We start from the raw sequence: 71,647 nt of genomic DNA on the forward strand, positions 1-71,647 counted from the left end.
CAATCACATTTCCTAAACAAAGTTTACTTAAATGATCATTTTTATCTTTTTATCTAATTGTTATCATTGTACAGCACTGTTAAAATTTACAGTGCCCAAGACAACTCTGTCAACAATATTACTGTATAAACTAAATGGCTTTTGTACAGAAGAATATGGTGTTTCCCCTCCCCTGGCCCCACTTTCCCTTCTAACTCTCTTGCCATTTCCTTACAAGGCAATTGTCTTGTCTGGAAAGTTTATTTTTTACATTCTTTTCATAGGATTAAAGTAATTCCTTTCAGCTGTGGACCTGTATCAGTGACTCAGAAGTTTAAAAATAGTCTTAGAGGAATGTGATTCTGAAAGCAATAAGAAAATGTGAAATTTCATTCACATGGTAAAACAAATAACTGCAGACCAGACAAATCAAACTAACTTTAGGCCAGTGACACAACGTGGGCCCTTTTTAATACTGTATACAACACATAGTTTTACATTTTGTAACTGGGTTTAAATTGCATTAGGCTATATGTTAACTGCTTTAGAAGCCTCCATCCTATAATTACTCCCTGGCATATTTAAAGATGTCTCCATCTTTTAACAGTGGTGTAACATTGCAGCAGGGGTGTCTCCACAATGACCTTGCAGTTCCCAATCGCATCTGCCAGGCAATTAACACCTCCACATACTTTGCCAGCTTGTTAACTTATAGCTGTATCACATGGTAGCAGCTGATAAATCTGGCAGAAAATGTACAGTATTCTGCTTAAAAGACAACTAACTCAAGTTGAGAATTTAAAAGCAATAAATACATAATTAGAAACCCAAGCTTATGTTTATTATGTATTATTATTCCTCCCTTGCCTGTCACTTGTTATAAAAATCATGATTTCTGTACAAATCTGATTACAGTAATGGATTTCGGAATAACTTTTTGTGATTAGTCCGAGAACCACATGTTAAAAAGTAACACAAATGACTTCCACAAGAGGGCGCTGTCAGGCTAGCGGAAAAAATACTAGCTCAACTACTAATAAGTGAACTTTGTGAACTATCCTTTCATTCTGTGCTGGATGCCTATGGAGGAATCTGGACCAACAGACACGTGCTGCCCTGTGGGCCCACTGGTGAAAAAGTGCTTGCTGGTGGTCTTTGTGCAGAAAACCCCCTTTTGTTTTAGCATGCTCTTGTGGCTCTCTGGCCTGCATCAGCATTGTGGACTTTGGGTATATGCTGGACTCTGGCAAAGCTCCTGAGTCATCAACATGGCCTGAACTATTGTATGGGGAGATTTAGCAGGGGCTATTGACCAGCAACTGCTTACACCACTGGCAGCTCATGCTCTCTGCCTATGCAAACACATATGCACTCATTCTTTTTAAATTACAAATGGTTAAAAAACATGTGTGGTATGTATATTCATGTGAACAGGTACTGGTAGCAAAAACAAAATTCCTGACCTTGGTGTCAGTATAGCAAAAAGCCTGAAGAGGAGGTTTATTTTTTAAGCATTTACTTCAACCAAATTCTTCATCTGTCATGCAGATAAAAAACAAAACAAAAAAACATTTAAACTCATGTGTTACATGCAAATATATTTAACAACTATATTTAAATCAATTGTTTATTTATTTATTGTTAAATGTACAGTTTGTCATGACAATATTCAAATACTTGTTTTCTATAAAAAACTAAAAAACTCTGAAATAATTTTTTTTTATATTTTAAAATCTAAGTTTGTAAGAGCCCATTAACCAACAGAGGGGAGTATTGAGTTATAGTAACAGAAGATGTTGAAAACTATGAGATAACTGTTAATAAATAAATTCATACATTAAAAAATGGTTATTTGACATACTTAATATAATATAATTTAGTTCACCCAAAAATGAAAATTCTTGAGGGAGCAACTTGAGAGAGTAGTTTTTTTTTTAATTAATTAATTTTTTGATGTATTATTTATTTATTTATTTTGGTGCATTATGTATTATCACTTTACTTTTATTCAGCAAAAACATTACATTTATCAAAAGAGACAATAAAGACAGTTATAATGTTACAAAATAATTACATTTCAAATAAATGCTGTTCTTTTGACTTTTTTTTAGTTAATCAAAGAATGCAAATGAATAATACATAACAAATGCATAAACAAAATGCATCAGCATAAAACTAAATAAGTATATTCATACAGTAAGATTTCTGAAGGATCATGTGACACTGAAGACTGGAATAACTGCTGCTGAAAATTCAGCTTTGTCATTTTAGAAATAGATCTAAAAACAATTGTAATACTATTTCATGATATTGCCATTTATTTATGTTATTTTATTTTCTATCATTAATATATAAATAAATATATATGTAAGATTTATATAAATATCTTTTATTAAAATGCTTTGTTTGAAGACCAGCTGACTTTTAAATGGAACTAATTAAACCAGGAGACAGAAGATTAATGTGAGCTCAGTGTCATTTTTTTATTACTAGTATTATTAAATAGTTTAAGGAGCAATCAACTACATATTAAAATACCTTTAACTCTTGAACACGTCGGATGGAGCCGACAGTAGGATGCATGGCACTCCAGTCAGTGAAGTGGTGGTACTCGCCTCTCTCCAACAAATACTGATGTCCCCTGAAATTAGGATGCTCATAGAAAACCCAGGCCCCATCCAGAACGTTACAGGACTGTACCTCACGGTGACCGAAGCGGTCATAAACAGAGGGCCAGTCCTCACTGCACTCCATAATCTGACCCTTGAAGTCAGGCCGCTCATACAGACAAATACGGAAATTGCCAGTATGCTGCAAAAGAGAGAGTGGATAGCCAAATACCATTACAATGCACTGATTTCTGGTAGGCCCTTTACTGTAGAAAGAGCAGAATCATATCTAGAGTCACCTAAAATTATTCTAATGGTGCACTAAATTATTTAAAAAATACATTCAGATTATGCATACTGAAAATAAACTTTCAGCAGGGAACGATAAGGAGTTTAGGGCCAATAATGCATCTTGAATGGTTGTGTGGCACATATGTCTGGTAGGTGAATGTTTTTGTTGAAAAGGAGGAACATAGACCTGCATTGGGCAAAATAGCCCAGCTATGGTTCTCCTAACAGGGATGACTTACATTTTGCACCATGCGACAAGACCTTATAGAGTCACTGAAGCCCATCCAGTGCTGGTAATCAGGATACTCTCCCCTGGTTAGGATGTACTGGCAGCCCATGAAGTTTGGACGTTCATACAAGACCCAGGCCCCACTTTCAACTCGGATGGAGTTACAATGGCTCAAGTGGGACGACAGCTCTGGGCAGTCCATGCTGCACTCAAAACAATGTCCCTGAAAGTTTTTGTCCTCATAAAAGAAAATCTGTATGGGAGAAGATGTAGAAACATAGTTAAGTCAAGGAAAAGATCACAGAGCCAGTTTACGCAAGCAAAAGGTGTCTTACTTTTCCCATTCTGTCCATGTTTGGGGCTAATTTCATTCTTCCTTTTGATGTATGCTGTGTATTGTAAGGGCAATGAGCGAGATTTATATGTTTCACATTGAGTTGCTCTGCCAGGCAAATCATTGTTATATGAATGGCTGCAGCAACTGCATCATCAACAGCTGATACTGTGATTTTTTCTAGATTGTTCCTGCAGATTAATGCAGTGGCTGTTGTATGGAACACTGACCTTTTGATTCTGCAATGGCTGAGTCCAGAAAATATTTATTGGGCTAATTAAATTGTTATCAGATGCTGGTACTGGCAAAGTTGGAGCAGCACTGGCATCTAGCCACTTGCTCAAATTGGATAAACGCGTCCCGAATGAAACAATGAATTTTGTGTTTGTATGCTCCACCCAAACTCTTGCTCTACTGTTAGACAGTAGGTTTACTTTTTTTTTATATATAAGAAAATGTTTAACTGTAATAAAATGAGTGCATGCTATGCCATGTATTAATGAAAATGTCAAATTTAGCTTTGGTGAGACACTTTTATTCAGCTCAACACAACTAAAGAAACCAAACTGCCATGAATTCAAGTGTTACCATCAAAATGGCAACAGATTAAACAAAAGAAATGTATTGTTTTTAGCAGAAGAATAAAAATAATATAAGAAAAATGTGTTTTAATGACAGCCTACACAATCTGATGAACACAGCTTTCACATTTGTATTTTCATGAATATTTGGTTCCTTAAAGGGACCACCAAACCAGGGTTAATATAATTATAAACTAGTATAAATAGCATAAACTAAAACTGAAACTAAAACAATAAAAAAATTCAGCATTTGAAATATTTCAGCCAGTTGCTAAGTGCTAAAACTTGAACTGTACATATAAATACAAAAACTACTAAAAACGATAAAAACTCACAACAACATTATTAAAACTACCTTAAATATAAATAATATGGAAATATAGAAATAAAACAGATTAGACAAATATATTTATAAAAAAGTTTAACAAAATATATCGAAATGTTTATAAAACATTAATAAAAACTATAATACTAAGACTGGCAAGAGCGGAATCCAAATCTTCAACCTTGCCAAGACAAAACTGATTGTGGTTCCAGCAAACCCATCGTTTCATCACAATTTCACCATCAAGTTAGGCACATCAACCATAACTCCTTCAAAAACAGCCAGAAACCTTAGTTAAAACCTTAGTTTGTTTGGAGTTATGATTGATGATCAGTTAACTTTCTCAGACCATATTGTTAAAACTGTCCGGTCCTGCAGATTTGATTTATTTAACGTCAAGACATTTAACGTTCTATTCTTAAAAAAAAGAAAAAATCTAGAATTCTAATCTTTTTATATGCTATGTTTTCTTTTCATTTATTATACAGTACAATTAACAAAAGCAAAAAAAAAAAAAAAAAAACTACCTTTTTCTATTCTTTTTTTTATTCTATTCATTTTCTTTTTATTTATTATATTATTTAAAAGCCCTTGCTATTTGTACTGTTTGTAAGTCGCTTTGGATAAAAGCTTCTGCTAAATGACTTAATGTAATGTATAATATTATCCCAGTGATACTAAAATAACACTGCACCAGACATACATGTGTAAACAGAGTATTAAAACAAGACTTTGGCTATTTACTGTACACTAAGTTTAAAACAGGTTACATCGTAAATACTGGCAGATACTGTTGCATTGTTGTACTATTGCACAAGTAGCAAATGCTATATATTTCCTATATATTTCCATATATATAGAGAGACAGATGATATGTAAATAAAAGTGTTTATGCTATTTTAAGGTAATATGCAATTATAGATATTAATATGCTTTACAAAGTAAAATATCTGATCACAGTGTGTTATTACTGAAATTTTTGCTCTCAGTGTGAACACAAACTGTCTAATAAGAATGTTATATAGAATGTTGTATATAATTTATTTATGATAGCCTCACATAATCTTATATAAAGTGCCCTGTGAAAGTATTCATGCACCTTTATTTTTTTCATGTTTTGTTTTGTTGTAGTATTATGTTAAACTGATTTAAATAAATCCCCCCCCCCCCCCCCATCAATCTACACTCCATACACCATACAACATAATGACAGAAAAAAAATAAGAAAAAAATACAGATTTGGGACTTAGCAAATTTATTAATATAAAAAAACTGAAACAGTTACATTGCATAACTATTCATACCCTTAACGCAGTACTTAGTTGAAGCACCATTACAGCTTCAAGTATTTTTGGGTATGATGCAATAAGCTTTGCACATCAACATTTATTTGCCATTCTTCTCCTTATCTCTTTACCTCTCAATCTCTGTCAGCTGGGATGTGGGCAGACGCATATTTTCATGTTTCTCTAGAAATGTTTCATTGGGTTCAATATACTCAAGGACATTAACAGTGTTCCACTCTTGCTGTGTGCTTAGAGTCATTGTCCCGTTGGAAGATGGACCTTCTGCCCAGTCTGAGGTTCTGAATGCTCTGGACTGGGTTTACATTAGGGCTATCTTTATATTTTATTGCATTGAGCTTTTCTTCTACTCTGATAAGTCATTCAGTCACTGCCACTGCAAAACAACCCCACAGCATTAGGCTGCTACCAGCACACTTTACTTCTGGGATGGTACTCTGCAGATGATGCGCAGTGCCTGCTTTCCTCCAAACATGATGCTTGCATTTGAAGTTCATCAGACCAAAGAATTTTGTTTCAGAGTTCTTTAGGTGCTATGTTGCAAATTCCAAGTGTGTTTTCATTGTCTTTACTGAGGAAAGAATTGAGTTCGGCCACACATAAAGCAGAGATCGGTGGAGTGTTGAAGTGTTTGCTTGTCCTTCTGCAAGTTTCTACATACATGATCATGGAGCTCAACTATAGTGACCATCAGCTTCTTGGTCACTAGTCTAATCAAGGCACTTCTCCATCAGTTGCTGAGTTTGGTCAGGAGTCCAGGTCTAGGAAGAGTCCTAGTTGATCCAGATTTCTTCCATCATGGATAATGGAGGCTACAAGCTTCTGTGAACCTTTAATGCAGCAGAATGTCTTCTGAACTCTTCCCCAAATTGGTGCCTTGACATAATTCTGTGACTGAGCTCTAAAGGCAGTTATTTTGACCTCAGGGCTTGGTTTTTGGTTAGATCGCTTTTTGACCTTTTATTAAATGGTATGTGCCTTTCCAAATCATACCCATTCAAATAAATTTGCCACAGGTTACCGCCACTCAAAGTGTAGTAACATCTATGTACAAGCAATATAAATGCTCCTGAGCTAAATTTCAACTGTCCCAGAAAAAGGGAATGAATATCTATGCAAATGCATGGTATACTGTATGTAATATAATCAAAATAACTGATTTTGTTTTGCTTTGTAAGTTGTTCAGGAATTGGACTACTGTTGACGAATAGAGGCCACAGTGGCATGCATGGCCCCCCATTCAGTTTGTCACCTGTGCTCTCCCTTCTCAAGGAGGTACTGATGGCCATGGTAGTTACTAGCTTTCATGCTCGAAGAACATGCAGGGATCTTCCTGAACCTTTCGGGAATGGATCTTTCTGCAGAGGAAATGTTCCTGAATCGGTGGGTTGCTTTCTGTAACTTCCCAAATTTGGCTATCAAAATTGGGCCTCTCAAAGAGCTTCAGATTGAGATGTACTGTAACCTGGAGGAATACGACACCTATCATGGTATTCCTATATAAGCTCTATTCAGTAGTATTCAGCAGCTCCTCCTTTCGCCACAGTCAGGACTTGGCTTTCTCTCTGCTCATTCATGACAGGCTGCATGGATGGGCAGGGAGTTTTTGCCCAGAATATAACCATACCGCCAAATGGTTAACCATACCGCCAAAACAAAGTTCATGCTAAGTATCTATCATTTTGACGATAGTGGTCGTGACAGAACTATGTTTACACCTAATCACACTCTTATTTTATGAACACAGACTCACTGAGAGCAATTCAAAATGATTGTGTGGTGCCATTGGATTTACATGCCTAAGCAGACGACAAGATCGGATGCAATCATTGAAGCTAATCCAATTTGCTGCTAGAAAAAAACATTTATTATTATTAGGACATTTATATTTAGGTTGAAAACAGCTGAACAGAATTTTCTGGTTCCTTTGATGAAGAAAAATTTAGAAGACCAGCATTTATCTGATATAGAAATCTTTGTAACATTTTAAATGCCTTTAACATTACTTTTGATCAATTTGAAGCATCCTTGCTAAATAAAAGTATTCATTTCTATAATTTCCCCTCACCCTCCACTCCTCCAAAGAAATATTATACTGACTCCAAGCTTTTGAATGGTATAGTGTATAATGTTACACAAGCTTTTTATTTCAGATAAATGCTGATCTTTGGATCTTTCTATTCATCACAGAATCCTGAAATCATGTTTCAAATATTGATAATAATAATAATAATAGTAATACATGTTTCTTGAACAGCAAATCAACATATTAGAATGGTTTTTGAACGATCATGTGACACTGAAGACTGGTCTAATAATGCTAAAAATTTAGATTTGATCACAGGAATAAATTACATTTTAAATTCAAATAGAAAGCAGTTATTTTAAATAGTAAAAATATTTCACAATATTACTGATTTTGCTGTATTTTGGATCAAATAAATGCAGGCTTGGTGAGCATAAGATAATTCTTTAAAAACATAAAAAAATCTCACTGTTCAAAAACTTTTGAATGGTTGTTTACTGTATGATATATGATATACAGCTATTTGTTAATTAATTAGCATCATGATACGCCGGAACCCTGCAGAATTCAGATGCAACCCCTTATTAAACACACTTGATCTAGTTAACTAAGGCCCCGTTTACACGTACATGGTTATTTTGAAAAACGGAGACATTTTCCTTCATTTGCACCCTTCGTTTACATGCAAACGGAGAATTCGCCTCTGAAACCGGTTCTTTCTAAAAACTCTGACCAGAGTGGAGATTTTGAAAATCTTAGTTTGCACATTTGTATGTAAACTGAGACAAACAGGTGTTTAGGCAGCCAACGTCACAGTATGTGCCAGAGCTCGCACCTACGTCAAAAGTGCAACCTATGTTTACAAGAGATTTTTCCAATGTTGGACACACTGCACAGTGTGTTGCCATTTTGGATTTAGTCAATAATATACTTTTATTTACCTGTAATAAGTTAACACATTTACCATGCTTTGGCCTACATTAAATATTTTTCTTTAATTAGTGCCACAATGCCATGACAAATGCCTATCAGTTTGGTAATAGCACCACCTATTGGTCAAAAGTAATTGTACTATAAATACATTTAAATACATTTAAACCACTTTTCTTTTTTTTTTTGCAAATAGTTGCCATTTAAAGGGATAGTTCAGCCAAAAATGAAAATTGTATGTTTATCTTCTTACCCCCAGGACATCCAAGATGTAGGTGACTTTGTTTCTTCAGTAGAACACAAACCAAGATTTTTAACTCAAACCGTTGCAGTCTATCAGTGTTATAATGTAAGTGTTTGGGAATCATGGCTAAAACATACAATAATAATAAAAAAAAACATACACAAACAAAACCAAATTAAACTCTGCGGCTCGTGCTGATACACTGATGTCTAAAGACACAAAACGATCGCTCTGTGCAAGAAACTGAACAGTATTTATATAGTTTTTTTGTTGGTGTTTTTTTTTTTTTTTTACCTCTGATTCACGCAATGTCAGAACCGTTTGAACCCTCCTGGTTGAGCGTGATTTTACCAAGTACAACTTGTTCCTGGATCAACATCCTTGTTGTTCCTGGAACAACATTCCAATCCAGAATTCAGATATTACCTTTCAGGAAATATCTGTTTTAGGCTTAAAATCAGGGTTAGGTGCTTATATACTCTAATCAGCTATAATTTCCCACTGGTTTTAGGAATAAATAAATTATGGGTAGGGTTAGGTTTAGGGGTAGAGATTGGGTTAAATCTATATTTTTATTAATAATGTTGATCCAGGATCAACAAAAGATGTTGATCCGGGAACATGTAGTACTTGGCAAAATCACTGTGACCAACTCTCCTGAGCTGTTCTGATTCAGGCGTGTGAGGCGTCGTCTTCTTGCTTTATGGCGGATCGCTGACTTATAAGTGCATTACTGCCATCTATCTTTCAAATGGACCATTGATACTCTATCTACAATCTCAATTAGGAGTGTCAATAGGTGGCGGTAATACACTTATAAGTCTGCATCCATTGTAAAGCAAGAAGAAGACGACTCCTCATGTGCCTACTGCTTAGAAGGCGCTCAGGAGAGTTCTAACAGTTCGGACATTGCATGAATCAGAGGTAAAAAAACAATAAAAATACTGTTCAGTTTCTTGAACAGACCGATTGTTTTTTGTCTTTACACATCAATGTATCATCACGGGTCTCAAAGCTGTGCTTCAAACACCTCAAAGTTTTCTCCATATGTTAGAGACAGAGTTTGATCAAACATCCTTGCTAAATGACTAAGAAGGCCGTAAATAACCTATACATTTCAAATAATATTACTGCAATCAAATGCTTCTTCAAAGTGCAGAATGGGAAAAGGGGGACTTAAAAAGGACTAATATGGGATGCATTATGTCAAAGCCAATACATTAGAGATCTGGCAAATACTGAATATAAAAAATAAAAAAAAATTCCGTTCATACACATTTACATAAAGTTTTGCTTCACATCATTGTTAATTCTAGTGACCTCTCTTGGTAGAACTGTTGAAATTGCTACAGTTATGTGAAATCATTTAAAGTACACTGTACCTGCTGATCTATTTTGCAAAAATGAATTATAATTTTGTTCATTTGACATGAACATGACTTATTTAGATTAACTTAAAAATAAGACTCTTTATGAGGACTAACAAGTATTACTTTTTAAGTACTTGAAAAATTTTGTTACTTTTAGGAATTCTTCAGACATGTTAACTCTTGGCTGATGTGATTTCTTTTGCTTTTTAACTTTCATTTGTTTTCTCTCTCTCTCTCTCTCTCACTCTATCTTTCTGTTTTTCTTTCATTCTATTTGTTACATGTAGGCTGTGATTGCACAATTTAAATTAACAGAAATCACAGACCTGCTTGATCATCAGGTTCCAGGCTATTTGAATAACAAAAACTATTATCAGCCTATAAAGTATAAAAGGCAGCAGTCAGACAGACAGCAACTGGACAGAATCCCACGAAGACTAGCAAACATGGGCAAGGTATGTATTGGGTGGCTTTAATCCAGTGGAGTAGAGCTGCCAAAAACAGCAAAATCCTCTATAAATTTATTTAATGGAAAGATGGCTTTTTTATGTGTTTATGTACATTTGCTACATAAACAAGCTCTAATACAAATACCTGTTGTATAATGCAAGGCAAAAAAGCCAGTTAATTCAAATGTTAAAGGTTATGGTTTACAGAGAGAAAACTTGTATTTTAGTATTCACATTATTCACATTTTTTTCTTTGTAGATCATCTTCTACGAGGACAAGAACTTCCAGGGTCGCTCCTATGAGTGCAGCAGTGACTGCTCTGATATGTCTACCTACCTCAGCCGCTGCCATTCATGCAGAGTGGAGAGCGGCTGCTTTGTGGTCTATGACCGTCCTAACTACATGGGAAACCAGTTCTTTATGAGGAGGGGCGAATATGTGGATTACATGCGCATGGGAATGAGTGATGGCATCAGGTCCTGTCGCATGGTTCCTCAGGTAACAAAAAATAAAACAATAATAGTATTATCATTTTAATCATTAAAAATAATAGCTCAATTATTCAGAATGTATTGAATTAGAAATGCATTGAATCAGACTGAATCAATCAATTTCTTTTCATCATACAGTACAGGGGACCCTACAGAATGAGGATCTATGAGAGGGAGAACTTTGGAGGTCAGATGTATGATCTGACAGATGACTGCGATTCCTTCATGGAACGTTATCGCATGTCCGACTGCCAGTCTTGCCATGTGATGGACGGCCACTGGCTCATGTATGAGCAGCCCCACTACAGAGGCAGGATGATATACTTCAGGCCTGGAGAGTACAGGAGCTTCAGGGATATGGGATACAGCAATGTCAGATTCAGCTCTGTTAGAAGAATCATGGACTTGTGTTAAATTCACAGTCTGAAACTAGAAATGATAACATAAGCTTAAACAAACAATAAATTCCTCACCATGCATTTTTTCTGTGGTCTTGGCCTGTTTTCAACACTTTTGAGTTCTGCCATTGGTGTCATTTTACCAAAAGTATGCAAATCAATGGAAATGAAACATATCAAATAAATATTTAGCCCCTTTGACAAAGCAATACCAGTAAATTGCTGCAAAATCACAAGGAGCTACTTTCCAGTAAATATAAAAATGTGCTGTTCAGACAGGAAATGATGTTCCACCTTTGACTGGTAAAGCACCTTCACACATCAGTTTCAAAATACCTGTAAATTCTGTGACATCATCGACAGGAAATGTTGGGTTTTTAAGCATGGAGGGGTATACACAGTAAGTGTTTTTGATGTTTTCATTTTGTGTCAAACGTTTACAATCATTCAGCTGCTTTTGGCCCAGAGACATTGTATATGCCAACAAGTCAAACTAGTGCGGAGTAAATGATTAATATGGGTCAGAATGTTATGATTGGCCCAGAGTAGACGTTTTGATTTCACACAAACTACATTTCTGGTAATTTCCTGGTCATGTTGCAACATCTCAAACTGTTAAATTTCCTGAAAGAATTTACCAGTATTTTTGAAAAGGTCCTGTATACACATGATCTTTAATTGAGTTTACCAGTAAAGCCTGTATGTGTGAAAGGGTCCAATATTGATTGTGCTGTATTACCAAAATGCTCAGGGTGGGTCAGAGCAATGGCCTTGTGGGAAGTACTCTGACATGTGCCTCAGGTGTTGTAGAGGTCCTTTGCCAGTCTGGTTTCTTTCTCTTCTCTTTTCCTATACTGTCCAGTCCAATAATGGTAACCCCCCCCCCTTCAAAATATAACAAAAAAATTGACATGGGCAATGTTAAGATAGTGTATCATACTGTGAAATACACTTCTGTATAATCAATCTGTCCTAGACACAAATGAAAAGAAGCTATATTTCTGTTTTTAGTTTAATTTCCTAGTCTTAAATGAAAACATTAAACAAACACCAACATAACAGCTAATAGAAAAAGCTAAAATAATCGAGTATGGCATGAGGAGATCTTCAGTTACCAGGGTCCCCTTAAGAAAGGACTGGTGTGGTTGACAATGTCAGTTTTAGTTAAAAAAAAAAAAAAAACTTACAAAACATATTTTATTACTGAAATATATGTCTGTTCTATCCTCTCTATTCTGTTTCAAAAGTATAGTGAATGACACATCAGTGGACCAGTTGTCCTCCTCCACCTGCCCCACAACCAAGAAAAGCCACAGCTGGTACAGGGTATAGGCGAAAACATTTCTGGTAACTACTTGTAAACTAGTTTCGAAAAAATAGAATTGCTGAGTAAGAAGTTCAAACAATGGGCTATAGATTTTTAGCAATCAAGTTGAGTATAAAAGCAACACACTAAAACACTGGCACTATAGAAACAAATGCAAAATCATGGGAAAGGTAGGAGATAACTATGCTGAAGAAGACAAATGTGGTTTTGAATGGGATTACTACTTAAACCAAGTCACACCTGAAATAAGATCTACATTGATTTAACAATGTCATCTATTATTGGAGGCATACAGTGTACTTTCAAATGGATTAACAAGCAAAGTAAAGAACAAAGAGTAGCATATCCATTGTAAGCATGTCTTTTTGTCACTATACTTTCCAGATAATATTCTATGAGGACAGAAACTTCCATGGTCGTAACTATGAGACTAGCGGTGATTGTCCTGAAGTGACCTCATACCTGAGCCGCTGCTGCTCATGTAGGGTGGAAAGTGGCTGCTTTATGGTCTATGAGCGCACCAACTTTATGGGTCACCAAATGCTGGTAAGAAGAGGACACTATCCGGATAACCAACGGATCATGGGAGCAAGCATCAGTGACTGCATCAGATCTTGCAGAATGATCCCTATGGTAATTCTATTTTAACACACACACACACACACACACACACACACACACACACACACATATATATATATTAAACTGATGTAATTTAATTACTAAACAATTATATATTTTCAGCATAAAGGAGCGTTCAGAATGAGAATCTTCGAAGGAGAGAACTTTGTCGGACAAAAGTATGAGTTGATGGATGACTGTGAGTCAATCCAGGAACGTTTTCACATGGCTGATTGCCAGTCCTGCAATGTCACACATGGCCACTGGCTGCTGTATGAAAAACCCAATTTTGAAGGCAGAATGATATACATCAGGCCAGGGGAGTACAGCAGCTTTAATAATATTGGTCTAGGCCCAGTGAAAATTCATTCCATCAGACGCATCATGGAATCCTGTTAGAAGAAATTACACTTGCTAAGAAAGACAACACATGAGTTCCATATAGTTTCCCAAGAAGAAATGTTGTGACATTTAATTTGAAAATGTGCCAAGGATCTACAGTATAATGTCAGAGATCACTTACTCCACCAGTTTTTTATTTTTTTTATTTGTGGAAGCTGTACTACCAAATGTTGATTAACATGCATCTGATCATCATGTTACATTCATTACAGTAACATCTCATTTTGTTGATCATCAAATGTGTGATGATTTTGAGAAATATACAGATGTATACAGATCCCTCTGCCAGGAGACTGTAAAATAAAATATAAAAATAAATGAATCAAAATGGATTTTATTTGGCAACTGACATTTAAGAGTTTAAATTTGTTGAATGTAAACTCTAAAAGAGCATAAATTAAAAAAACATTTAAAGGTTTACCAATCAACTACTTTCAATAATGTAAATACAGTATGTGTGATCTCAGCCTTAAGACCACATTCAGGTCTTATTTTAGAAAATAAAAGTTTAGACATAAAAAAAAAATTATTAAGAAATAATATTTCAATGAAATACACTGCTCAAAAAACACTTAATAATCAGGGCCCGGTTCCCCGATAATGCTCACTCTTAGCACGCTAAGAAGACATCGAAAGATATATCTTACCAAAGTTGTTTATGTTCCTAAGTGTGTTGCCCGAAGTGTCCTTTAGGAAGCTTCTTAGAACGCTGCCTCTTACGTCCGACGTTACAAGAGCGCTGTCCAAAGTGAGGGTGCTGAATTAGTTGGCATCGATTGCTCAGGAATCGATTTTCCACTTCACGCGAAGGTGCACAGTGTTAAGAAAGACAACACGTTCTATGCAAATGAAACATTCCTCAAATTATTACAGTAACATTTATTTTAACATAGTTTAAGTTATCAGTAGAATATACAGAGGTGGAAAGTAACGAATTACATTTACTCGCGTTACTGTAATTGAGTAGCTTTTTTGTGTACTAATACTTTTTAAAGTAATTTTTTAAATCTGTAATTTTACTTTTACTTAAGTATATTTTGTTTAAAGTATTGTACTTCGCTACATTTTAAAACACATTAATTACTGAGTATAAAAAAAAAAAAAAAAAAAAAAAAAAAAACAAATCGCTCCCTGGAAACTACGTCAGTAAATAATGGGCAGGAGGGCAAACTGGCGCTTAAATCACAAGAAAGATGCAGACGATCAAAACAGGCGTTAGTGGTGCAGACACCGCTGAAAACAAAACCCCGTCATATTCTGAAGTTGTACTCGAAGGAAATGAAGTGAACCCCTGGCCATATGTATGCTCTATTATGCAGTGTAAGCTGTACTTGCCTAGGAAGACCAAACTAGCAGCTTATAAAATCTCGACAAGACATCAACCATTCGCAAGAATGTAGAGGTAAGGTAAATAATTGCATCGTTGCATTGGTGGTTAAAATGAAGCTTTGACATGTTAGCAAGAGGTTTTACACAAATTAGCCAAAAAGACAGTGGTGAGGAGTGTGCTATATATATCGTCTGTGATAATATCATAATTTTTGTTTTAATGATATGCGCGCACATTTATAGTGCGTTCTTTCACTGTGTGATTCAGTCTCCTAAAATGCATTTAGAATGATCACAAAATTGAAGATATAGGGGCAGAAAATTCACATATTTATATAATTTCATATATTAAATCAAATTCACACAAAGAAGGCCATCTTTTCCTCCAAAAATCATCATGAATATATACATACATACATATATATAACAGTTCAGTAAACAAGTTAATTAAGAGACTTACGTTTTAGACACATTATTGCCTTTTTAGCTCTATTTCTACAACAGAAAATACTTCCAAACACAGCCACCAAAGCACAGTTTTGCGTCCCTGAGCAACGTGACAGTGTTTCGTTCCTGAATGAATCAACCGTTTAAATGATTCGGTTCAATCGCAATGACTCACTTATTAACAGTGACTTGCTGACACATACTGGCCATTTTAATTTCACATTTAAAGTATCTTTTGTTTTTTTTTAAAATAATTTATTTCTCATCATTTCAAATGAGTATTCAACATTTTATATCTTGTATATCAAAACATTATTCATGCATTTGTAACTGCAGGTTAAATGCATTCTTGTCCTGCACTAAACAGTGTAATACATCTAAATGCCACTTCCAATGAATCTTCTGCATTTCCTCTGCATTAAAAGATGAGTTTGTTGATACTGATTTGCCTGGTAACAGCCCAAATGTTTTAATATTCTAAATAACTGATTCCTTTAAGTAAAAACAACTAGTTTGAGATTAATAGACCTATCCCAGGGGTGTCAAACTCAGTTCCTGGAGGGCCATAGCCCTGCAGAGTTTAGTTCTAACCCTGCTCCAGCACACATATCATGTAGTTTTCAAATAAACCTAAATGATTAGATTAGCTGGATCAGGTGTGTTTAATTAGGGTTAAATCTAAACTGTGCAGGACTGTGGCCCTCCAGGAAGGGAGGTGGAGCGGCGGAGGACCAGGGGGAGGGACGTAGGGCCAGGTAAAATGGGGAAAACAAAGACAAGAGGACCAGGTAAAAATGGGGAAACAGAGACAAGACGACCAGGTAAAATGGGGAAACAGAGACAAGACTACCAGGTAAAATGGGGAAACAAGGACAAGACGACCAGGTAAAAATTGGGAAACGGAGACAAGGTCCAAAGGTGGAAAACAGGCAGAGAAGAAAAACAAACACATTAACACAAGTCCAGGAAGGACATAGCGTGGCGCCCACCAGAGCGGAGCAGAAGACCACCACATCCGTGCGGTCAGAACAGCAGCCCCCCAGGGTGGAGCAGAAGACCACCATAACCATGTGGTCGGGACGGGAACCCCCCAGGACGGAGCAGAAGACCACCATGTCCATGTGGTCGAGGCCGGAGCCCCCAAGGGCGGAGCAGAAGACCACCATGTCCGTGTGGTTGGGACGGGACGGGACGTGAACACTCCTGGGAATCTCTAGGATTTTGGACAGCATGGAGAAATAATCCAAAAATGTCTCAGCGGCCATTCTGGGCGTTGGCGCTGGACTGGCGGCCGTCTTGCATGGTGGCACGGGGCTGGCGACCACTCCTTGCTGCAGCGCTGGGGTGGCGTCCATCTTGCCTCGTGATGCTGAGTTCGCAGCCATCTTGTGCTGTGGCGCTGGGCTGGCGGCCATCTAGCATCGTGGGGCTAGGCTTGTGACCACCTTGTGCTGAGGTGCTGGGCTGGCGGCCATCTTGTGCCGTGGCGATGGACTTGCGGCCATCCTGGGCAGTGGCGCTGGGCTGGCAACCATTCTGCGCAGCGGCGCTGGGCTGGCGACCATCTCGTGCCGTGGCGTTGGATCGGCAGACGTACGCTTCCCTTCTCCTTTCCGTCCGCCATGGTGAGACGGCGGCTCCGATCCGTTCCACACAAGCCCAGGGTTGAAGGGGGGCCATGGTGGAGAGCGATGCCGAACCTCCTCTCTACCACTAACTCCCTTGCGACCTCCCCTAGTCCCACGGAAAACCACCAGGTGGGTTCCCTCCGCCTGGGAGGAAACATGAACAGACATACCGCTGGATCTCAGTGATGGAGTCCTTCTGTGACGATCGCGACCAGTGAAACACAGGGAGAGAGAGAGATCCAATAGCAGGTATTTATTGATATAGGGTAATCCAAAACGTTGTCAAACACAGCCAGAGGTCAAAACCAAAAAGGCAGTCCAAAACAAATAAACAAAGGAAAGGGACAGGAAAGGGAACTCGGAAAACGAGGGGTCTCGGAGGGCGAGAAGACAATGAGGAATCTCGGAGGATGAGAAGATTGGAAACACGAAAGGTAAGGACTCCATACAGACAACATGGAAAGACAGGTATTTATAGGGAGGCTAATGACAATTAAGTGAATGCACCTGGTGCAATTAGCAGGAGTGCAATTACTATGATGACAGGACAAGACTAGTGGAATACCTTGCCACCAGGTCAGAGATCACACCCCCGTGGTCCACCATAACCTGCACGTTTATGGCCGCGTATCCCTTTCACGATAAGTAGCCTACGCCTGATCAATCACTGATGAATTAGCGATAGGGATGAGTGTGCCATCCACCAGGATGTAATCCCCGGCATGGCGCAGAAGGGCGTTGCTGACAGTGTGGACGCACCTCCACACCGAGGTCTTGATTAGGCCGTAGCCCTCTCCCACGACCTCGATGAATCTCTCTTTGGCAAAATAAAAACAAAACAAAAAAAAACGTAGTGCTGGGCTTCAGGGCTTAAAGCAAAATTCTGCCGTGTTAGCCTGGCAAGCGCAGGTCTTAAAAGGTCCAGCAGCTCCATAATGAGCTGTCTTGGGAGGCGATTTTTTTTAAATATAGCCATGTCAGGCAATATGTCAAAAGGGCTTAAGTTTTGCCGAATAAAAAAATTGACATGTGTAGTGTTTAGGATATACAGTATGAAGTTAACGACAGTGATGTTTTATGACATTGAGGCACAGTGGTACTCGGGCCGTCTTATGTTAGCACTAAGCCCACGAGGGATGGCTGTCTGTGTAAGAACTGTCTAATATGTTGTCACAGTAAAGCATACTGAGTACACACGTCTGATTCTTGCTTAATACCTGAATGAGAACATCACATTGGCGACGAGGATAAACAACTGCCAGCCTTCAATACAGAAACGGATCCGAGTTCAGTAGGACCACGCTGGACAAAATGGATACAAAGGTTTGAGAACTATATTACAGCAGTAAACATTACCGGAGATGCGAGGCAGAAAGCATTACTACTGCACTTGGCGGGAGAGCGCGTGCATGACATTTATGACACGTTAGCAGCAGAGCAAGATAAGTTTGCTGACATCAAGATGAAGTTAGGCACGTATTTTACGCCTAAAAAGAATGTCCAGTATCAAGTATATATATTCCGAAAAGCAGTGTAACAGCCGGGCGAGAACCTAGACCAGACTGTACCAGACTACGCATGCTAGCAAAGAACTGTGAATTTGCCGAAGTTAACCATGAAATTAAAGCACAGCTGATCCAAAGCTGCAGTTCAACCAGGCTGCGTAGAAGAGCGCTCAGAGAACCCGAAAACAGCCTGGATGACCTTCTCGAATATGGGAGAACTTTAGCACTGTCCGAGCAACAAGCAGCCGGCATGGAACAGAGTGTAGCTGCATCAGTGAATGCACTGCATCAGAATGGGCGAACAGCTACCAGCCGACGCGCCGGGAGAGCCAAGCTCAACGTCCAGTGCAGGAATTGTGGTGGAAATTATCCACATAACAGAAACTGCCCAGCAAAAGGAAAAGACTGTAAAGCATGTGGGAAACTAAACCACTTCGCCAAGCAGTGCAGGGCAAAACAAAGAACACCTGGAAAAGACTTTGAAATAAAACACAGAGACAACAGTAAGCAACACAAAATGCACAAGAAAGTGTATAACATCACCAGCACAACACATAGTACCACACATGACTCATCTAGTAGTGATAAAGCTTATGTATTTGCTGCCAGCAACAATAAAAATACCACTCAACCACGCACACATGTTTGGCTTTATGGTGTAAAGACTGCAGCAATGATTGATTCCGGGGCTGGAGTGAACATTATTAGTGAATCGGTCCTCCGTACACTGAGACCATGCCCACAGCTCAGCCCAGCTGATATAAAGATATTTCCATATGGCAACACTGAACCACTGCCTATAACCGGTGCATTCACATGTAGCACAGAGACAGATAATAGGAAAACCACAGCTGAGTTCTATGTAATGAAGGGTGATAGCTGCTCTCTACTAGGCTACAACACAGCTAAAGAGCTAGGCCTTATCAAGATTATTAACACTGTGTCTGCTACAACCAGCCAAACAGTAGCAGATGAGTTAGTACAGAAACACCCGGAGCTGTTCGAGGGCATTGGCAAGCTGAAAGACTTTCAGGTAAAGCTTCACATCAACACTGACATTCACCTAACCTGTCAGCCACATAGGCGAGTGCCTTTTCACATCCGACAGAAGGTCGAAGAGGAGCTGAAACGGCTCAAGGATGATGACGTCATCGAGACAGTCACAGGCCCTACGCCATGGGTCTCCCCCATCGTGACCCCACCCAAGCCAAAGGATCCAGACAAGGTTGACTACCGGTTACCATCAGCTAGAACTCCACCCTGACAGCAGGTACATCACGACTTTTACCACCCACCTTGGTTTGAGACGCTACAATCGCCTGAATTTCGGGATATCTTCAGCAGCAGAGGTGTTCCAGGATGCAATCTGTCAGACGCTGCAAGGCATCAAAGGAGTAAAGAATCTGAGTGATGACATCATTGTGTATGGTAAAACACAGAAAGACCATGATGACATTCTCAAAGCTGTGTTCCATAGACTAAAAGAAAGAGGGCTCACACTTAATAAAAAGAATTGTGAATTCAACAAAAGTAAACTCGAATTCTTTGGATTTATTTTTTCATCTGGTGGAAACTCAGCTGACCCAAAAAAAATTGCTGCCATTCAGCAGGCGAGTGATCTACAAGACCAGACTGAAGTCAGGAGTCTGCTGGGCATGGCGAACTACAGTGCTCGTTTTATCAAAGACTTTGCTTCCATCTCTGCACCACTACGTGAGCTGACCAGAAAAGACACACCATGGCACTGGAGCCCTGAGCACGTCAGAGCACTACAGATGATCAAAGACAGCCTGACCAGCAACATGGTAATGTCATACTTCGATCCAGCCAAAGACACAGAGCTTGTGGTAGATACGAGTCCAGTCAGTCTAGGCGCCGTTCTCTACCAAAAGGATGGAAAAGGAGAGAGGCAAACCATAGCATACGCCAGCCGTGCTCTCAGTGACGTAGAAAGATGTTACTCTCAAACAGAAAAAGAAGCATTGGCCATTGTGTGGAGTTGTGAACACTTTCAACTATACCTGTATGGCAACCCATTCATCCTTGTCACGGACCACAAAGCTCTAGAGGTCATATGGAACAACCCTCGTTCAAAACCACCTGCAAGGATTGAGAGATGGGGACTAAGACTACAGCCCTATAACTTCAGGGTAGAATACAGAAAAGGTGCAGACAACCCTGCCGATTACATCTCCCATCACCCCATCCCGATGCAGATGAGTGAAAGCTCAAGAGCGATGAAAGTGGCAGAGGAGTATGTCAACTTTGTGGTTGATCATGCCACACCCAAAGCCATGACTCTCCATGAGATAAAAGACGAAACGCTAAAAGACCCAATCCTGCAAAAGGTTAGTACCCACATCAGAGACAACACCTGGCACAAAATTAAATTTTATTAATAAGATTCGGGAGGAGCGCGTCAGATACTTAGCCTAATCAACACAGGTGGACCATAATCAAGTAATCGATCCCATAGTATAAATATCGCTGACTTCCCTCTATCCATTGACGGTTTATCAGCATCCCTCCTCCACCCCATCTTCTCACTTTGAGTTCACTTTATAAATAGACGGGGAAGGGGGGGTACTCTAGGTTCGGGCCATTCCCGAGCTCGGAGCCCTTCCCCGGACAGCATGCCAAATACGCATACCATACCTCAGCTAATTATATGTAAGCGTGAACTAGTGAAATCACAGGCGACACACAACATGCTGAAACACTGAAAAAGATATTAGTGAGGAGCTCACTGTGTCCCACACTGACGACATCATCCTGCGAGGTAGACGAATTGTCATCCCTGCATCCCTTGAACACAGAGTACTACAGCTAGCTCATGAAGGACACCAGGGCATTGTAAAGACTAAGACATTGCTCAGGTCAAAGGTCTGGTTTCCTAAAATAGACCAGAAAGCAGAAGTGACTGTCAAGAACTGTTTAGCATGTCAAGCCAACACGCCTATGACACAGTCCGAGCCGCTGAGAATGTCTGAGTTACCAGAAGCCCCCTGGCTTAAAATCAGTGCAGATTTCAGATTTCAATACGGTCCATTTACAACTGGAGAATATCTACTAGTTATCATTGATGAATACTCCCGCTACCCAGTAGTTGAAATTTTAAGATCGGTCTCAGCCAACACAGTCATTCCAATCATTGTCAAAGTGTTCTCGATGTTTGGAATTCCCAGAGTTCTAAAAACGGACAACGGGCCCCCTTTTAACAGTGAACAGTTTTCCAAGTTTGCAGGCCATCTAGGTTTTCACCATCGGAAAATAACACCTTTCTGGCCTCAAGCAAATGCAACAGCAGAACGTTTCATGTGCACGCTTGGAAAAGCAATCCGCATGGCAGAGACGCAGAACACCCCATGGAAACAGAGACTCAACACGTTTCTTCGTGAGTATCGTGCCACACCACACAGCACCACAGAAGCATCACCTGCTGAGCTGTTGTTTCAGCGCAAAATCCACACAAAGACCTGCAGAGGTAACAATGATTGCATCATCAGAGAGCGGGACACGAATGCAAAAGCAAAGATGAAATACAACCCAGACGCACGCCGGCGTGCTAAGTCAATCACACTCACCCCTGGAGACAAGGTAATCTACCAACAACCCAAGCACAACAAACTCACTACCCCATACAACATCAAGCCATACGCTGTGGAAAAGGTCAACGGCTCCATGATCGCAGCAACCAGAGATGGAGATTCCATAACAAGGAATTCATCCTTCTTTAAAAAGATAATCTCCAAGACAACACCCACCCACACCCAACTGCGCCCACAGTTCTGGATGAGGAGGATGAGAGAAGTGTTGTTAATGAGGACAGTGTTGCTGTAAAACCAAACTATCCTTTTCGAGTTAACCGCCAGCGTCCATCATACCTCAATGACTATGAGCTTGTGTGAAGAATGTTTACACTGAATTCAGCAATAGATTAGTCTAAAGGTTTCTGAAGGACTGTTCTGTCTAACAGATTAATCTAAAGGTTCCTGAATGACTGTTCTTCTTTTCTTCTTTTTTTTTCAAAACCATTTGCACAATGCATAAGAATGTATTTCAGTGATTATGAAGTACTTTTGCACTTTGATGCTGTTCATTCCAAGCACACTTGATAGGTTACCTGAATGTGCTTGTTCTAGCACAGGTTTGAATTATGTTTACACTTTCTACTGCCAGGCTACATTTTACGACATTGACACACAGTGGTACTCGGGCCGTCTTATGTTAGCACTAAGCCCGCGAGTGATGGCTGTCTGTGTAAAAACTGTCTAATATGTTGTCACAGTAAAGCATACTGAGTACACACGTCTGATTCTTGCCTAATACCTGAATGAGAACATCACAACATGGACTAAACGGCTCCGCGTCCGGCTCCGTCTTTGATTCAATACAAGGACATGTTGGATCGCTGCCATAGTTGGTCGCTTACTGGACACCACCATGCTTACCCATTTATAGATCTTAGCCATTTAGAGCCAAATTGTTTGCCAGATTTTAATTATCAAAAGTGATTGACAATTCGCTTTAATTACATTACGAAAAAGCCTAGGCTAATTACCACCATATTAGTTCTGATACCACATAAAGTCAACTTCATAAATAGGCCTCTATCCATTGCGAACATAATTTATTATGAGTCTTAAAATGTCCATAACATAAAATCATTGTTGAGCCACAACATTGTCAACATACCATATTTTGATTTGTGCTGTGCTGATTTCTAAAGACTGCTGTACAGTAGCGTCTTGAGCTCAAACAACGATAAGAGAGAGCTTACGAATGGTCCAGACCAACCTTACGAAAGTGGGACTTACACAAGATATACTTAGCGTACGAACGTGTCGGGAATCGTGCCATAAGGTTAAGAGAGAGGTTAACGAATAGGTTAAGAACTACTTAGCGATAAGAACGTTTTGGGGAACCGGGCCCAGAGCATATCACCAAGGCAATTAAACTTCAGGTATATCAATCTGTCCAGTTAGGAAGCAGAAGGGATTGTGAATCAGTATGGTGCAAATGAAAGTGACAACAGGTACAATAAAGAGGCAACAGCAAGCTTCAACCTTTTTATCCTAATTGACTGATTTGTCTCTAGTTTTGTGTTTTGTTAGTGTCTTTGTGACTACAATTGTCCAGCTCCTCCAGGATGGCACAGTTGGACAGGGCTGCAGAAGGGCAACAGCCCAGCAGCAGAACCAGTATCCAGCAGGCTATTGGCATGTTTCTGACCAAACTTCAGAAACAGATTCCATGAGGATGGCATGAGGGCTTGATGTCTCCTAGTGAAACCTTTGCTCACAGCCCAGCATCGTGCAGCTGGATTGGCATATGCCAGAGAACACCAGAAATAGGCAGGTCTGCCAATGGTGCCCTGTTCACCTCATGGATAAGAGTAGGTTAATAACTAAGCATGGAACCCACATTGATGTACTGAGATGAAATCCTCAGACCATTCATTGTCAGACCTTTTGCTGGTGCAGTGTGAACTGGTGCAGTGTTCCTCCTGATGCATGACAATGCCCAGCCTCATATGGCAAGTGTATAGGCAGCTTCTGGATAACAAAGCCATTGATGCCACTGACTGGAACTCACATTCCCCATACCTGAGTACAATTGAGAACCTATTTAATGTTATGTATCGGGGCATTTGAAGTCACAAAAAAGCACCACATACTGTCTTGGAGCTTGCTTATAGGTATGTGGCCATACACATTATTGACTTACAGTATAATAAGTTACCGTAATGAATTTAATGCAAGTAGGATCAACCTGTAATTTCAAATTTTTACTTTAATTTTGAATCCAGCCCTCAATGATTTGATGATTTTGGCTTGTACTGAACATTGTCATTTTGTTCTCAACCAAGTACACAATGTAAATAAGTAAATATTTTCAATTTCAATATTTCATTCATTAAAATCCAATGTACAAGTTATGTGTTCCATCCTTCCTTCCATCTATCCCATCTGTCTATCTATCTACTCTTAGTACTTATTAGTGCAATAGTATGGTTGCGAGCTAAAGGAGAAGCATACAGAGTCTTCTCCCTGAATAAGCTGACTAGAAAATAAGTCTAGAAGAGAGGGAAAAAAGGTTTTATAGAAATCCTCATTATCCCAATTCGGGCCATATTAACATTAACTAAAGTACTACCAAAGATTTTCCCGGTAACGATAATAAAGCGACCATTAGGACCCAATATAACTTTAGAAACTGATAGAGGTTCCGATTTGTTTACACCTTCACATTCCAGCTGATAAATCTCAAAGCACCGCTGGATGCCGGACTGATGTAACAATTTAGTATAAGTGTCTTTTAGACGTAGGAACCCAACAAAAATCTGCAGCCATGACAAATTCCCGAAACCAAAATTCATGTTTAAGTCTTAAATGAACTTAACAGCATCTGAAGCAGACAGAAGCCAAGTATTATCCCTGTTAGGTAGAGTGATGCGCAGCCTGGCTGGATAAAGGAGCACAGGCTTGTTCCCTGTGTTCGTATAGCTTTGCCATCGAACCTCTGTATGCTGCTTCAATACATCAGGGCTGTAGTCATCAAACATGCAAATCGGATTGCCCTTATAATGAAGGATGCCCTGTTTGCGAGCCTCACAGTTTACAGGGTCTTTAACTTGAAATTGGTGAAAACGCAAGATGAGGGGCCATAGTTTTCCTCCTGGCACTGACTTGGGAGCGAGACTCCGATGTGATGGATCTATCTCGGTGGGCAAAGTGAGGACCTCTGGACCAAGCATATCAATGAGCAATTGAGAGAAAAACGCTGATGGACAAGGGCCTTGAATCAATTAAATTATCTGAATGTTTTGACGTCTGCTGCGTCCCTCCAAATCAGCTACTTTGTGTTTTAGCAGATAGTTGTCTTTCTGCAACTCTGCAATAGTATAATTTTGCCCAGTGTTTCATATTTCTGTGTTCATAGTGTTATATTTACAATATTAAAATCATAAGATAATTAATGCAATTGTCATTGCAATTTTGATAAATGGTAAGATGGATTTTGTTGATACTGATTTCATTTAATTGGTATAACAGCCTAGTGTATAGTGATAATTAGAGTAATTAAAATGTTCAACAGTATGTAACTATATTTTATAAATAATTATGAAAGGAGTATACAAAATGTCTTTGTGTGGCCATGAAAGAGAAGACAACCGATGAACAGCATCAGGGTTATGGGGTGGCAAAGACTCTTTTATGCAGGTGGGGAGTGAAGGCGTGTCTGGTCCAATCAAACAGAGAAGCTACAGAATTGTAGCTCATTTTGTTGAAAAACTTAGTGTTGGCCATGACAGAAAGATGTTAGGAGACACTGTGCATTGCAGTTTGCTGATTTGGGGACTAGGTAGCCACAGACAGTTCAGAGTGCCCATGATGACCCGTCTACTGTTGAAAATGCAACGTTGTTTCCTGATGGCAGTGTCCTCTTTCAGCAGTGTAATGTACCCTGTCACACACAAAAAAATAGTCAGGTTTGAGGAACATAACAAAGATTTCAAGGTGTTGCCTTGGCCTCCAAATTCCCCAACTCTGAGTCCAATTGAGCATCTATGGCAGTGATCTTCAATTCTGGCTCGTGAGTTCCACTTTCCTGCAGAGTTTAGCTCTAGCCCTAATCAAACACACCTGAGTTTGCTAATCAGGGTCTTCAGGGTCATTAGAAAATAACAGGTAGGTTTGTTTGATTAGGGTTGGAGCTAAACTCGGCAGGAAAGTGGATCTCCTGAGCCAGATTTGAGGATCACTGATCTATGGGATACAGGACCAACAAATCTGGTCCATAGAGTCCCCAACTTCCAACTTGCAGGAGTTAAAGGCAGATCTCTATCTGCTGCTAATGTCTTGGTTACAGATACCACAGGACACATTCAGAGGTCAAATGAAGTCCACGCTTTGATGCATCAGAGATGTTTTGACAGCATAAGTGGGTATAAGTTAACTTTCCACTGAACAAATTGTTTTAAATAAGCATTTTTTTATTATATATTAAGTAATTTACATGTCCAGTGAATTTTCTGTTGTTTCACATCTAAAAAGGAAATTGTGTTGCCCACTCACAACTGTACCAATCATGCTGACAAATATCCCCATAGATCTCACTTTTCATTAGGGCCTCCATGTATTTTTGCTGGGTCAGGAGCTTACTCACAATGCAGGGCACATATTCTTTGGTATAAAAGTGAGCACTTCATACAGACTGTGTCAGTGTAGCTGACAGATCCACTCAGTTCTGAGGAGCAACTTACACGACTGTGACCATGGGCAAAGTAAGTTATGCAATCTAAAGTTGCAACAATTTCAGACTGAAAATACTTAAAATAAAAAACTGTTTAATGAGATTATGTAATGCATAATGTTATCCTATAAAATGATATAGAATGCATAAATGCAACACATGTTCCTAATTAAAAACTTTAAATCAATAAAATAATAACTTGGAGTCTTCAGGTCATCTTCTACGGGGACAGGAACTTCCAGGGTCGCTCTTATGAGTGCATGAGCGACTGTGCTGACTTCTCCTCCTACATGAGCCACTGTCACTCTTGAGTGGAGAGTGGATGTTGGATGATGTACGATTGTTCCAATTACATGGGAAATCAGTACTTCTTTAGGAGGGGTGAATATGCTGATTACATGTCTATGTTTGAAATGAGTGAATGCAGGTCCTGCCGTATGATCCAAGATGGCGCCGCACATGGCTGCTTCAGTGCTTGGCTCTCCAGTGTTTGTACTGTTTTTGTTCGTTTTTCCTGTTTTTTGTTTAACAAACACGATCAGTTTCACCAGGGATGAACTGCTGAACATTCGGCAGAACACACCACATGATATTTTTCCGGATTTCTATTATACAGACGTTTTACTGAACATTGTTATCGGAGGAGCAGCGGCGCTGATCAAGCGCTTCAGGACGCGCAGACGGGGAAAGCGAGCGGGAGCGCTCGTCAGACTCAGGAAGCGCGGATTTCGAACGCCGTTGCCTAGCATCCATCTCGCAAATCTCCGCTCTCTACCCAACAAAACGGACGAACTCCTTCTGCTCTCTCGGACAAATAAGGATTTCTCTCACTCTGCTGCTCTGTGTTTCACGGAAACCTGGCTGAATGACGCCATACCGGACAGCGCACTCCATCTGCCGGGCTTTCAGCTGTTCAGAGCGGACCGCGAAGCAGAATCAACGGGGAAATCGCGCGGCGGCGGGACATGCTTTTACATCAATGAACGGTGGTGTACAGATGTAACTGTGTTAAAGAAGATGTGCTGTCCTGATCTAGAAACGCAGTTTATCAACTGCAAGCCGTTCTATTCGCCGCGGGAGTTTCACTCGTTCATTCTGGTTAGTGTTTACATCCCTCCTCAAGCGCAAGTAAGTCTGGCTTTACAGAAACTCGCTGATCAGATCACAGACACAGAACAACAACACCCGGACTCTGTTTTAATCATTCTTGGGGACTTTAATAAAGCCAATCTCTCCCGTGAACTGCCAAAATACAGACAGCATGTTACCTGTCCCACCAGAGACAGCAATATACTGGATCACTGTTACACCACAATAAAGGATACATATCACTCTGTTCCACGAGCAGCTTTGGGACGTTCTGATCACTGTCTGGTTCATCTTATACCGACCTACAAGCAGAAACTAAAATCAGCTAAACCTGTAGTAAAGACTGTGAAGAGATGGACCAGCGAAACAGAGCAGGATTTACAATCTTGTTTTGACATCACAGACTGGAGCGTTTTTGAAGCTGCTACCACCGATCTGGACGAACTCACAGAGACCGTAACATCCTATATTAGTTTCTGTGAGGATATATGCATTCCTACCAGGACTTATTTAACATTCAACAATGATAAGCCATGGTTTACAGTAAAACTCAGACACCTTCGTCAGGCCAAAGAGGATGCCTACAGAAATGGGGACAGGGTCTTGTACAATCAGGCCAGGAACACACTGAACAAAGAGATTAGAGCGGCTAAAAAGACCTACGCTAAAAAGTTGGAAGACCAGTTTACTTCCAACGACTCTACTTCAGTTTGGAGAGGACTGAGAGCCATCACAAACTACAAGACACCATCCCCTTGCACTGAGGCTAATCAACGACTTGCTAACGACCTGAATGAGTTTTATTGTAGATTTGAAACCCCCAACACCCACTCTGACCATCTCCCTACACAACCATTAACACCTCCTGCAATCCCCCTCTCCATACCTCCTGCTCTTCAAATCTGTGAAGATGATGTGCGCCAGGTCTTCAAGAAAAACAAAAGAAGAAAAGCACCAGGCCCAGATGGCGTTACACCAGCCTGTCTGAAAACCTGTGCTGACCAGCTGGCCCCCATCTTTTCACAGATCTACAACAGATCTCTGGAGTTGTGTGAAGTGCCTTCCTGCTTCAAACGCTCCACCATAATCCCCATTCCAAAGAAACCCAAGATAACAGGACTTAACGACTACAGACCTGTGGCTCTAACGTCTGTCGTCATGAAGTCGTTTGAAAAACTGGTTCTGGCTTATCTGAAGGACATCACTGGACCCTTACTGGACCCCCTGCAGTTTGCGTACCGAGCAAACAGGTCCGTGGATGATGCAATCAACATGGCATTGCACTTCATCCTGCAACATCTGGACAAAACAGGGACTTATGTGAGGATCCTGTTTGTGGACTTTAGTTCGGCTTTCAACACCATCATCCCAACAACCCTCCAGACCAAACTGACCCAGCTCTCTGTTCCTAGCTCTATCTGTCAGTGGATCACCAGCTTTCTGACAGATAGGCAACAGTTAGTGAGACTGGGGAAATTCATGTCAAACAGCTGCTCCACCAACACTGGTGCCCCTCAGGGATGTGTTCTCTCCCCTCTGCTCTTCTCCCTGTACACCAACGACTGCACCTCTAAAGACCCCTCTGTCAAGCTCCTGAAGTTTGCAGACGACACTACAGTCATCGGCCTCATCCAGGACGGTGACGAGTCTGCTTACAGACAGGAGGTTGAGCAGCTGGCTGTCTGGTGCAGTCTTAACAACCTGGAGCTGAACACGCTCAAAACAGTGGAGATGACTGTGGACTTTAGGAGAAACCCCCCTGCACTTTCCCCACTCACCATCATGAACAGCACTGTGACTGCAGTGGAGTCATTCAGATTCCTGGGAACCACCATCTCTCAGGACCTGAAGTGGGACAATCACATTGGCTCCATTGTGAAAAAAGCCCAACAAAGGTTGTACTTCCTTCGCCAGCTGAGGAAGTTTAACCTGCCACAGGAGCTGCTGAAACAGTTCTACTCAGCCGTCATTGAGTCAGTCCTGTGTACTTCAATTACTGTCTGGTTTGGTTCAGCAACAAAATCAGATATCAGAAGACTACAGAGAACTGTTCGGACTGCTGAAAGGATTATTGGTGCTCCCCTGCCCACCCTCCAAGAACTGTACACATCCAGAGTGAGGAAAAGGACTCAGAAAATCACTCTGGATCCCTCACATCCAAGTCACCCCATCTTTGAACTTTTGCCATCTGGCCGGCGCCTCAGAGCCGCAAATACAAGAACAGCAAGGCACAAGAATAGTTTCTTCCCCCAGGCAATCTACCTCATGAACAGTTAAATGTTTCCCACTTAAACTTATGCAAAAATGTGCAATATCCTTATTTATTTGTTACCCCTCCATCCTAGAACATGCCTGCATCTCACTCAATCCTATTCCATTATCATTTATAGCACAATTGTTTATACACTTATTTATTTGCCAATTTGTAAATCTCCTGTAAATTTTTTTTTTTTTTTTTTTTTGCCTGTGTGTTGTTGTCTCTGTTTACTGGAAGCTTATGTCACTAAAACAAATTCCTTGTATGCGCAAGCATACTTGGCAATAAAGCTCTTTCTGATTCTGATTCTTCTGATCCCTACGACGTGATTGTTCCTTGCTCAAGCTGTCGTGTTTATTGATTTACTCACTATAGTTAAGTTCGTGTCCTGCAAACTATCGCGAGTTTCATGTTCCTCTCAAGATGCACACGGATCGTTGGCTTTGCTCAGTGTCGCGGTGACTATCTGCGGTCGTTCATGTCGGATGATATACAGGCTTTCGGCTTTTCTCGGCAGAGGATGTGAAACATTGGCGGAGTTCCGTGTGCTTTCCAGGGTTGCCAGGTTTTCTCAAAACCGCCAATTACTACTAAAAACTAGCCCAATCGCCTTCAAAAGTGGTTTCCCGGTAGAATTCACATTCTAGGGGCTAAATATGACATTATTGGGGTCACCTCAAACCCCGGATAGGAAAATCAACCTGCAGCAAAAAAAAAAAAAAAAAAAAACCCCGGTCTTGGCAATGCTGGTGCTTTACGAGATGACGCGTCAGCGCTGCTTGGGTCTCAATCAACAAATATTTCATCTGCACACTCATGTGAACCTGCACGAATGAAGTCTCTCCGGACCAGCAGACAGAATCAAGGCTGCCGGTCTCTTTCGGCATCTCGCCTCCATCACTTCATCAGTCTACAGCATTATAAGTATCATTTTTTTTCTATGCACTCGTGGCGCTTGGGCATTAATTTTATTCTCTGCAAGGTTTTATACGCACACGTTCAAGATAAAGCACTGGGCGTTTCGTGCTTGTTTATCTAGCAGACTCGCACTGGATAATTAAACTCTGGGCTTCTTCGTAAATGGGTCACACTTAGCTTCCTCCCGCCCGAAAACGGGCGAAGCCTTAAAATTGTACTTTACTTTTTCCCAGGATAACCAATCAAATATATTTTTGTTCTATAATTTTTTCTGATTATTATTTAGAATTTTTAGATTTTTTTATGATACTTTGCATTAATTATATAATTTTTATGAGCTATTTTTTCCATTAGAATTAATATATCATTTTTTATTTTATATTTATTTAAAAAAAAAAATCAATAAATGCAGCATTTCACATCAAAATAGAGTGCCAGCCTAAAAAAAAAATGTTCCAGGAGAAGAACTTCATCTAGTGGCTTTAAAAAATAGCCACTTTTGTGTAATGTCCTGTACCAGCCTGTAGGCTGTCTATAGCTTCCTATATATCCTATATAGAAAGGCTTTTTGATTCCTTTTGTTGTTTTAGACATGATTTCTCTATCTTATTCGGTTTTTTTATTTAGATATTCTAAAAGATGATTACTTTATTTTCTTAACAAAAATGTTTAGATAAGTATCAGGTTTTGCATTATGATTACAATCAAACTATAGCATTTGGTTAGAAAGGGAACACAATGTGTGTGTGTGTGTGTGTGTGTGTATGTGTGAGTGAATGTGTGTGTGTGTGTGTGTGTGTGTGTGTGTGTGTGTTGCATTTGAGCGAGAGTCTCTTTTTGTATTTTTTATTTATTTATTTTTGCATATTCTCAAAATTTGCTGTTGCAGTCTTACCAGTCTCTCTCTTTCTCTCTCTCTCTCTCTCTGTGTGTGTGTGTGCATTTGAGCAAGTTTTTTTTTTTCATTTATTGATTTTTATGTGGAATATTCTACAAATTTGCTGTTGCAGTCGCCAGTTTATCTGTGTATGTGTGTGTGTGTTTGTGTGCGTGGGTGTGTGTGTGTGTGTGGGGGGGGATCTTATTTGCACTCTTGATGTTCTAGAGTGTCACCCCTTCATTGCTGTACACTTTTTTTTCAGCACAGTTGCTGATCTGTAGCTTGTACCACCAAAAGTTTCTCTGAGTTTTCCTATTTTTTCGTATTTCCCATTCATTTCCTATGTCGCCCGTTTTCGGGCGGGAGGAAGCTAAGTGTGACTTTTTTTTTACGACCCTTTAACATATCAGAATCATCTCCTTGATTTTTTTGTGTGTTCATATAGGTAATACAACAAAAGTCACCAAGTTTCATCCCCATCCGATGAAGCAAAAAAATTAAACATTTCAAAACGTTCAAGTTTTCGCCCGTTTTCGGGCGAAGAAGCCCAGAGGGTTAAGATGTTGATCATATTGCATGCAATATTTTGAATAACTCTTTCGTAATGAGGCATTTTAGGCTCGTAATTAAAGCTACAATCTTTTATACCGATAAAGATTGTTGTTCGCATTATTAATTTCCATAAAAATATGCTTTGTCTAGCACACTTAAGATATTTGTTGTCTTAATCCTATGCTTTAATCTTTGTTTATTCAGTCATTGTTCATTTGCGTCTATTCCTGAATGCTTCGTACTGGAATGGGATTCTACGGCTGCAGATGCAGAGAACCGTTGCTTTACACGGCTTACTCTTTGACTGGCGCTATTATGAACACTGGATCCATCAAGCTGATGTATATATGGCCCCTTTCATTTGAGTCATAGGTAAGATTCGGCTCAATGCTCAGCAGACATCTTAAGTCCACGTGACACGGAAGTTGCTGCTGACTTTATTTCAGAGTAGTGACATATCTCCAGTTTAAACCGAATATTAATTAGCGGGCATGGTTTGTTTGCGCTCCTGGTCTCCGTCTCACTCATAGCAAACTAACGGCTGGAGGGGTGTGTTTAAGGATATTCTGCACATGCTGTCAACTGACCTTATCAGAAACAATGCATTACATAGTGGAAATGTTCAGATTTCGAGTTAAAGATCACGAAGACAAACAATGATTAATTGCTTACATCAAGATTAGCAATGCATGCTAGTAAGTTTAAGCTACAATCAAGGCTTGTTTATTTCGCGCATCTACTGGTGTTGGTTCATTCTGTCTCTCATACCTATCGAATTCTGTCTTACTTGGCTGTTGCGGCCTTCACATTACACGCACTGTGTGGCACCTTGCATAACTCCTACCATGTGGTCTATCAGGGAAGTTTTTCCAATTACTGTTCATGAAATTTGGCTATCTTGGCCTTATTATAATATAGACATATTATAGTCTATCGAGATCTTCGCTTAACACTGAGTTTTTATTTGTATGGTCTTGCTGATCTGGCTCATTTTCTATCAAGTTCTATCAAGCGTGCACAGCAGTCTAGCCTAAGGAATGTTATGTATCTGTATATGCTCTTAAGTCACTGCTAGGACCCTAATTCTACCTCTATCATTTAACCTAAACTAATGGCCTCTCTCACTCAATGCGGTGGTTTTGAATTATCATAATCTGCATCAATTGCTATGTACATGATCGTCCCCACCATATTTCTGTCAAGATTAGTCTCTAAACTATTTCACATAAAACTCAAGGTACAGTTTAATCCTCTTCACAAACTAATGGTGGTGGTCCTTTTCACATGCTCCTCATGTTAAGTCAATCACGGTCTTCACATACAATGGCCTATCGTGGTCATCTACACACGGGGCTTTCACATCACAGTCCGTCGAGCCTCACTTTACATGGCCTAATGAGGCTTCACATTACTCACCCTAAAGCAGCTTTTGCTCATTTGACCTATCGTAAGTGAATTGGTACAACTGTCTATTAATGTCCTTCGCAAAATTGGCCAGTGATGGTTTTCTCGGCCTTGCTAGGCTTTTTCTAAAGCCTATTGGAGCCGTTCCATCTTCTGTGGCCCGCCGGGGCCGTTCCCACTGCGTCCTCTCGTGGCCCATATTACTGTTCTGGCCCGCCGGGGCTGTTTCTGTGGCCCATCGTGGCCCCTATCACTGCTCTGGCCTATCGTGGCCCCTATCACTGCTCTGGCCTATCTCCAACGTTATTGCTGATGCGCTCTCTCAATTTCGATTTCAGACTTTCAGACAGCTGTGCCCCTCAGCCAACCCGGATCCTTCAATCTGCCCTCTGTTAGCAGACATAATACTAAACTTTACGACCTGCTTACGTCAGCTAGAAATTACATTCTAAAGGCGTCGCTCCCTTTACACTCAAAGCCTATACTTCTGCATGGTCCGCTTTTCTAATGTTTTGTTTTTCCTTCCAAATTTCTATTTTTCATATTCTATTTCGACCGTTTGCTCCTTTCTCGTCTTTAATTTTAAAAATCGCAATCTTAAAATTTCTTCTATTCGCAGACTCCTCGCCGGCGTCCAATTCTACGCTAAATTTTATAATCCTAATTTTCAAAGCCTTCTGAATATTTTCTGAATATTCCATTCGATTACTACTTAAGGGGTTAGCTAAATCTTCCAACAAAATTCAAGACAAACGTCTGCCTATTACCCTGCCTATATTGCAAAAATTAATTACTTCCGTCCGCCATGGCCTTCTTTCTACGTACCTCAATATTCTTCTCGAGGCAGTGTTTTCATCTGCCTTCTACGGGTTTATGCGTCCAGGGGAATTCACTTCAGAAACTAATCAATTTGATCCTGCTCGTGGCATTCCTTTCAGATCTATGATTCAGACCTAAATTCTTCACACTCTTCCTTAAGCACTCAAAAACCAATGCGCAAGGTTCTGGCGTTACCATAACAATTTCAAAAATCAATAATAATTTCTGTCCCTTCTCAGCCACGGTGAAATTCCTTAAAATCCGGCCTAGAACTCCTAAAAACGCACCGCTCTTTATTTTACCTAACGGAGCACCCCTTTCCAAGGCCTGTTTTAGAACTCCCTTAACCACTGTTCTCAAAGCTGCAGTCTATCCCCCTCTCTCTATACCGGCCATTCATTCAGAATTGGGGCAGCCACTACAGCAGCTGAACGAGGAATCTCTACGTCAACTATTAACATCATGGGCAGATGGTCTTCCTCAGCGTTCGAATCATACATCAGACCTGATTCAAAAACCATTCTCGAAGCTCAGCAAGCTCTCCAGTAACAAATCAGGTAAATTCATGCAATTACTGGTGGTGGTGGTGTTATATAAAAAAATAAAAAAAAGGGCCTGTCTATGTCTGGCCTATTGTGGCTATTTCTGTTGGTCTATCGAGGCCGGTCTATGTCTGGCCTATCGTGGCTATTTCTGTTGGTCTATCGAAGCCTGTCTATGTCTGGCCTATCGTGGCTATTTCTGTTGGTCTATCGAGGCCTGTCTGCGTCTGGCCTATCGTGGCTATTTCTGTTGGTCTATCGAGGCCTGTCTGCGTCTGGCCTATCATGGCTATTTCTGTATGGTCTATCGAGGCCTGTCTGTGTCTGGCCTATCGTGGCTATATCTGTATGGTCTATCGAGGCCTGTCTGCGTCTGGCCTATCGTGGCTTGTCTGCGTCTGGCCTATTGTGGCTATATCAGTATGGTCTATCGAGGCCTGTCCGCGTCTGGCCTATCGTGGCTATTTCTGTTGGTCTATCGAGGCCTGTCTGTGTCTGGCCTATCGTGGCTATTTCTGTATGGTCTATCGAGGCCTGTCTGCGTCTGGCCTATCGTGGCTTGTCTGCGTCTGGCTTATCGTGGCTATATCTGTATGGTCTATCGAGGCCTGTCTGCGTCTGGCCTATCATGGCTATTTCTGTATGGTCTATCGAGGCCTGTCTGTGTCTGGCCTATCGTGGCTATTTCTGTATGGTCTATCGAGGCCTGTCTGCGTCTGGCCTATCGTGGCTTGTCTGCGTCTGGCTTATCGTGGCTATATCTGTATGGTCTATCGAGGCCTGTCTGCGTCTGGCCTATCGTGGCTATTTCTGTTTGGTCTATCGAGGCCTGTCTGTGTCTGGCCTATCGTGGCTTGTCTGCGTCTGGCCTATCGTGGCTATTTCTGATGGTCTATCGAGGCCTGTCTATGTCTGGCCTATCGTGGCTATTTCTGTTGGTCTATCGAGGCCTGTCTGTGTCTGGCCTATCGTGGCTTGTCTGCGTCTGGCCTATTGTGGCTATATCTGTATGGTCTATTGAGGCCTGTCTGCATCTGGCCTATTGTGGCTATTTCTTTTGGTCTATCGAGGCCTGTCTGTGTCTGGCCTATCGTGGCTTTTTCCGTATGGTCTATCGAGTTGAGTTGTCAATAAATGTATGCTTCGTACATCATTTTATCTCCCAAGTCTTTCTGGTAGAAATGGAAGCTTTAGCCTAAGTTCTGCCAGGAAGACTCAATTACTTCATCACTTATTACCTTCATCATTATCCAATCACTTCTTTATACTTCGGTATAAAAGATCCTACTCACACATGTTTGAGTTCGCAGATGCCGACGTGATAACAACCTCCACCCTCCCCACCACCACCAGGATGGTCCTGTCCTTACCTTCCAAAGGGGCGGCTGCGCCCCTGCCTTCGTCTTCAGGCAGGAAATGCAGGTCCGCTACTCTCTGATTACGAACCATGGACGGAGCCTTCCGCCAAAGAAACTTATAATTATGCTTGCTGAGTTGTCAATAAATGTATGCTTCGTACATCATTTTATCTCTCGAGTCTTTCTGGTAGAAATGGGTGGCATGAGATTCATGAGCATATCATGGATTCTTGTTACTAGTGTTCCAGTGTTTCAATAAAATTATTTCTCTACAAAAGCAAACATTGTGTTGTAAAAATGAGTATTCCACAAATTTGTCTGAATTAATTTCTGACTTTACTGTTTTTATTAGTTGTTAGTTCATTAGTTATACTGATAGCATGGACAGGAAACATAATTTATCCTCTCTGACAAGAACAGTGACAAATTAGTACATTTTAAATAATTAAAAATACTATTATACTAACATTAAAACAAAATGCATACAGTTTCTGAATATGCTAATTTTCATAAAGAATATGATAATTGATATTATTCTCTCTCAATATTTCCGGTCTATATTTTATCACCCTGTTTTTTAATGTTCATTAATAAATTTGTTTCACAATTTACCACCAAAAAAAAAATGTTTTAGAAAATACAGATACTAAATACTCTATCCATTTGATAAAATAACCGTCTGTACATTAAAATTATGTATGGATTAGTGTGGGTCAATGATTAAAATGTTTAATCGCGATCAATCGCATTATTTTTAGTTAAAATATTTCTTGTAAATCTCACCTTAATTATTAAAGTAATCAAAAGAAATTAAAAAAACCATTTGCCACTGCCAGGGCATTAAAGTTAATATAGAAAATATTGAATATTTTAATATAGAAAAACAAGTTATGCTCAAAGTCCAGAGCCTCGATCATATCATTATAATGGGACACCTTTCAAATAGATACTTGCACGATCGCGGCACCCAACACAACACTTGATGGGTGAGTGCAGTAGCGAGTGGGTAGAGACTCATGTGTGCGGGATGCGGATAAGGGTGTACTCAGTACTAGCCTATTCACACTGGGCAATCTTAACCGCACGAGAGCATGTTTGACCCCCAAAGCCCACGGTTCAGTTGGGCTCGTGCACGGTACGAATGTAGTGTGAGTGCTAACCGCGCCGGAGCACTTAACTTCTGATATGTGCAGCATACATATATATTGTGAGAGGGCCATGTCCGCAGGGCCGCGTCCCTAATGATTCAAAATAATAAACTACAAAATGATGCACTCCACTGTGCTGATCGAGAGCGCTTCTCTGCTGTCTTCACGTGCTTCACGTTTCCCACTTATGAAGTCGTGTATACGAGCTCATTGCATTCTTTTCTGTTAAAAATAACAATGAACAGTGGCTTGTGAATGCTTAGCCTAAATAATTTTAATGTGTTATGTTAGGCCCAACCCAAATGCTCTCATTGGTTGAGATGCATGATGACACTCATCTCAATTCAGAACTGATCAACATCTCACCCGTCCATCATACTGACCCATGGTTTGTCTGTATTTGTGATATGTCTTTCTTGAATGATTTGTTAATTTTGAACTAATCTTTAATGTGACTCAGAATGAACGAGTCATCTCGGGGAGTGAGTCGTTCAGTCGCGCATGTGTAATATTCTATAGGTGCTGTACTGGAATTAATCTAGTAGTTCACCTGTTTCAGTCAATGTAGTCTGAGCCGGAAAGAGAATTGATCAGTTCATCTCTCGAGTCTTTGGGTTTTTCGAGTCGTTCATTCATCACGTGACAGACCCATAAGTGTAACCAATGCAGCCTTGAGCTGGAAATAGAATTGAATATTTCCTCTTCAGGAACTCGAGCTGCGTCAGAGAATGCTTTGGGGAACGCCCTTCAGCGTGACCAGCCCTGAATCATGTGTGTAATCAGTCCAATGGATAGGCGAGACGTCATAGGCGGGTGACGTCAGAGACCAGGACACTTGTGTGTGTCAGTCACTATCTGTTTGTGAGTCTTATTTAGTGTTGTTTGTCCACTGATGAGCTCCATTATTCAAAGCTTAAGTCAACAGAAGTTCTGGGTGAGAGCAGGCAGCGTTCAGGCTGTGTGTTTTCCCTACCTGCAAAAAAAAAAAAAAAAAGGGGGTAGGGACACATGCAGTTTGTATGTTGTCTGCTTGAGAGTGAAGCACGCAGAATCAGCTCTCGGGGAGTTGACGGCTGCAATGCAAGCGTTTTGCTTTTCTCTGAGAAGGCTCTCTTTGAGGAGGGAGCCATCACTGGCGTTTCTCGCGGTGCCCGCTTTTGTCGAAGCAGAGAGGTGGCTGTGCTCGTCGGTTTCCCTTTTGGATCCTGTGGACGGAATGTAGATGGGCAAGTCACTATCTTCTTCCTTAACCACCAGATCTGGCGCCCGCTCTCGGGGGGTCGGAAGCCCATATTGCAGTTCATGCCCCCCCCCCCCCCCGGTGAGAGGGTGCGACGCTCTGCCTGTCTTTCTCTGAGGAGATTGAGGTGGAGGGCGTTGATGAGCTCGCCATTTGCACAAGCATCAGTTGCACAAGCATCAGTTATACAAGCATATTATGCCTAATATTATAATAAGCAGCATTAATGAGGAGTGTAGCTCACGCAGTCGGCTCTCGGGGGGCTGATTGTGCTTTTCTCGCTGTTAAGTGCTCTGCTCTCGCCAGGCACGTGCCAAGGTGTGTCCATGCATGTGATCTTGTGATCGCGGTTCCGCTGCTGCTGAGGTATGGTGGCGACCAAGATTACGGGGATCACACATGATCTGGCGGACGGGTTGTAGACGGCTCGTCCTATCTCCACCCGTGTTCCCTAGATCAAGAGCTCGTTCTCAAGGCTTGGAAGCCCGTGCTGCGGTTTCTTCCCCCTCTGAGTCAGAGCTCGCTGCAGCATTCATCTTTCTCTGAGGAGATCGATGTTGTTTGTGTGACTGACTGGCAAAAAAAAAAAAAAACGTGCGCTGCCGAGGCAACTATTACATCATTTAGTATTTTGATGTGAATTTTTCTACACCAGACCGTGTTTATGTGTCTGGTTGTTGACTACATTTCATTCTGAGGAATAAAATGAAATATTTATCTGACTATGAGAGGTTAGATGTACAGGGGCTCTTGGGATGTAATTTCTCGAGTGAGAACATGTGTTCACCTCTCTTCCTCTAAGGAGGTTGAGGCGGTCAGCAAAGGCTGCTGGGCGGGAGCAGACCCAACCCTACCCACTCTGGAAAGCGGTTCTGTGGACCATCTTTTTTTGCTGGATAGCCTTCGTCGTAAGGTCCTAACGCCTATGGCCTAGGACTTTTTGAGGGCCAGCTCCCTCTGGGAAAGAGCGGTGTACACTACATTACATGGTGCCCATCTCTCCTCAATTCCCTCAGGAGATCTGCCAACCCTGCCGGTGTTCCAGTGAGCAGCAGTCTCTGGTGAACACTTCTCTCCCCCGAGCAGGCTCTGGTCTAGTCTTCCTAGCAGACAACGTGGGTCTAAGGACCATCATTTTAGAAGACTTCAGCTATGAGAGTTGATTTCTTCAGCTGATTTCTCTCTTTGACGGCACTTCATGGGAGGTTCCCGTCAGGAGAGATCTACTCTCGTAGGTGGAGGGCGCGCCCCCACACGTAGCTTGGAGGCTGTAGGTGTGGTTTCGGAGGAGACACAACTCATAGCTTCCGGTCTCTCAACCGAGGTTGTTGAGACCATTCTAGTGAATTTGAGACTAGAAACGCAGTAATAATTATAAATTATAAATACTTATAAATAATAATAATTATAATAATGATGATAATAATAATAACTATGCACCCATTTGTAAGGAAGATTGTTAATTAATTTCTCTATCCAATTCTGTTGCGTCAAATGAAAAAAGAACGAACGATAGGTTAATGCTTTTATACAGTCTATAGTTAAAGCATATGGGTCTGTCACAGGACTCAAACCTGAGGACTCGATAGATGAACTAATCAATTATCTTTCCGGCTCAGACTGCATAAGGTTAAAGCTTATGGGGCTGTCACGTGATGAAAGAATGACTCAAACCTGAAGACTTGTCAGATAAAAGTTGAGGTGAGCTAATCATAGACTGAAAACCCATGTAAACAATTAATTAATCTTTTTTGTTTCTTATAGCATTATAGTTTTGTATTGTTTGTAGTGTGATGAACATTTGCATAAGTACTAGTAGACATGTTAAGGAAATAACACATAACATTAAAAGAATTATATTTTGAAAAAAATGAATGAAATGACTTGAAAAAAGATTTGTTCATTTTGCTGAACGAGACTCAAAGGTCTGAGTCGGTAAAATGATCCGAACTTCCCATCACTAGTCTGTATGTGAATTCAGAGTTGGCGTTGCACAGACTAATCGACTATTTTATTTATTTGTTACCCCTCCATCCTAGAACATTCCTGCATCTCACTCAATCCTATTCCATTATCATTTATAGCACAATTGTTTATACACTTATTTATTTGCCAATTTGTAATTCTCCTGTAATATTTTTTTTTTTTTTTTTTTGTCTGTGTGTTGTTGTCTCTGTTTACTGGAAGCTTACTGTCACTAAAACAAATTCCTTGTATGCACAAGCATACTTGGCAATAAAGCTCTTTCTGATTCTGATTCTGATTCTGACTAGTCGACTTCAGTGCTCTGCCATGATGCAATAATCTTTACGTCAACTAGTCGCTGGTCTTATAGACGGTGCAACAGGTTAAGAAATATTTGAAGAGCTTCCAAATTTACGCTCCGTTTCCTAACAGTTAAAATTACAAATAAATGTATACTCCGAAAGTTCCACAAGACGTGTGATTATATTACTGGACGGGAGAATGCACATTCTTAGCAGCTTATTGTGCAGGTAAGTTAATCGCCATTCTAGTCTAATGCACTGCTGCACTGTAAAGCACACACATAGGCTAAAGACAGTAGCTCTTACGTCAGACGCATATCGAGTGCACACAGAATCATTCAGTGTGGAAATGTACTGCCAACACTGTTCTGTGATTTCTCAATAAAATAGCTTAGAAACTGAAAAGTCATGCCAACTCTTACATTAAAAATAAAGGGGCTGTCACACTACACTTTGACTTTTCGCTCCATTGACTTCCATTTACACATATGTGATTGCTGTAGAATGGAAGCAGATGCTGATGCAAAAAGTTTCACATTTCACTGAATTCCAAAATTGAAGTATATAGGGTACTCTGAGCTGCAGAGTTATATCACGTGAAGACATGACCAACAGATGAACGCTACTGTATATCACAGCATGACCTCTTAATGCACTTAGTGAACTGCACTGAAAAACAAGGGGGGCACAGTTATAAGCTGTGTTTCATCTGAAGGAATTTCAGGTTTCTGAGTAGAAAGATCTCAATGTCATTATCTTTGATCTGGCAAATGCATTTGATAATTTTTTTCCATAGAATCCTTTGGGCTGCTTTCAATTTCTTCAAACCCCAGAGTGCATCACAAAAAAAAAGCCTATTTTCAAGACATGTGGTTCTACTTTACTACACCAGATTCCACCGTCATGTGGCAGCATCTCGACATGGGCATAATATCGAGCCACTAGCATCTACCATAGAGATGGAGGTTATTATTAGGGTCTCTAAGTGGGTGGTTGGCAGCAAGCTCCTGAAATCCGGAGTCCATTTAACACCAATAAGGGCCTATATGGAGGACATTACAACCCTAAGCACAACAGCACAATGTACCAGATACCTGCTAAGGAATCTCTAAGAGAACACTGAATTGGCAAGGTTCTGAATTGGAAGATCACTCAATCCAAGTAGAGAAGTACAGCATCTCTATTCTTTAAGGCAGTGGTTCTCAAACCTCTCCATGAAGTAACCCCAGCACTGCACGTTTTGTTTGTATCCCTATATCTGACACACCCACTTCAGGTCTTGCAGTCTCCACTAATGAGCTGATGAGTTGAATCATGTTTGATAGATGAGGCAGACATACAAAATGTGCAGGACAGGGGGTACCTCAGGACAGGTTTGAAAAGCACTGCTCTAAGCTGTTTGAAACCAAAGGTTCTTAATTGACAATGGCCCCATTCCAACAATACTGAGAAGGCCAATTAGAAGCATTGGAAAATGCTAGAATGCAAGCCTCAATGAGAGTAAACAAAGAATGTAGCCAGGAGTCTTAGATAATAAGAAAGACAAGACTATGCTCCCTAGAAATCTAAACCTTTGGTGCCTACAGTTTGGCCTGCTGCCCAGACTGATTTGGCCTCTAACCATGGTTGACATCCCCCTTACAAAAGTGGAGAAGATGGAGATAATCATAAGCTCCTATATGAGGAAATGGTTAGATATTCCAATAGCTGGGAATCCACAGCCAAACCCTGCATCAAACCATTAAAGAAAAAGCAGCTACTAAAGAACACTGCAGCTGGAGGCTCTGGATCAGGCGTGAAGACCCCAGTAAGGCCCCAAGATGATGGGGACACACACCCAGGTCTGATCAGACTGAGGTGGGTCTGCCTCTGCAGAGGTTGTATTGTGCTTAAAAGGCCAAACTCCTACATCAACTGAGGGACCCCTGCCATCTACTAGTGGTTGCAAGACGATCAAGAAGTGCAAGACACCTGTGTGCAGCAGTGTTGAACTGTTTGCACACATGCATAAATGCTGCTGTTGTTTCATTTAGATCTGACAGATAAATTGTCTCTGGACTGGAACTTTGTTGTTTCAAATGTGATTAGACAGTCTTATTAACGCTGCAGTCCATCTTTATTATTTTATTTGTCACTATGGTTGCAAGCGACAAAATACTGTATTGGCTCGACTCACATTGCACTTTCATATAGACATTACACAGCTGCTACTGTATGCTGCTGTGTGAAAATGACATTGAGAGACTAAATGTAGTTTCATAAATGTAGTTCAGACAGGAACCACTTTGGCAAGTTACTTGAGTTTATTGAACACAATTTATCTTTGGCGGTATGGTTCCTTATGGGGGTTCTTGCTCCTGAAATAATTGAACATACAAGAGCTTTAAACATTAATCCCCGGAACCATCAGCTTAGAAATACACGACAGTTAAGACTCTTTATAATGTCTTTAAGCAAACAGTGATAATCATGTAGATGTGGCACTGGGACATCTATCCTGTAGCCTGGTTATGAAGATGAGTGTCTCTCAGCAGTGAGGTCCATGCCCGCTAAGATTTGGAAGCCTTAGTGATCTGAAACAAAGAAGACGACAACCAAAAAGTGCACAGTAATATGCTTATGCTTATAATGGGGAAGGAGGGAAGGTTGCGAGCCGTTGAGCATACTTACCGAGCAGTGGTGCCACGTATATATATATATGTCCCGTGTCTAATAGGACAATGGTAGTGATTGGAGCGATTTGACAGCTGACCGCATCAGCTGGTCGCAGCCTGAGCCTCCGTGGCCTGACTGAACTAACGCTGCGCTCGATTTGTCAATTACAACATTTCTACTATTGTGTAGGTCCCACTTGTGCTGCAAAAGCAGGTCTGATATGTTGGGATGGGGCATCAATGGATCAGATCTGTTGGTCCAGCACATCCTATAGATGCTGAATCAGACTGAGAGCTGGGGAATTTGGAGGTTAGGACAACACCTGGAACTCTTTGCCATGTTCCACAAATAATTACTGAACAATTTTTTTGTTCAATGTTCATTATCCTACTGAAAGGGTCTACTGCCAGTATGAAACACCGTTGCCATGAAGGGGTGTGCATGTTTGTAACAATCTTACAATAAGTAGTACGTGTCAAAACATCCACATGAATGCCAGGACCCAATGTTTTCCAGCAGAACATTGCCCAGAGCATAACACTGTCTCTGCAGGAGCAATGGGAGCCATTGACCATGTTTTCCTTCTTTGCACCACTTTTGGTAGTAATTACTGCATGATTGGAGCACCCCAAAAGACTTGTAGTTTTAGATATTACTAACAATTATTTTGCCCTTGTCAAAGTCACTTTTTGTTTTTTCTTGCTTTTAAACATTTGAAATTCAAGATTTCTGACTGTTATCTTGCTGCTTTATATATCCCACCCTTCAAAATGTGCCATTCTAATGAAAGAGTGTTGTTAATTGCACCTGTGGATGGCTATAATGTTGTTGCTGATTAGAGTATATTGTACATAATGTTGCAAAATTGCTAAGGATAACGTAGCAGCCATCTGATGCAGTTCATTGATTTAATTATTATTTTTTTTAAATCAAACCAATTTCTACTGTATCTGTTATATTAATATTAATACAAATATTTAACTCAAAAGTAGTATTCTTATTTTATACAACAGTCGGTTTCAGTCAGAGCTGATACCTTTATGGGCAGTACACACAGACATATAGTGGCGTGGCGCAACAGGTGACTTGAGTTTATATTCTGGCTCGCAGACTTTTCCCCATTCTTACTGCAAAAAAAGATTTTAAAAAGTTAACACACATTTGACATTCAAATTTGAATCTACAACATTTGTACAAAAATGTTAGTACATTATACCCACAATGGTAAGGTCCATGTACAGTATTCAATGAACAATTGGCAGGAAAATTACAAAACCATGTATGTTGGTCCTATGATGGTCTCTATGAAAACTTGCACAGTCAGGAATTGCCTAACAATAGAGGCTGTGTAGTCTTTAGCCTTGGTCTTGTATAAAAGAACAGGTGACAGTCAGTCAACAAGCAGAAACAGCTTCAGCTTCAGCTTCTCCTTTGTGGAACTACTGAGGACCACTCAGTGCAACCATGATGGGCAAGGTAAATTTCATTTCAACAACAATTTTATATTAAATTTAATTAGAATTACCCTTAATTTTAAAGATAGAACTGTAAAATATTAAACGAATAATTCTGACTTTTCAGGTCATCTTCTATGAGGACAGGAACTTCCAGGGTCGCTCTTATGAGTGTTTGGGCGACTGTGGTGACTTCTCCTCTTACATGAGCCGCTGTCACTCTTGCAGAGTGGAGAGTGGATGTTGGATGATGTATGATCATCCCAACTACATGGGAAATCAGTATTTCTTTAGGAGAGGAGACTATGCCGATTACATGTCTATGTTTGGAATGAACAACTGCATCAGGTCCTGCCGTATGATCCCTATGGTGAGCTCAGTTTAAGCTCGTAAGATAACATATAAACATAAATCGATTCATTTTAAACTTTTTTTTGGCCGAAAAAATGATAAATGACTTCTTTCCACTACAGTACAGGGGATCCTACAGAATGAGGATCTACGAGAGGGAGAACTTCATGGGTCAAATGTACGAGATGATGGATGATTGTGACAGCATCATGGACCGTTACCGCATGTCTCACTGCCAGTCCTGTCATGTGATGGAAGGCCACTGGCTCTTCTATGAGCAGCCCCACTACAGAGGCAGGATGTGGTACTTCAGGCCTGGAGAGTACAGGAGCTTCAGTAATATGGGTGGCATGAGATTCATGAGCATGAGGCGTATCATGGATTCCTGGTACTAGTGTCCCAAAGTTTCAATAAAATAATTTGTAACTAAACCTTGTGTTAAGTACCACCTATATTTGTATTTATGAACACAAAATACACCATAGCTTAACTTACTCATAAATAAAAAAGTCACAATAAATCCTCAAAAGATGTGAGTGGACATTCAAGACCTATTTAAGATGATAGCCAACAACATTTTATAGTTAACATATCAGCTAGTTCTTAAAAATGACTATTTCAGCTGTGCAACATTAAGTCCAAAGCCAGAGACTGTCTTTAAGAAAATCTTTCAAAACCCAACAGGATATTGCAACCTTGAGCAAGGCACTTGAACCTCATTTTACAGCAGAGAGCAGAGACATTTTATTTATGAACCATTTTATTTATTAAGCATACCAGAATTTCAGTTGGCTTAATTGTTTAACGGCTACTTACTTGATTTCCACATAACACCAGATATGTGTCATTCTCAAAAAATGACCTGTTTAACTTTAGGCCCTCATTATAAAGACAACAAAATAGGCCTACTCATTGATTCAGAGGTTGTAAGACAATAAACACAGCTGTACTCAGTGTTGCCAGATTGGAAATGTCGAAGTATCGTAACAGAAGTTCAAAATTATCGTATCTGGAAGAAAATTATCGTATACGAGTCAAAAGAGTTATTTATCTATTCTAAACCAACAACATTTTGACACGACCTGCAAATTACCACAATAGATAACAAGGCGTATTGTTGGACGGAAGCAGTGAGACAAAATACTATCCCATTATTTTCAGTGACTGTCTGCATCGCGGCGCATATTAAAACATATTAAAATGATTTTTAACACTTGCTTTGTCGCATCCAGTGAAGAAAGAATTTAGCTGTTGCTGCTTGGTGCAGTTAACTCGACATCTGAGCCTCTGTCATCGGAATCCTGCATGTTGCCAGATGTTGAAGGGGTTCTTGCTGTCATGGACCGCAACTAGTGCTCGTTGGCTTTAAAGCACGGCACTCTCCTGCATTCTTAACACACCCTCAGGTGCACACGAACGCATTTAGAGTGTGTGTAATGAGCCAATTTCGTGTATGAGTAAAGAAGCCCTATGACTGCAACTACCCTCATTTAAACATTCATAGAATTCTGAAATGATCGTACACTACGCAATTTTTTTCATTATTGATCGTACATCATACAGAGGTAAAAAATTATCGTACAAATACGATAATTATCGTACATCTGGCAACACTGGCTGCACTGTTGAATTTTTACAGAACTGGCCAATATTTTTAAATCAACACAGCATTATGTCAACATCAGAGGCGTCGTGCCCATTCAAAGTGAGGGGGCACGTGCCCCCTCAGATTTCTGAGCCAATTGGATTTTAAATGCAGCTTCCAAACGAAAAAAAAAAAAAAAATGCAGAATAATATTTTTTATATATTTGATACAATCACAGCGGTGAGAATAGATCGTTCAGTGCACAGCATCAGCTGCTAAATTCAAATCTGCGTTCGCTGGCTGGCGCTGAGCCAGAGACAGACGCGTTCGTACAACGCTTCATGATAACCAATCAGAAACTATTCTGTTGCGCTTATGGATGCAATGGCCAATCAGAGACGTCCAGAAGAGTCATCACTGAAACGCAGTGTTTTGTTCACTTGCTCGCTGACTGAATTATTTAGCGAATTCTCTCATCAGAAACAACAAAAAGTGCAGATGTGCGTACGAATGTAAGTAAGATATTCGTTTCATAATGTAAAGTGCTTCAGTGATTTTAATGGGAGTTTTTGAGAGTGCCTGAACTCTGGCTAGACTGAATGAAAATGTTTTTTGATAATGTAAATGTTCTTTACTCTCTGTAAAATGAAAGTGTTAAAATAAGTATCTTACAATATTGTTATTAAAATTTACATTAAATGCAAATCCAGTCGTATTAAAAATATTTTATGGCATGATATGGCACTTAAGTAAAAAGTCAGGTTTTTATGTGTAGTTAATAGATTACACTACATTTCCATATATTGCAGGATGCAGGATATTTTTAGCCAGCTTGCTAGTCATTGTTAAAAAAAGTAAATGCTTGCCTATGTCAGTGCACAAATTTATGAATGCATTCCTGATTTATGCAATACAACATACATTTAATCAATGTCAACTTCCCGCTTATGCCACTTATTTAGAAAATACAGGATTAGTATCCACTGTTATGCTGATGATACTCAACTATACAGTATATCTCAACAAGACCAGATGAAACTTCTAAATTATCTAAGCTAACAGAGTATATTAAAAATATAAAATATTATATGACCAATAATGTTCTCCAATGAAATGCGGATTAAAGACAGAGATATTACTTATTGGACCAAAAAACAATACACAAAATATCTTGGACTGCTATTTGCAACTAGACAGATGTACTGTTACTTCCTCTACAGTTAAATATCTGGGTGTTATATTAGCCAGAAACTTGTCTTTTGAAAAGACAAGACAAAACATGTTTCCCATGTTACAAAAACAGTATTCTTCCATCTTAGAAACATTGCCAAGTTACAGAACGTTACCTGTTTCTGATGCAGAAAAGCTAGTTCATGCATTCATGACCTGTAGACTGGACTATTGTAATGCACTGCTACAGGTACATGTAGGTGGCTGTCCTGCATCCTCAATAAACAAGTTACAGGTAGTCCAAAAGTGGAGCGACTAGAGTCCTTACCAGATCAAGGAAATATGATCATATTACCCCAATTCTACAGTCTCTGCACTGGCTACCTATTAAGTTCTGTATCAGTTACAAAATATTATTACCAAAGGCTCTTAATGGGTTAACTCCTGCGTAGTCTCATACCACAGTACAATCCATCATGCTCTCTAAGGTTGCAAAACTCTGAACTTTTGGTAGTACCTAGGATAGCAAAGTCCACTAAGTTTTTGCATTTGGCTCTCAAATTCTGGAATAGCCTTCCTGATAAAACTTTTGGGGTTCACACACACACTCTCACCATTTAAATCTAGATTAAAGACACATCTCTTTGGCCAAGCATTCAAATAATGCATCTCATAATCTTGTACTACAGTTATATCAAATCAAATGCACATTATTATTATGAAAATATTTACTTGGGTTAAACTAATTAATTTTACTAGGTTGGAACAGCAGCTCTGCTAATTATGTCTCTATTTGTTTCTCTGTTTCTGCCACAGGATTGACCTCCCGTGGTAACTAGGATTTACACAAGCTTCAGTCTGGATCCAGAACACCTGAAAAGAGATGATGCCAACCCCTCAGAGGACCTCAGATGATGTCAACCCTGAAACAACAGACAGAACAACCAAATTTTGCTATAAGTTTGATAGCAAAATATAATAATTGCTGTGAATAGTGTTCATCTTCTGTTTGAGTACATCCTTAATTGATTTTTCCACACATTTCTGCAATATGTACATTAACTAACAGTCACCACTGATAAGCTACTACTAAATATACTGTAGAAAAGTAATTTTCTGTAAAGTTGCTTTGTAACATTTTGTGTTGTGGAAAGCGCTATACAAATAAACTTGAATTGAAAATATCTGAATTTGAGCAAATTGTGGAACATAATACACATACAAATGCATACTGTAGGTATGCCATTATTTACTGAAGCACATTTTGTTCCAAAATCTCAATTTTTTTATTTCTTTTGGGGCACACAAAATGAGTTTTTGTGAGTCTCCTGGCTGTTCTTTTTCCATACAATGTAAAATAATGGGAACTGGGGCTATCAAGATCAAAAAATATAAAATACAACAAAAAATATCATACATAGATTTCATTCACTATATTACAACTGCAATGAATCTTTAACATAGCTTCTAAATTTAACAAGTGAAAACCAAAGAAGTGTGTGGTTTCCAAATAAATCTATTTTATTTTATTTTAACCTTTTTGTTCATATTTCTCTTTACATGCTGTCAAACATATTCCAACCACAATCTTGTCAGGACAGTTTTTAGAAAAAAACTTATTTCTTACATCTTGACAGATGCCAAAAAGAAATAGAGGTTATCTTAGGGAAACTGCTTTATTGGATTTACTACTAATACTACTAATAATAATTTTTATTGAGTTACTTGATTTGTCTCAATAGGAGTAAAACACGTTTTTTATTTCTCCATCTGAGACAAAGCAATCAGCTAACCAAACTTATTTCAAATCAATTCAAATTGGCAAATCAAAAAGCATACACAAAATATTACACTTCAATTTATTAATAAAACAAATATTTTTTTTGTTCTACTTCAAAATGTTATGTTTAATTCAATGTTGCCGTTTCTTTGTAATTGTAAAATTTACTTGCAATTTCTAAATGAAAACAGTTTTTACACAATTTATTCCCCATTTAACTGCAAATTATCTGCTGTGTTAATACATCTAAAAAGTTTTAGTTTTGTTTGTGAGGAGATTTGCAGTAAACACTTTTTAAATGTGGTACAAAATATTTCAAACATTTCACAAAATCACTTAATGACTTTGAGTGTGCTCACATTAAAATATCTAATATTGTGCTACAAACAGAAATGAAGGGATTAACTCAGTTTACTACAAAAATATAGATCCAATTCAGAAAAGAAATATTTGGTTAAGTGAAATTTTAGCTTTGGTTATTTGCTTTACAAATATTGAATACTATAGTACACTACACTACACACTATACTACTATACTATACTATACTAGACCTTACTATATTTTGGCATATAAGAAGAAAATATCAGCTTAACAGGTGTGTTTCAATCCTTTATTTAATAAAAATAAGAAATGCTCGAATCATGACAAATATGTTTTTAACATATACATAATAAGCTTTAGTTATAATGGTCTCTATTTGAACTCGCAAAGTCAGGAATTGACAGACAATAGACAGGGTGTAGTCTTTAGTCTTGGTCTAGTATAAAAGCACAGGTGACAGTCAGTCAACAAGCAGAAATAGCTTCGGCTTCTCCCTTGTGGAACTACTGAGAATCAGCCAGTGCAACCAAGATGGGCAAGGTCAATTTCATTCCAACAACAATTTTACATTTGATTTAAATTAATTTCATAATGTAACTCTAAAATACTAAAAGAATAATTCTGACTTTTCAGGTCATCTTCTACGAGGACAGGAACTTCCAGGGTCGCTCTTATGAGTGTATGAGTGACTGTGGTGACTTCTCCTCCTACATGAGCCGCTGTCACTCTTGCAAAGTGGAGAGTGGATGTTGGATGATGTATGATCATCCCAACTACATGGGAAATCAGTATTTCTTTAAGAGGGGCGAATATGCTGATTACATGTCTATGTTTGGAATGAATGAATGCATCAGGTCCTGCCGTATGATCCCTATGGTGAGTTCCATGAATATTTGGATGTGTTTGGATTAAATCAATACACTCGGGACAATTGTCTTGAAGGAGTGTTCAATTTACAATTATATTTAGATTTTTCAGAAACATAATCTAAGATGTATGTGTACATTTAAACTCTGGTTGGGGTTAAAAAAATAATAATTGATGGGCTTCTCTTCCACTACAGTACAGGGGATCCTACAGAATGAGGATCTATGAGAGGGAGAACTTCATGGGTCAGATGTACGAGATGATGGATGATTGTGACAGCATCATGGACCGTTATCGCATGTCTCACTGCCAGTCCTGTCATGTGATGGACGGCCACTGGCTCTTCTATGAGCAGCCCCACTACAGAGGCAGGATGTGTTACTTCAGGCCTGGAGAGTACAGGAGCTTCAGTAATATGGGGGGCATGAGATTCATGAGCATGAGGCGTATAATGGACTCCTGGTACTAGTGTTCTAGTGTTTCAATAAAATTATTTCTTTACAAAAGCAAACCTTGTGTTGTAAAAATTAGTATTGCACAAAACACACTTTAATTAACAAAATAATTTACACGTTGAATGCTAATAAATTTTTCTTGGTTAGTTTTTCATGATAATTGTTATTAAGTCTTTCCCCGGCATTGACAGACAGATGTGTTTTCACTGATATATGGTAGGGGGCACTATTACACATCTGAAAGAGTACAAAATCTCCTGATCAAAACAGACAAAGAAGCAGAAACAAGCGATAACATGCAAGCAGATGCATGTATAAAATAATGTGATCATTAAACATTAAACAGCACACAAATCTAAACTGCCTAACGTTACCCAAATGAAATGTTGACCCAAGAATTCATACAGGACTGTGCAAGCTTAGGGGTTGCTGATGGAAGTGATCTACTCCATATTGGTCTCGATCACCAATCCAGACATAGTCATTGACAGAAACATGATTTTCTAATCTTTTTGTTCAAACTGTTTTTTTGTTTGTCTGTTTGTTTGTTTTTACATTTAAGTGTTGATAAAAAAGGAATGCATGAAGCTAGAATAAAATGGGTTTGCTTAAAAGCACACACTCTTTTGACATACTGCATGTTCTGGGAGACATTAAAGTTTTGTCAAAATGATCAAAAATGCTGGTGGTGGCTGGTCATGCTTTTTAATGCTGATATAATGTTGATAGGGAAAGAGTTAAACAACTAAAGGCCTCAAAAGGGCAATACGTAGTTGATAGAAAGCACAGGCTAATAAAAACATTAGTATAATCTCAAATATTGTTACGTAGACTGGAATTATTTGTGACATTGCATAGCATGTTTAGAAGCAGTAATATGATTATAAACTATAATTTGCAAATAAAAATGCTTCTCACAGTCAACTTAAAAGTGAAAAGTCTCATTTGATAACAATTACAACTCATATATCAGTCTAAGTGAACAGAACATATCCTAATGTTTCTTACATCACAATCACTATGGTACTGTGAACTTTTTTTGTTATGACTGATGCTACAATGACCTAAATCAGTACATACACTATTAATAAAAATAAAGGTGCTTCACGAAACCATAGAAGAACCTTTTTGAAGATGGTTCTTTAAACAACCTTTGACTGAATGGTTCTTTGTGGAACCAAAAATGGTTCTTTTATGGCATCGCTGTGAAGAACCTTTTAAGCACCTTTGTTTTTAAGAGTGTAAATTAAATGATGTTAGGTTACTATCAGTGATTTAAACTGGTGCAAATGTAAGTGCTTTTATTGGTGTGAAATATGTTTAGCTGGCTTTAACACACCGTTTGTATTTTTCAAAAATCTAAAATGTTTACAGTGTGAAGAAGGAAAAAAAATAAAGAACAAACAACAACAAGAAATAGTTTTTGCATTTTGTCTGTCCTTGAGTTATTGATATGAATCAGTCATCAACAACATTAAGGCAGAACTTAGCAAAGGGACACTGTATGACACTGGATATGATTGTATATACCAAACACTGAAAACAACATTTGCAAAACAAACTATAAGTCGCAAGCTTCCCCATAATATCAAAAGCATTAATTATGGATTGTATAAAAGTACTGATAACAGTAGAAGTGCTGTATTTTATAAAACTACATATGAGGTTAGTAACTAAAGCTAAGCTCATTTTTAACTCTGAATATATCACAGAAATAGTTGAGAGAAATAATTTTGGGTTGTTTGTTATTCTTTTGTTCGTAATTATGTCGTTAATACAGAATACTAGAAATGTTTAAACTTCTGAAGTATTTTAATAAATGCGAGTGCTAAGAACTACATGACGAGCTTTAGCTGGAATGACCTCTATGCCAACTTGCACAGTCAGGAATTGGCTAACAATAGAGGCCCGGTAGCCTTTAGTCTTGGTCTAGTATAAAAGCACAGGTGACAGTCATTCAACAAGCAGAATCAGCTTCAGCTTCTCTCTTGTGGAACTACTGAGGATCAGTCAGTGCAAACATGAAGGTAAATCTTGTTCCAGCACTGATTTCCACATCGATTTCCACACAGTTATTTATTTTATTTTATTAATTTTTTATTTGGTGTATTTCGCTTTATATAACTAAAATATTATATTTGAATTTTCAGGTCACTTTCTTTGAGGACAGGAACTTCCAGGGTCGCTCTTATGAGTGTATGAGCGACTGTGGTGACTTCTCCTCTTACATGAGCCGCTGTCACTCTTGCAGAGTGGAGAGTGGATGTTGGATGATGTATGATCATCCCAACTACATGGGAAATCAGTATTTCTTTAGGAGAGGAGACTATGCCGATTACATGTCAATGTTTGGAATGAGCAACTGCATTAGGTCCTGCCGTACCATCCCTATGGTGAGCTCAGTTTAAGCTTGTAAGATAACATATAAACATAAATAGATTTATTTTAACTTTTTTTTGGCTGAAAAACTGAAATTACTTATCTTCCTCTACAGTACAGGGGATCCTACAGAATGAGGATCTATGAGAGGGAGAACTTCATGGGTCAGATGTACGAGATGATGGATGATTGTGACAGCATCATGGACCGTTACCGCATGTCTAACTGCCAGTCCTGTCATGTGATGGAAGGCCACTGGCTCTTCTATGAGCAGCCCCACTACAAAGGCAGAATGTGGTACTTCGGGCCTGGAGAGTACAGGAGCTTCAGTAATATGGGTGGCATGAGATTCATGAGCATGAGGCGCATCATGGACTCCTGGTACTAGTGTTAATAAATAAAATAATTTCTCTACAACAATAAACATCGTCCTGAAAATCATTAATGCCACTAAAAAAATAAAAAATAAAAAAATAAACACAGGATTAAAAGTTTAAGTTTTTCAAAAATGTATTTGAAACAAAAATAACAGCTTATCATTTTAAATGTTGTTTTACTCAGTTTACTCAGTACACAATAAAGTGCAATACCCAGATGTATATTAAGTAAAAATTTATTTTTATAAGCTTCTTTCTTTTTTATTTTTATTTGACCTTTATTTAACCAGGTTAATCGGTTGAGAACAGGTTCTCATTTGCAACCGCGACAAGATGCAGGGTACAAGGCAACATGAAGTTACACATAACATACTGACATTCAAATACACAGTCATAAATATAGAAGACATTCAGATTCAGTTAAAAATACTGGACAATGTATAAAAATAAAAATTTAAAAACCTAATAGTTTAAAAATGTAAAATGGCAGTGCAAGAAAAATAGCAGTAGGATAATAGTATAGTCCAACATAGATAAACTGATAATGGGCAAATACATGCAATGACAGCCATTCAGTTGAATGCGCAAAAAATACATAAGGCTTTGTTCACAAAGAGCATCAACATGTACAATGGTCCCTCAGTAAATTTGAGAGTAAAACTTTAAAAGTAGTGATTAAAACAGTAGATTCTTATTTGAGAGACTTTTGTAAAGTGTTCCAATCATTTGCAGCAGAAAATTTAAAAGAAGAGCGGCCAAAAGAGGTGCAGGCTTTTGAAGGGTCTAGAGAGGAAGGGTTTGAAAGGAAAGTGAGGGGTCTAGCCAGACCCCTAGGTATTTGTATTTCTCCACATATTCCAGCTTAGATCCATTCAGGGTGGTGATGTTTATTGGGCCCGAAGATACAGAATGTGTCCGATTAAAAATCATGCATTTTTTTTTTACTAGAGTTTAAAGACAATTGAAGATCACAGAAGGCTAACTGAATGTCTTCAAAACTCTTTTGGAGTTTTTCTAAATTGTTTTCCAATGTTGAGCCTGAAGTGTACAGAATGGTGTTGTCTGCGTAGAGATGAATAAGAGAGTTGCCTGCAGCATGAGCGACATCATTATTATAAACAGAGAATAACATCGGGCCAAGAATCGAGCCAGAGGCTCAGACAGCAGTCCCTCAGACTTAAAACACTGAAATCTGTCAGTGAAATAATTAGAAAACCAAGAAAGGCACGTGTTTGAGAAACCCCAGGGCCTTAAGTTTTCCAAAAGGAAAACTGTGATTGACAGAATCAAAAGCTTTGGCCAAGTCAATAAAAACAGCAGCACAATGTTGTTTTTGGTCAAGAACTGTTATAACATCGTTTAGGACCTTTAGTGTTGCTGAGGTGCACCCATGACCAGCTCTGAAGCCAGATTGCATATCAGAGAGGAAATGATGTGACTCGAGATGACCTATTATCTGTTTGTTGACTTGACTTTTGAAAGGCAGGGCAGGACGGAGATGGGTCGGTAACAGTTTGGGTCTGTAGGGTCCCAACCTTTGAATATGGGAACAACTGCAGCAACTTTCCAGTCTTTAGGTATCTCTGATAAAACACGTGAGAGATTGAACAGGCTGGTAATGGGTGAAGCAATAATTGCAGCTGATATTTTCAAATAGAAGGGGTCCAAATTGTCATGTCCAGCTGATTTGTGTGGGTTGAGGTTTTGTAGCTCTCACAAGACATCTTCAGTTTGAATTTCAGCAAAAGAGAATTGTGGGTGGTTAGAACCAGGTGTTAACGTAGATGCTGTATGGTTGGGCCGGGTAGATGCAGCCAGGTGGAATGTATGGCCAGCCATAGTGAAGTGCTTATTGAATCCCTCTATTATAGTGGACTTGTTGGTGGTGAGGGTGTCTCCTAGCTTTAAAGCCGTGGGCAGTTGTGCAGAGGTGTTCTTGTGCTCCAATAATTTGACTGTGTCCCAAAACATTTTAGAATTGGTACTGCAAGAAGCAAATTTATGTTTATAGAAACTAGCCTTAGCTTCCCTCACTGCCTGTGTTTTAATGGTTTAAGGTTTCCTTAAAAAGCTGCATATCATGAGGATTAATTGCAGTCCACCATAGAATGTTTTTGTGCCTGCTGAGGGCGGTCAATTCCGGAGTAAACCAAGGACTGTATCTCTTTTTAGTTCTGAACTTTTTAAAAGGAGCAAGCTTATTCAGGATAGAAATAAAAGCATCCTTAAAAAATAACCAGGCATCTTCCACATATGGTATCAGGTCAATGTCCTTCCAGGATACCTTGGCAAGATCTATTAAAGAGGCTTGTTCACTGAAGTGCTTTAGAGTGCATTGGATGGAGACAAGAGGAGGTCTTTTAACTGCAGACCCATTTCGAACACATGTGATGAGACAGTGATCACTTAGATCCTGACTGAAGACCGCTGGAGTATATTTTGAAGGCATATTAGTCACAGCTATACCAATTAAAGTGCTTTTGTTATCAGATTTTAAATTGTATCTAGTGGGTTCATTAATCATTTGTGTCAGGTTGAGTGCATCCAGCTTAGACTGTATATTTTTGAGATGTTTAACATGTCCAAATTTAAGTCTCCTAATAGTAAGAACTCAGAGGATAAATATGGGGCAATCAATTCACATAATATATCTATAGCACAACTGGGAGCAGAAGGAGGTCTATAACAAGCAGCTACTGTAAGTGACTTATCTTTGGAAAAGTGGATTTTTAAAATTAAGATCTCAAACATTTTGGGGGCAGACCTAGATAGAACAATGGAACATTGTAGGTTATCTCTGCAATAGAATCCAACTCCACCCCCTTTTGCAGATGGATGGATTTCTTAAGCCAAGATTCAGACACAACTAAGATGTCAGGGTTAGCTGAGTGTGTCAGTGCAGTGACTAAGTCAATTTTAGGGAGGAGACTTCTAATGTTAATGTGCATAAAACCAAAGCTTTTACGATTACAGAAGTCATCAAATGAAAATATATGAGGTGTTAAGTTTTCAACAGAGGTTACAGAGGTTTAGTGCACTTAGGAAAAAAAAAGAAGAAATAGGATTATGAACATAGTACAGTGAATACAGAGATTTGGGAATGAGCAATGATATCACTGCCTGGATACTGCCTGGAACCTAAGCATTGTGTGACAATAAAGGCAACTGTGTCTCTAGAAAAAACAGTTAAATCAGATGAGGTTATAGAGAAGAGGGGAATTAAAAAAACAGATGATCCTGGTACATGATGAATGGAAGATTTACAATGGAATAGTGCAATGATAAAGATCAATAGCAATAATGAACCAGACATACTGATATTGTAGGCAGCAGAAAACAGTCAATTGGACCAGCGCGATCACCAGCCAAAGCATCGCGCACGCGCACAGGGTCCCGCGTCAACACCAACACACTACAAGCGATCTCTCCTGACACAGCACTGTTCTGGTGAAGCAATGTGTAATCCAGTAAGTAATCCAAGAGTCCCGTTAAGTATATGTACATCGAATCGCAGAAATTCCAGAAAAACAGCAATGACCTGAAAGCGTTTGGGGGCAGGGTTAGCCACCAAAGCTAGCCTGCCAATGTTTACCTCTTGTACAGCCACGGATCTGCTAAACCAGCTGCCTATGCTGGGGCAGATGTCAAGGGCTGTAGCAAGCAAGTCCAACAGAATTGATGGATCAACAGGTTGATGGGCTCCTTGCCAGATGTGATCCTTGCCTCTCTCAGATCACTCTGTTCAGGAAGATCAACCGTGACTTGACTTTGTTCAGGAAGATCAACCGTGATTTGACTTTCATACATGGTAGCCCAGAAGAGTTGCAATAACTGTGGCTGACAGTATTAAAGGGGCCATATGATGCTGCTAAAAAGAACATTATTTTGTGTATTTGGTGTAATGCAATGTGTTTATTCAGTTTAAGGTAAAAAATTTTTTGCATATATTGCACATTATTGTTTCTCCTCTATGCCCCGCTTTCTGAAGTTTGTTGATTTTTACAACGCTCATCGGTCTGAAAAGCGAGGTGTTCTCTGATTGGCCATCTATCCAGTGTGTTGTCATTGGCAGAATGCCTAAAGCATGTGATGGAAATGTTGCATCCCTTAACATACTATGCCGTCTCCCAGGCCAGCAGCATGAGACCAGCTGCTCTGCTTGTGCACATCCCATCATCGGTTCTTATTTAGCAGTTCAGTCAATGTACTGTTAGGAGTAACTGAATGACTTGGGATATTGGTTTATTTTGTGTCAGAGGGAGTGTAAGGCACGTTTCTAAACCAAATAACTTAAGTACTTTGTGGATTAGTGCGTACTGGAGAAGCAACCCATTTCAAATGATTCAGTTCGATTTGGTGAACTGGTTCGACTGGTTCAATAAGAAGATCCAGCTAAAAATAAAGATTTGTTCGCGATCTGGACAACACTAGGAGAGACAAAACCAATAAAACCCATTACAAACAAGGCATTTGTTGCATCCAGTTGGGATATAATTACTGATTATAATGACTTACACTGTCTTATTACGCGTTGTGTATCGCTCTGCACAAACATAAAACCATGTCTGCATTTATGATCTGAGAAACAACAAACAAGCCTACTCTACACTGCTAAAAACGTGCGTTTGAATCATCATTGGCAAATTATTTAAATATAAATAAATGTACTTACAAACTGTGAGTCAGAAGTGCCAGACTGTCCTTGCAATGTTTGAACCGCCCAACTTTGTGCCACAGATGCATTGTAGGCTACTGGTTCAGCAAACAGTCCTCATCCTCCATAATATGCTCAGCACACATCTGAATATTTGGGTTGGACTGTTCTGGAACAGTGTTGAAATACAACTTAACCACGTATTTCTAGTCGTGTCCTCTTTTGGAAAACCAAACGAGTAGTTTCGCTTTCACAGTGAAACACACAACAACTCCATGATATGGCAGCGGCAGCAGCAGAGAGAATAAAAAGTATGCATTCTTACTTTGCGAAAACATCTGGACGGCGTTATGCAATTCTTCCCACATAGTGATGTAGAGATGTGGGGGCGTGTTAGAACAAGCCGTTTTAGGGGGGTGTGGATGAGTCTTAACTCTAGTAAAGAAATCTCTTTGTATTTGAGACTTTAGTCTTTGCAACTTTACAGATCTTCTTTATGCACCAAGTAGGGCTGCATGATGTGTCGTTTAAGCATCCATATCGCGATGTACGAATCCAGGATGTGCAATGTAGGTTGTCTAGTTGATCCGTTATTCCTTAACTGTACGGGCCAGCTGCTCCCCGGCCCTTGACGAATGTGATTCGCGGATTAATTGCTCAGCTTAACCATCATAGAGTGAAAGTTTTGATAGGGCAGAAAGAGAGAGAGAGAGCACGCGAGAGAGAGAGCGCGAGAGAGAGAGAGCGCGAGAGAGCGTGCGAGCGAGACAGAGAGAGAGCGCGAGAGAGAGCGCGCGTGAGAGAGAGAGACAGAGGGAGAGAGAGAGAGAGAGAGCGAGAGACAGAGGGAGAGAGAGAGAGAGAGAGAGAGAGGGAGAGAGAGACCGTCTTCAAACAACAGGAGCGCTGTCTTGCTCTCTCTCCCTCGCGCATATTAAAGGGATAGTTCACTCTCAAATTAAATTTTTATATGTTTTAGCTTACCTCAACGACATCCAAGATGTAGGTTTCTTTGTTTCCTCAGTATTTCACATTTTGATATTTTTATGTCCAACCGTTCTTGTCTGTGACTCACATAATGGATGTCTATGGTCACCACCTCAAAGAGCATGCACAGAGGAGGCAAAATTAAACAATTCCCCATCATAAGTACTGTACACATTGATGACCTAATACAAGAAACGAGCGGTTTGTGTAAGAAAACGAACAGTATTTATATCTTTTTTACCTCTTGTACACAACCACGTCCAACTGATCTGAGTTCGCGAGTGCTTCCCGATGTGACGTGCGCGCGCGCTCTGGCTTAGTCTGCGCAAGAGCAGAAAGCCCCGGATGTGATGTCTCGTGCATGCACATCACTCATTGTTTACCACACGCTACGCCACCAATCTGCACTGTCTGAAATATAATGCAGTAATTTTAATAAATTTATGTTTATAATGCACCCTATAATCGTTGCGTTTATAATAAAAATACAACACATTACTCACTCTATTGACAGCGTGCCATTGGGTCCCTCTGGCATTGGACATCGCCTCCAGTTTATACGTGGCAAACTAAACACAACGTGCAAAACGCTGCGTCTCAACAGCGGAGAAAAATCAGGATCTTCAGTCAGGCAAGCGTGTGATGTGATACAGTCAATGTCCTCGTCGTCATCTTGTAGTTGTTCCATTCGTGACAACATATGCTCTCCACTTCTGTTGGCATCTCACAACACTTGCTACTAAAACACCACCAATTTTGAAGAGATCTCTGTCTCTGAGGCTTGAAGACGTGCTGCTGCAGCGGATCGCTCCTGAGTACTTGGTCTGTGTATTCTGTTTCAAATAAATATGGTTGTGAAAAAAATTCAACGTTGTCTATGGATATATTGAAATCGTCTTCCATTGCAATTTCCTGTACGTCTAAATATGTTTAGATCTTCACAGTGAAAGGTAATACTTCCGAAATCTGTGTAAACCATAGGCAGTAAGTGTAAACAATGAGTGATGTACACGCGCGAGAGATCGCTTCCGGCGCTTTCCGCGCTTGCACAGACTAAGCCAGAGCACGCGCGCACGTCGCATCGGGAAGCACTAGTGCACTCAGATCAGTTGGACGTGGTTGTGTACAAGAGGTAAAAACGATATAAATACTGTTCGTTTTCTTACACAATCCGCTCGTTTCGTGTCTTAGGTCATCAATGTGTACTTACGATGGGGAATTGTTTAATTTTGACTCCTCTGTGCATGCTCTTTGAGGTGGTGATAGACATCCATTATGTGAGTCACAGACAAGAACGGTTGGACCTAAAAATATCAAAATGGGAAATACTGAGGAAACAGAGAAACCTGCATCTTGGATGTCCTTGAGGTAAGCTAAAACATACCAAAATTTAATTTGAGAGTGAACTATCCCTTTAATCAATTGACACGATGGTGTCGATGTTTAAATCATTTAAAATGCGACTGTAAGTGAGCTCACCCCATTTTTGTTTGTAAGAAAAAATTTGATTAGATTTCATATCGCAATATATACTGCAGAAAAATAAAATATCGCAATGTCATTTTTTCCCAATATCGTGCAGCCCTAGCACCAAGAGTTTGTAACACTCCACTTATTTAATGATACACTTGGTGCATCATTAAACCTGCTAGTGGTTACACTACACCAGTGATTCTTAATCCTGGTCCTTGCGACCCCCAACTACACATTCTGTATGTTTCTGTTATCAATGTTTGTTCCACTTGACCTTAAGTGCTCTGCGAAGTATACATCACAGAATATTCCACCATGATTCCAGTACGAAAGTAGCATATCCATTCAAATTACATTAAAGTGCACCTAAGACATGACTATGCAAATCCAATGATTACAGTTAAATAAACCTTTACACTTCTTTATTAAGTTTTGTTTTGCAGTGTTTCCCACATGATTTTGTGAGACTTGAGTGGGTGGACCTCCAGGGGCATGCCCCCAACACCATAAGAAAATGTTGTACATTTTAAAGTTAAATTCTTCTATCTAATGCACTTTGAGAGTTCCAAATTTAGAGCTCCAACCCATGTTCTTAATAAAACTTAACTAAGAAAAAAGTCGGTGAATTGACCTGAACTTAAAAGGGGACTCAACCCTCTTTTTAGTTGTGATATACTGTCTTAGTCTAAATTACATTCACACAGGTGTAATAGGAAGTAAAAAAACTAGAATAATATCAACAATGTTGTATATTAATCCTATGAAAGTAATAGCTATATATTGTAAAACATTTGCACTGTAAAATACATGAAAAATAATATTTCACAAGTACATTATTTTGTTTCACAATACAGTAGGGATATTACAATACTTTTTGTCCTGCAGTACCCATTTAAACCGCCTGTCTACATTTCATACTGCACTTTTATTTTGTTAGAAACTGAAGTAGAGCTTTTATTTTGCCGGAAAACTCCAGCTTCAGTGAAACAGGCTTACAAAAATGAAATCTAGTGAAATACGGATAACGCAATATGGATAACATCACCGTGAAGCTCACGGCTTTGGAAAGGAAATTGGAGGATTTGGAGACCAAAAAAGACAATCATAGTGACCGTTAAATTGGAATGCGGCTACTAGACCAAAACAACTGGTATCTTATCTTCTTTCGGCTCCACTCCCAGCTTGGCCTTGGCTGGATAACAAATTTCCCCTTGGAAAGCATGGCAACGAGACGCTCTGCGTTCCTCAACCCGTTTCCCACAAGACTGCTGATTGTTGTTGACTCTGTCTAGGACCTGACCAAGGCTGTCTCCATGGCAACTTGCTGTGACACTGTATAATCTTTGGACTGAGGCATCTAGAGAGAATCGCAACTCTCCAGGCCTACAAATACACAAAATTCTTACACATATACAGATATGCACTCACCTCCCCACCCCCATCCCTCGCCTTCGCCGCTTTGTACCGCCAGTCTGTCAAGCGGGTCCGTGACCAGCGCTTTCTAGCTGCAGGGTAGGACGACTGCTGCCTGCACTGGATTACCTCGACCCCCCCAATTTCCGTCCCCAGTTGCAAAGTCGTGTGTTTATGGTGTATGTGCTTTTGTTGCTGAGGTGTTTTTTCATGTTCCCATACTGTACTCCCAAAAGGAGCATAGTATGGGTCGGGTGTTGGTTTTTTTTTCTCCTCACTTTCCTAATGTTATGCTGTATTTCTTCCTCAATTCCCTGTCTTCCTGTTCTGTCTACCCCATTGTATGTATGTTGTGTATGTATGGACAGGTTGATGGCTAATTTCGCTGGTACTTGTGACTAGTGACAATAAAGGGCTACTACTACTACTGTAATTTACTGTACTTCAAAATATTGGAAATTGTGTGAATGTGAAAATAAAGCATAATTGGTGGCCATGCTAAACTTATGGCACATACAATAATGGAGTTCACTGCATTCACTATGAACTGAGCCATCCTGAGGTGCAGAAAACACTGGCTTGTGAGCTATTCACATGAACAAAGTACACACTTTGCTTTGAAATGTGCAGCAAAATTAGACTTGATGAAGAGATAAAGCCATATTGTGCATTTGGTTTTAGTTCATTTGACATATACTTTGCCAAAGCAATGGCCCAAAACTGAACTTTAAAGACCTTTTCTGTTAGAATGGGAAGTTTAAATATATTTTCGTTTTATAATTATACTGTGGCGGGACTGAATGGAAAACACTGCTGAGGGTGAAGACTCTGCAGGCAGTGGTGTAGCACAAATCCTTTTTCTTAAGTGAAATAAATTTCAGCCTATTTCCCAGGTGCAGGGAGTAGAGAACAGTGAACATCTGTGTGGGGACCATGTCAATGGGAACACAGTTCATTCATAGATCTCTCTTCTAATGACCTGGTGATTTGAATTACGTGTGTTAAACAAGAGACATGCAAAATAGGCAGAGCCGGGGTTTGTGAGGACCAGGATTAATGCGGCCTTCACGTGCTATCAGAATTATCATATACGAGTATTCAAATATGAGTTTCCTAATCGGAAATTGGACGTGAACAGCATCTCAAGTCTTATTTACTACTGGGAAATTCTGAGAGAATTTTGATAACAGGGTTTCCGAGTTGGGCGGGTCATAAACTTTAAACATGGTGGAGGGGACAATGATTGCTGCTGTCAATGCTGTTCTCACAACAACTACATCTCGTTGTCTTGTCGCTAAAGTAGTGTATAAGATATGAATGATCATTCAAAGCATATTGTATGTTTTATAAGCAGTGAAATAAGCATGTATTTGACTGAAATTCCAGAATTGTCAGCAAACTGCATATACAGTGCAGTCAGTGAATGTTTATATGATTGTCAACCAGTGGGATGTTACATCTGACTTTTTGAAAAATAATATGAAAAAGTAAAAAGATTCAAGGCATGAATCAAAAGGAACACAATACGTCAACATGTTCACTTATGTAAAGGAAGAACACAATTATTTGTATTAACAATGCTTCAAAGTTTGAAAATGCAACTCCAATCAATCTCCATTTCTTTCCTATTAATTTTACATTAAAAATGTCTTTGAAAGTTATTTTGAAATAACTTAATTATTTTGTAATCTTTCATTAGTTTGATCAAGACTTATTTATATACATAATGAGGGGAATATACTGCACCTTAAATAATTCCAGTTTTCACCACCAATCCCCAAAATTAGCATCAGTTATGTGCCATTTAGCATTACTCACTAGGTTTTGTCTCTTTACTTTTTTCTCAAAACAAAAGCCCCTTCTGTGGATGGACAGAGCTAAGGATACAGGTTCAAAATAACTAATGATTGCAAAACTCATACTCATTAAAAAAAAAAAACACTAAATCTATATAGCCAGAGGTTCTCAATCTAAAACGGCAACCACGTGATGAAAATACAAGCTTAAGCTTTACCTTAACCTGTGTTGTTCCCCAGCTGCCCTATTATATTATGACTATACAGGTTGCATTTGTGCACAAATCTACTTACTAAAACTAATTTCAACCAGGATTCTGAACCATCACAACAGTCTATATGCAACAAAATAAAGTGCCCTTTGGTGATAACTAAGTGAATATTTTATTTCTACAATTCACATTCATTAGCATTTCGATAACAGTTTACATTAACATTATATGATGTTTATGATTAAATGATGCATTAAGAATGGTGTGAACAATTTACAATTAAACAGATTTAAAAAAAAATCTCAACAAAAGCATAACCTAATGTTAACAAATTAAACATTACTGTAAAGTATTACTATAATTTATTAAGAATTTATCTGTTGAATCACATTCTTTTTGACCAATATACTTGTATTGTTCTAATACATTTAAATGCTAAGGTCTACATACCAAGCTTTAGCTAGAATGACCTCTGTTTCAACTTGCACAGTCAGGAATTGCCCAACAATTGAGGCCATGTAGTCTTTAGTCTTATATAAAAGCACAGGTGACAGCAGTCAGTCAACAAGCAGAATCAGCTTCAGCTTCTCCCTTGTGGAACTACTGAGGATCAGTCAGTGCAACCATGCAGGTAAACCTTGTTCCAGCACCCATTTCCACAAAGTTTCGCTTTGAAATATCTGAATTGGTATCCCTCACTTTATGTCACTAAAATATTACACTTTAATTTTCAGGTCACTTTCTTTGAGGACAGGAACTTCCAGGGTCGCTCTTATGAGTGTATGAGCGACTGTGGTGACTTCTCCTCTTACATGAGCCGCTGTCACTCTTGCAGAGTGGAAAGTGGATGTTGGATGATGTATGATCATCCCAACTACATGGGAAATCAGTATTTCTTTAGGAGGGGCGAATATGCTGATTACATGTCTATGTTTGGAATGAACAACTGCATCAGGTCCTGCCGTATGATCCCTATGGTGAGCTCAATTTCAGCTTACTTAACATATACACATAAATAGGTTTATCTTCAACTTCAAATTAATTAAATGATTTTTTTTTAAAGATAAACTAAAAGGACTTCTCTTTCACTACAGTACAGGGGATCCTACAGTATGAGGATCTACGAGAGGGAGAACTTCATGGGTCAGATGTACGAGATGATGGATGACTGTGACAGCATCATGGACCGTTATCGCATGTCTCACTGCCAGTCCTGTCATGTGATGGATGGCCATTGGCTCTTCTATGAGCAGCCCCACTACAGAGGCAGGATGTGGTACTTCAGGCCTGGAGAGTACAGGAGTTTCAGTAATATGGGGGACATGAGATTCATGAGCATGAGGCGTATCATGGACTCCTGGTACTAATTTTATATAGTGTTTCTATTAATAAAACTTTCCTCAGAACAATAAATATATTGTGCCATGAAAATCATTAATGACACTAATATTTACTTATACTAATGCACAAACAAAAAAACATCTCATGAGATAAACAGAAATTCAAAACAAATTATGAAATGTAAAAATAATGGGCAATACTGTACTGTATATGCAGTTCTCGGAGAGCATGTCATAATGGTGGAACTAACATTTCATGTGGTCTGGAATATAGAGCTGTGTGTGTACCTTAACACAGGGGTCTCGAACTTTTTTACACCATGGACCGGTTATGTTTTGAGAATATTCTCACGGACTGGCTGGATGGGGGGTTGAGGTTTATATAGCCTAATATATATACAGTGTTGGGAAGGTTACTTTGGAAATGTAATAGGTTACAGATTACAAGTTACCCTATTTAAAATGTAATAGTAGTGTAACTTTTTTAATTACTTTAATAAAGTAATGTAACTAATTACTTTTGAGTACATTTTGATTACTTTTATAAATTTCTAATGAATGTTAATTTGCAACAGTTAATCATCTTCAACCATTTTACACCATGCAGGTTTAACCTTACAGTAGAGCTCAATACTGTCAGACTTTCATCATTCTTCATCAGCTGAATTAAGATGATCACATTTGAACACATCCACCACACAATCAGACTTTAGTACTGCCTTTTACTTAGAGATTGATCTGAAATTCAAAGCAGATTTAAAATCTAAAGAAATAGTTTATAGATACTGTTTTTGAAACCAAATCTTTGCATAACTACAGGCATCTAACTGCATCTAACAATGGTTTGGGGAAAAATAGTGGTAACACTTTACTTGAAGGGGTGTGCATAAGACTAACATGACACCTTCATAATCATGCTATGACACATGTCATGAATATGAAGGAGTTTTTATGCATGTTTATGACAACTGTCACTAAGTGTCATTCGCTCAATTATGACATTTTTAATGCAAAGATGACATTGTTTGAAATGTCTTTGTTATGACACCTTGACATAAACCAATACATCATAACGTGTCAGTGTCTTTGTCATGACATCTTGACATTACCACGACAACACAACTTGTCAGTGTCCTGGTAATTACAACTTGACATTACCAAGAAAACATAACCTGTCATAAATCTGTTATAAAAGGAATGATATAGCAGATTAATTATCAAATTTAAGAAACTACTTAGCTTTATGGGTTAACAGTACATTAAACTGTCATGTGGTTGGTTTTGACTGTCATGAGGCCGGGATTATAATTGTGTCATGAATTTATGACCAGTTTTTTTTTTTTCTTCAGTGGTACACATTAAATTTGTCATTAAAATGTCATTAAGTGTTAATAATCTGTCAAATAGTTTTATAACGGTGTCATGAATATATTTACACGGTTTCATTAATAAATTTCTTGACCTCAAGTAAAGTGGTACACATTTAATTTGTCATTAAAATGTCATTAAGTGTTAATAATCTGTCAAATAGTTTTATAACGGTGTCATGAATATATTTACACGGTGTCATTAATACATTTCTTGACCTCAAGTAAAGTGGTACACATTTAATTTGTCATTAAAATGTCATTAAGTGTTAATAATCTGTCAAATAGTTTTATAACGGTGTCATGAATATATTTACACGCTGTCATGAATAAATTTCTTGACCTCAAGTAAAGTGGTACACATTTAATTTGTCATTAAAATGTCATTAAGTGTTAATAATCTGTCAAATCGTTTTATAACGGTGTCATGAATATTTTTCTGCAGTGGTACGAGTTTAACTTGTCATTAAATGTTAAGTGGTATTCCTATATGGTCAAATAAAGTTAAATACCTTAACAAAATGCAACAGACACGTCAAAAGATTTGACTTAACTTTATGTATGTGCACAATACATAAAAAACTGACAAGTAGCAGAACTTGCTCTTCCTCACACAGAGGGTTCTGACATTTTCTGACATTGAATGAAAAAAAAAATAATAATAATAATAATTATTACCTGTGCTTCCTCAAACAGAGGGTTACAAAATAATCTCAACACATATATTTAGTGTTTTGGAGGGAAATCAACAGGATCACTTGTTTAGGAGAAGAAAAAAAATTAGGTGTACTTGTACATTATTGGGAGGAGTTGTCCACTTTTTTTCTTTGCTGTGATCGTTTCAGCCATCTCTTTTGTCATAGCCCTCTTGCAGCGCTCTGCAAATTCTGAGATCTTCTCATTGACTTCATCTGTAGGGAGCAGCTCCTGAAATGTATCAGGATATGTGATTGCTAGCTCAGCAATTATAGCTGTTCTTGCAATTGTGTTGCGGTCAACATTAATTTTGGCAAAGGCCTTTTTCATGGATCCAAACTTGGTGAATCTCTTAAGGGCATTCTTGTAGCGGCGGATGATTCCATCCGTTGTGGTCACTGAACAAAAAACAGACAGTCCTAATTAATACAAATATAAAAGAGACACTTGCAGTCATCCTTGCAGTATTAGAAGTAGGTTTAATCTCAGCTAATGTTCTTTAAGATGCCAGACATCCCACTCTGCGATTTCTCAGCATCCGGGAAACGCTATCGAAATGCGGGAGGTTCTGGGACAAATGGTATGCCTGAGAAGCTTCTGTAAAATGGTGAGTAACACGTGTCTTCTGGGAGATGTTTGAGGTGGCGAAGCGGAAATGTGAGTTTTGGGAATTCCTGGCAATTGTCTGTCATTGTTACAGATATGTAATAGCAAATGCGATTAATCGTGTCAGCTTCTTTTCAGGCAACAGTAGATATGAAAGAATTATACTTAACCTGCTGGTTCACTGTGCATTCTCCTTTCAATTTACAAGAACCAGCACAGTAAGCTGTGTCTTTTCATATCTGACAGCCTAAATCAAACATAACCAGCCTGGATGGAGGATGCACACTGAATCAGCGTGGAAATTACTATCTGTTCTAGTCTGCTTTAAAGGCTAAATATAGGATTATTTATTATGAAACATTTTGTTTTCATTTACCCATCCTCATTTCATGCAAAATCTGTATGAATTTCTTTTTTCTGTGAAACACAAAAGAAGATATTTTGAGAAATGTTTCAGTGTTGTTTTTGTTTTTAGTCCATATGGAAGTTAATGGCAGCCAAAACTCTTTGTTTACAAACATTTCTCAAAATATCTTATATCCAGAAAAAAAGAAAGTCACACAGGTTTAGAACATCATGAATGAGAGAAAATTATGACAGAATATAAATGTTGGCTTAAACTTCAGTAATGGGCAACTTTAATGTAAGAAACCATCTCATTATGAATCAAAGCCTGTGCTTACTTCTTGAACGGCTGTGTGAGTCAGTGTATTTTTTTTACTTTTTCTTCTCCTTCTTCTTCTTCTTTTTCTTCTTCTGCTGCTCCTCTTCTGAGGATGATGAGGAGCTGAAGTCTGAGGATGAAGAGGAGGGGGATGGAGACATTGAAGGTGAAGATGAAGAAGGAATGTGAGCAGTCTTTCTGAAACCTGTAGGGAAAAAGGGGAATGGGGCAGGTGGACAAGCAGAATAATGTATAAATAAACAAAGCCCCAAAATCTAAAAAGTTACATTTCTCAATAGGCCCAATTTTGGGTTCCATCTGAAAGCAGAGAACTGTATCACAGAAGAACACACATAACATGTTTATGATTAAAGGAACTTTCTGTAAAGTCTTGTTTTTGAAACCAGAGCAAAGAGCTATTGTAAGTGCTTGTCATTGGATATAATCAAATCAAATTTATTTGTATAGAACTTTTCATAATACAAATCGTTTTAAAGCAGCTTTACAAAAGTCACAACGTGCCTATGAAAATGTCTATAATATAGTATTAATGCTTTACATTTACATTACAATTACAATGGTTTTGATCCTTATGTAATAATGTGATTAATAATTTATATACTGCATTTAATAAACATGACTACTGCTGCATGGCCCTTCAGTGAGCAGTAAACAGCTACACTTTCGTTCTGTTTGCTGTGACGAAAGTTGATAATGGTTCTATCACAGTGTCTCTGTCCTTTCACAAACATTTAAAACTCCATGAATAATGGTAATTGTGTTCCTAATATACCTGACTTTCCAGTAGATGCAGGTGCACTGGGGGCTCCCTTAATTTGTGAAAGCAGGAAATCCTTGTCGTTTTTTAGCTCACTGTTGGCCTCTTCCAGGTATTTAATGCGGTCCTCGAGGTGTTCAATCTTCTGTCGATCCATCTTGGTCTGTTCTTTTAGTTTGGCCAACTCCAACATTCCTGTTGGTGACACTGCACATTTTTTTTAAATAAACAAATGTTTTTGTATATATATTCTCCCATCCCAAGAATGTTCCTTGCTCGGAGCCTAGCAATGTTGTCAATTATTAAGTTGTAAATAACATGTAATTTTTAAACAGAACGATTCTTCCACTTAATAAGACCTCAGTGTATCAGCTAAAATTGTGAGGATTATTTTTGTTGCTGCTTACTTTTCAACGAAAACTAAATTTCTCCAATTGTATTGCACTGAAGAAAGCAAGTCACCAACACATTGGATTGCCTGGAGTCATTTATCAGCAAATTTAATTTTTTAGGTTTTTCCTTTAAAAGCATATGTCCTCGTGTTCTTAAAACAGAGTGCATCAATTTAAATGCATGTTGCAAAATAAAAGCCAAGTACTTGGCTATATATATATATATATATATATATATATATATATATATATATATATATATATATATATATATATATATAATCCATGATGCAATAACAAAAAAAAAACATAAATAATATGTA

General features: G+C 39.1%; 8 protein-coding genes across 9 annotated transcripts in view; 6 read left to right on the plus strand and 2 right to left on the minus strand.

Annotated features, from left to right (window-relative positions):
- Positions 1 to 2,469: 2,469 nt before the first annotated feature.
- On the minus strand, positions 2,470 to 3,556 carry crygs3 (crystallin, gamma S3). Its single transcript, XM_059500054.1, has 3 exons — positions 3,444 to 3,556; positions 3,119 to 3,361; positions 2,470 to 2,790 (listed from the first exon to the last, which is right to left on the minus strand). The coding sequence occupies exons 1-3, from the start codon at positions 3,477 to 3,479 to the stop codon at positions 2,509 to 2,511; spliced, it is 561 nt and encodes a 186-aa protein (XP_059356037.1). The 5' UTR covers positions 3,480 to 3,556; the 3' UTR covers positions 2,470 to 2,508.
- Positions 3,557 to 10,621: 7,065 nt separating this feature from the next.
- LOC132095229 (gamma-crystallin M3) lies at positions 10,622 to 11,642 on the plus strand. Its single transcript, XM_059500051.1, has 3 exons — positions 10,622 to 10,677; positions 10,931 to 11,170; positions 11,302 to 11,642. The coding sequence occupies exons 1-3, from the start codon at positions 10,669 to 10,671 to the stop codon at positions 11,575 to 11,577; spliced, it is 525 nt and encodes a 174-aa protein (XP_059356034.1). The 5' UTR covers positions 10,622 to 10,668; the 3' UTR covers positions 11,578 to 11,642.
- A 1,388-nt stretch (positions 11,643 to 13,030) lies between these two features.
- On the plus strand, positions 13,031 to 14,151 carry crygm5 (crystallin, gamma M5). The gene is made up of 3 exons (XM_059500050.1): positions 13,031 to 13,058; positions 13,273 to 13,521; positions 13,633 to 14,151. The coding sequence occupies exons 1-3, from the start codon at positions 13,050 to 13,052 to the stop codon at positions 13,906 to 13,908; spliced, it is 534 nt and encodes a 177-aa protein (XP_059356033.1). The 5' UTR covers positions 13,031 to 13,049; the 3' UTR covers positions 13,909 to 14,151.
- Positions 14,152 to 27,027: 12,876 nt separating this feature from the next.
- Positions 27,028 to 46,441, plus strand: LOC132095234 (gamma-crystallin M2-like). Of its 2 annotated transcripts, none has more exons than XM_059500057.1 (3): positions 27,028 to 27,107; positions 45,787 to 46,029; positions 46,133 to 46,441. In XM_059500057.1, exons 1-3 carry the CDS (start codon positions 27,099 to 27,101, stop codon positions 46,403 to 46,405), a joined length of 525 nt encoding a protein of 174 aa, XP_059356040.1. In that variant the 5' UTR covers positions 27,028 to 27,098; the 3' UTR covers positions 46,406 to 46,441. The 2 variants fall into 2 exon arrangements, with proteins under 2 accessions (XP_059356040.1, XP_059356039.1); XM_059500056.1 differs by lacking the exon at positions 27,028 to 27,107 and adding an exon at positions 45,614 to 45,681.
- A 4,892-nt stretch (positions 46,442 to 51,333) lies between these two features.
- LOC132095238 (gamma-crystallin M2-like) lies at positions 51,334 to 52,238 on the plus strand. The gene is made up of 3 exons (XM_059500060.1): positions 51,334 to 51,408; positions 51,502 to 51,744; positions 51,932 to 52,238. Exons 1-3 carry the CDS (start codon positions 51,400 to 51,402, stop codon positions 52,202 to 52,204), a joined length of 525 nt encoding a protein of 174 aa, XP_059356043.1. The 5' UTR covers positions 51,334 to 51,399; the 3' UTR covers positions 52,205 to 52,238.
- A 1,840-nt stretch (positions 52,239 to 54,078) lies between these two features.
- Positions 54,079 to 54,993, plus strand: LOC132095240 (gamma-crystallin M2-like). Its single transcript, XM_059500062.1, has 3 exons — positions 54,079 to 54,217; positions 54,341 to 54,583; positions 54,685 to 54,993. The coding sequence occupies exons 1-3, from the start codon at positions 54,212 to 54,214 to the stop codon at positions 54,955 to 54,957; spliced, it is 522 nt and encodes a 173-aa protein (XP_059356045.1). The 5' UTR covers positions 54,079 to 54,211; the 3' UTR covers positions 54,958 to 54,993.
- Positions 54,994 to 66,048: 11,055 nt separating this feature from the next.
- On the plus strand, positions 66,049 to 66,848 carry LOC132095243 (gamma-crystallin M2-like). The gene is made up of 3 exons (XM_059500064.1): positions 66,049 to 66,112; positions 66,216 to 66,458; positions 66,576 to 66,848. Exons 1-3 carry the CDS (start codon positions 66,107 to 66,109, stop codon positions 66,846 to 66,848), a joined length of 522 nt encoding a protein of 173 aa, XP_059356047.1. The 5' UTR covers positions 66,049 to 66,106.
- A 2,029-nt stretch (positions 66,849 to 68,877) lies between these two features.
- The window catches only part of LOC132094726 (uncharacterized protein DDB_G0280579-like), a 3,293-nt gene continuing 523 nt past the window's right edge, over positions 68,878 to 71,647 (minus strand). Inside the window, exons 2-4 of the mRNA XM_059499382.1 lie at positions 70,948 to 71,139; positions 70,174 to 70,359; positions 68,878 to 69,282 (exon numbers count right to left, since the gene is read on the minus strand). Of these exons, the coding sequence (XP_059355365.1) occupies positions 70,208 to 70,359; positions 70,948 to 71,139 (344 nt within the window). The 3' untranslated portion in view covers positions 68,878 to 69,282; positions 70,174 to 70,207. The remainder of the gene's footprint in view (positions 69,283 to 70,173; positions 70,360 to 70,947; positions 71,140 to 71,647) is intronic.

Source organism: Carassius carassius, chromosome 19, assembly GCF_963082965.1.
Source record: "Carassius carassius chromosome 19, fCarCar2.1, whole genome shotgun sequence".
Lineage (NCBI taxonomy): Eukaryota > Metazoa > Chordata > Actinopteri > Cypriniformes > Cyprinidae > Carassius > Carassius carassius.

Bases quoted from the DNA above. Each gene is read 5' to 3' on its own strand.
- crygs3 (XM_059500054.1), bottom strand. From the start codon at position 3,479: ATGAAATTAGCCCCAAACATGGACAGAATGGGAAAA. The intron at 3,362-3,443 runs GTAAGACACCTT...TCTCCCATACAG, and splicing joins ACATGGACAGAATGGGAAAA to ATTTTCTTTTATGAGGACAA. The intron at 2,791-3,118 runs GTAAGTCATCCC...TCTCTTTTGCAG, and splicing joins CTTGTCGCATGGTGCAAAAT to CATACTGGCAATTTCCGTAT.
- LOC132095229 (XM_059500051.1), top strand. The intron at 11,171-11,301 runs GTAACAAAAAAT...TTCATCATACAG, and splicing joins CCTGTCGCATGGTTCCTCAG to TACAGGGGACCCTACAGAAT.
- crygm5 (XM_059500050.1), top strand. The intron at 13,522-13,632 runs GTAATTCTATTT...ATATATTTTCAG, and splicing joins CTTGCAGAATGATCCCTATG to CATAAAGGAGCGTTCAGAAT.
- LOC132095234 (XM_059500056.1), top strand. The intron at 46,030-46,132 runs GTGAGCTCAGTT...TTTCCACTACAG, and splicing joins CCTGCCGTATGATCCCTATG to TACAGGGGATCCTACAGAAT.
- LOC132095238 (XM_059500060.1), top strand. The intron at 51,745-51,931 runs GTGAGTTCCATG...CTTCCACTACAG, and splicing joins CCTGCCGTATGATCCCTATG to TACAGGGGATCCTACAGAAT.
- LOC132095240 (XM_059500062.1), top strand. The intron at 54,584-54,684 runs GTGAGCTCAGTT...CTTCCTCTACAG, and splicing joins CCTGCCGTACCATCCCTATG to TACAGGGGATCCTACAGAAT.
- LOC132095243 (XM_059500064.1), top strand. The intron at 66,459-66,575 runs GTGAGCTCAATT...CTTTCACTACAG, and splicing joins CCTGCCGTATGATCCCTATG to TACAGGGGATCCTACAGTAT.